The sequence below is a fragment of the Quercus robur genome, chromosome 5 (assembly GCF_932294415.1).
Source record: "Quercus robur chromosome 5, dhQueRobu3.1, whole genome shotgun sequence".
In the NCBI taxonomy this organism is placed as follows: domain Eukaryota; kingdom Viridiplantae; phylum Streptophyta; class Magnoliopsida; order Fagales; family Fagaceae; genus Quercus; species Quercus robur.
In genome coordinates this window covers 84,388,109-84,460,197 of record NC_065538.1, presented here as the reverse complement: position 1 = coordinate 84,460,197, position 72,089 = coordinate 84,388,109, and the positions used below count along the sequence as shown (strand labels likewise).

The window sequence follows — 72,089 nt, the reverse complement described above, 5'->3', positions numbered from 1 at the left end:
CCATTTCACCAACCCCCAACTTATGTTATCAACATTTATACGATCGATGTTTTCCTTTCCATCTCAAATCAACAGCACCAAAAATTTTCCTCATCAATTCCCATTTCCCAATCTCCCTATCCCTCTCATTTCCCCAAATGGCTCTCCAAACAAAGGAACAGGAATTCATTTTCCGATCAAAACTCCCTGACATTTACATACCAAAACACCTCCCTCTACACTCCTATTGCTTTGAAAACATTTCCAAATTTGGCTCAAAACCATGTTTGATCAACGGTTCAACAGGGGAGGTATACACATACTATGATGTTGATCTCATTTCTCGCAAGGTTGCCTCTGGCCTTAACAAGCTTGGCATTGGACATGGAGATATTGTCCTTATCTTGCTACCAAACACGCCTGAATTTGTCTTTGTTTTCCTTGGTGCGTCACATTTAGGTGCTACAACCACAGCTGCCAATCCTTTCTTTACTCCAGCTGAAATAGCAAAACAAGCAAAAGGGTCCAACGCAAAGCTCATTATCACGCAAGCTAGTTACTATGACAAAGTCAAGGACTTGGCACATGAAAATAATGTCAAGATCATGTGCATAGACTCACCCCCGAAAGACTGCTTGCATTTCTCAGAGCTAACACAAGCCAATGAAAACCAAATTCCTAAGATCGATATCAGTCCCGATGATGTGGTTGCACTACCTTATTCTTCAGGTACAACAGGGTTACCAAAAGGGGTCATGTTAACACACAAAGGGCTTGTCACCAGTGTGGCTCAACAGGTTGATGGAGAGAATCCAAACCTTTATTTTCACAGTGAGGATGTGATACTATGTGTGTTGCCTTTGTTTCACATTTACTCACTCAACTCGGTGTTGCTTTGTGGGTTGAGAGTTGGTGCTGCTATTTTGATCATGCAGAAGTTTGAGATCGGTTCTTTGTTGGAGCTGATACAGAAACATAAGGTGAGTGTGATGCCTATTGTGCCACCAATCGTGTTGTCGATTTCCAAGTCCCCTGATCTTCACAAGTATGATCTATCGTCCATAAGAATGCTCAAATCTGGAGGGGCACCGCTGGGGAAGGAGCTTGAAGAAACTGTCAGAGCTAAGTTTCCCAAAGCTAAATTTGGTCAGGTATGGGGTCCCTTTCACCTTTGACTGTTATCTTAACGCAAAATGCCGAAGATAATGCATAAGATTTTCCTTCTACGTGTCATTGACAAATATGATTGGTTGGTAGATTTCAATAATATCATACATTAATGTTTAAATTGATTTTTTTTATTGATTATACATGCAATTGTAAGTGTTTTATTATGTAAAATTCATAATATTTACTAGTTCATATTAACGGATATTAATGGATGTTCTTGGAGTAATTATTAATAAACCATATTAAGAAAATTTTAACAATACTATCATAGAAAATATAAAAAACAGTCAAAAAAATTAATTATTTTATTATTTTTCCATAAAATATAGTTCCTAAACTAACTTCCTTAAGACATTTATTAACATTTCTCTATCTATAATATTGCTCTATCACATTCTGAATGTTACACTTACTACTCTACCAATGTTGGTGTCACCGCGTGTCCTTTTATTTTTCATTATAAAGTAATAGCAAAAGTTAAAAAAATAAAAATAAAAACAGGCATATGACTTATTGCAGAATTTAGGGATGACCAAACCTAGAGGTTAGCAAATACTTTATCCTAAAGTGTGCGGATTTTACTCTACCCAGTGGGAATATGGGTATTGAGTATGGTATTCCTATGCCCGAATTTGACAGATTGGGTAAGGTATTACCCTACCTGACCTGACCCGATGAATTTTTTTTTTTTACACTTCTTTTTTTGTTTTTTTAATAAAAAAATAGTAATAATAAAACATTTTTTTCCCATAATGATTTGGCAAAGACAAAATTAGTTGATTATGATACTTTTTCAAAAGTTAGTGGGAGTTTTAAAACTATCAATTTTGTATTTTACTAGTTTTATTGTAATATATCTATCCTTATTAAATGTTTTGTTTTCTAGCTTTGCATAATTTTTAATTTAAAAAAAAAAAAATTAGAGAAAAAAAATCAGATTTTGGTCGAGTTTAGATATCCATGGGTAAGAAATTGGGTAGTTAATGGGTATGGTTAGTAATCAGGTTTTGGGGTTCCAGTATTCATAGGTAAAATTCTTGGGCTGAGTTTGGGTATACCCGACCCATGACCAACCATAAAATGTGGATAATAAAAGATAAAGTGAAATTTATCCTATTAATGGAACAAGAAAATTTTTATTCTTGTATATTCATAAGGTACATTCTCATCATTATTACTTCTTTCTTTATAGCTAGACACTTTAGATATCACTCATTTTTCAAACTCGATGATTTTGTTTTATTTTCAACCCCTCACAAACGTGTGTTTTAGTTTGAGAATTGAGATGACTCCATTATTAATAAAGACATAAAGATATAATGATTTTGTTAAAACTTCTTTTAATTTTTGGATATGAGAGTGACATATTTTTATTTATTTATTTATTTTTTTAAGAAAAAGGTAAGGGCAATAAAAAGAGAAGATAAGAACTTTTAATTTTAAAAGACACACATATATATATATATATATTAAGATATTAAAGGAAAAACACATGTCTATGGTTTTTATTTTATTATAAATAAATAAAAATAGGATATACCAAATTTGTCCTCAACCATATTTGTAATAAATTTATGGTCAGTCCAAAAATGAAAGAAAGTGGACAGCAACCCCACCTATTACCAAGCCATGTGACAATTCTTTAGCTTCTTACAAGTACAATAAACTTTTTGTTATTCATCAAAAAAAAAAAAAAAAAACTTTTTGTTGTGTATTTTTTGTTTATAACAAGTGAGGAAAGGGAATTTGAATTTAAATTTATTGAATAATTTCAAACTAAACTAAAAAACTTTTAACAAAAGTTTTTTTTTTTTTTTTTTTTTTTTTTTTTTTTTTTTTTTTTTTTTTATAGGAGCAAGAGTATTTGTTGGTCATATAATATAAGATACGAAAAATTAGTAATAGGGACAATTAAAAAAATAAAAGTTCGGTGCCATATTACAATTTACAAGGTACAAAAGATAACTCTTGATTAATCATGCGTGAAGTAGGTGGGTGGGGCCGGCTCCTAGTCGTACATGACGATGGAGCTAGACTAAAATGAATATGGTGTTTAAAGGTGCCATTTGATTCTCAAATCAAATGATTGCTTTGTTCCATTATTTTTTTTGCCTTCTCAATTTTTAAATTCTATAAATGAGTTGGCGGGTCAATGCTGCTGGCAACGCGAATAGAGAAAAATAAATAAAATTGATGGAAGGTGTTTTAAATTATTTGATTTGGATGGTGAAGATCGTTGGAGTTTGGAGGATATAGAAAAGTCAATTGTGGAGGCTCATACTTTTCTATTTCAAGGTTATTGTTTTAAAGGTGTGATGCATTTGTAAATTCATTTGGCATTAAGGATCGAGCTCTCACTAAACTAAAAATTAATTAGTACGTATTTTGCTTTGATGATAAAGTTAGAGCAGTTATTAAGATTAGATGTGGTCAGAACTCTTTAAAAAGAAAGTAGTTAATAAAACTATAGATAAGGTCCAAAAGTGCACTATTATATTATTGTTCCAAACCTAGTTGTAAAAAGATTCTCAATTTCTTTTTTTTTTTGGTTGAGAATATTAATTAGGGTTAGAATAGTCTTATTACAAAGACAGTTATTTGACAAACAATAATAAAATAGGAAGATTATAAATGAAGCATAATACAAATAATTGAGGGACTAAGATAAGGGATCATTCAACATATATAAAGGGATTCCCTTAGCACATAAATGATATGTCATACTTTTTAAATTCTTTAAAAATAATTCTCTTCATTTGAAATGAATTATTTCATAATTTTAATTAAATATTAAAAATTTAAATGTGTACAACACTGTCACATCCAATTTAAAATGGATTTACCATTATAAAAATAAAAATAAAAATAGGAAAAAAAATGGAGAGAAGCTTGTATCACATTTTTTATTATTAACATACAATACGAGGCCTATGCATGGTATACTTGTCACAAAAATATACATTATACAAAATAAGTATTACTTGAATAACTAATTTATTATACGCTGTACTTCTCATTATTATTATTTTTTTCTGAGCTTGAGATAACTTGTTTATTTACCAAGTGCAACACTAATTAGAGGGCAAAAAATTGTTAAACACAGGGATATGGTATGACAGAGGCAGGTCCAGTATTATCAATGTGTTTGGCATTTGCCAAAGAACCATTTGAGGTGAAATCAGGAGCATGTGGCACTGTTGTAAGAAATGCAGAAATGAAGATTGTTGACCCTGAAACTGGTGCCTCTTTGCCTCATAACCAACGTGGAGAGATTTGCATTAGAGGAGACCAAATCATGAAAGGTATAATATAATACTATCATTATTTATATATCATACTTAATTGTACGTGCAACACTACAATTGTGTCTTGAAAATATAATAATGCTTTTAAAAAAACTATACATTTTTTCATTTGAAGTGAAAGTAAGTGCATTCAAACGAGCCTAAACAATTTGTATTTTTAATTGTATCTGTTGCAGACTTAACATGTTATTGTTCTTATAAAAAAAACAAAAAAAAACATGTTATTGTTATGGAAATTACAAATTAGCTTTGTGAATGTACAGGTTATGTTAATGATCCAGAGGCCACGGCTAGAACTATAGACAAAGAAGGTTGGTTACATACAGGAGATATTGGCTTAATTGATGATGAAGACGAGCTCTTCATTGTTGATAGGTTGAAGGAACTTATCAAATACAAAGGGTTTCAAGTAGCCCCTGCCGAGCTTGAGGCAATTCTACTCACCCATCCTAACGTCTCTGATGTCGCAGTGGTCCCGTAAGTTTTTTTTTTTTTCATAATTCAATAATTACAACAACGAGACAGTGAGATTTAAGTTCTAAACATTTCTGTTAAAAACGCCAAGAAATGTGAATTAAGTTACTAACTATATATATAGTTAGTATTAATTAAATAAATATAGGTACTTCGTTAGTATTGGGTTGTGAAGTAGTCTAAATTATGAGACTGACATGAATAATGTTCCACCATTTTTAGCATGAAGGACGAATCAGCAGGAGAGGTCCCTGTTGCATTTGTGGTGAGATCCAATGGTTCTCAGGTCACAGAGGACGAAATTAAGCAGTTTGTTTCTAAACAGGTGACTTTCTATTTTAATCTTTGGAAATATGTGACTGTATTCTCATTTTTGCACACATATAACATTTTGTTAACATATTTTTTTTCCATGTATGTTTATCAATAGTTATGGACTTTTAAGAATTCTTCTGTTTACTGTTAATAGCAAGAGTTTCTAAACAATTTCGTCACATTGAAAAAATCAGCCAAAAAATTTAGTCCCTCATAAATTTCCAGGGTTTTAATTATTAAAGAATATTAAAGATATTATCATTTATATATATTTTTTAAATTGATGTATTACTGATTACAAAAGTAATGATTATACCATTTTAATAACATAATACATAAATATCTAAATTATTGATGTAGTTTTTTTTTTTCTTTTCAACTTTTTCTAACATAAGCCCTGGTGTTATATTGTGCAGGTGGTGTTTTATAAAAGAATAAATCGGGTATTTTTCATCGATGCGATTCCCAAGTCGCCATCAGGAAAAATCTTGAGGAAGAACTTGCGTGAAAAACTGGCAGCCGACTTTTCAAAGTGAATGAATGAATACACATATTGCAACAAGCTCTGAAGATGATGCATCATACATAGCTATATGAAAGCTATTGAACTTTGCTACCACGACTTTTTTTAATTAGTGTGAGTTTGGAAAGAAATCATGTATAAAGGATCGCAATTGCAATTTTCATTGCAAGAACACTATTACTTTAATAATTAACACATAAGCCTCCGTTTGGATACAGGTTATAAATGAAAATTATTTCACTATTCAGCTTATTTTTGTTACTATTTATGGGTTTCACTACACTTTTTGGTATTATTTATGGGTCCACTGTACTATTTCAACTAACTTTTACCTTTATTTACATACTTTCAATAATAAATTTTCAGTTTCAGCAAAATAAATAATATTTAAACCAACCCTAAGTATATCCTTTTTTTTTAATTTAATTTTTTGTGTTACATGGGAAAAGTAGCGGTACTCGAAATTTACAAACAGTTTAGCCCCCCCTGCCCCCAAAAAAAAGAAAAAAATTTAACTTTGTCTTCCAACTTTGATCCATGTTTTCAAATATCAAAAAAATAAAAAATGAAATCGATCCATGCTTTATTTTTGTCTCTATACCTTTTAATCTATAAATTTATTCCCTATAAATTATGTTAGATTTTAAATTATTACTTGAATTTCTATATCTAATGTAAGAGTTATACTACAATAATAACAATAAAGTTTTAGTCCCAAAACAACCATTGTTTATGGAGAGATCAAGTGAGAGGTATATATATGCATGTATGCATGTACCTGTGTGTGTATAATATTTTGATAATTCTATTGTTGGATGAAGGAATTTGAATCTTAAGTGTTTTCATTGAAAATATCAAAAAATATCAATTGAGCTATAATGCTCTTAGTTATAATGGTTATATTTTAAGGGTCATGTTAAAGATAACGAATGGTCTTAGGTCAATTGTTAATAAACTAATTTTAAAAAGTTTTTAATTAGGAAATTGAAAATTTTGTCAAAACATTATTATTTTTTTCTTTTTCCATAAAAATTTTCTAAAAATGGTTTGTTAACAAATGCCCTTAGAGCACTCATTAATTTTTTTTTATATTTTAATTAAGTTTTGTTTATATTAACTCAAGTTAAATAAATAATTAAAAAAAAAAAAAAACAGCTAGCATTGAAGAATTCAAGTTTTAGAAGACTCGCTCAAAACAAATTATTCTCGCTTGTTCAAAATCACTTTTTCACAAGTGAAATTCACATAGGAAGTTTGCAATAGTAGTAGGGATGGCAATGGGGCGGGGTGGGGCCGAAGGATGAGATCTTTGCCCCCGCCCCGTATGGATTTTTCTTGCCCCATCCCCGCCCCGCCCCGCATGACGGGGAAAATTTCTTACCCCATCCCCGTCCCTTAAGGCCCCGCAAAGACCCACGAAGCCCCGCCCTACACCATAAAACTTTATTTCTTGTTAATTTTCTCTACAACTATTACCATTTTTTCAAATAAAATGACATGTTTCAATAATAAAAATATACTTGAAATTAAAAATAAATTTATCCTATCAAATCAAACTAATTTTTAGCAAAAACTAAATAATATTATCTAAATGTTTAACAAGACAATATCACAACAAAAATCTCATAGCATGATAAAATAAAATTTTAACAAGCTTAAAGAAAAAGTGTTGTTAAGCAGCCAAATGCCCACACAAAATTACAAAAACAATGACACAGACACATATTTAGAGCCACAGACCTGTAACTCATTAAAAAAAATTATATTATGTTCATGATGAAAAGTAAGTTGAGAAAGACCGTATGAATCATGAATGAAATCATCAATTCAATAGTATATAAATTTGTTTCCAATAAAGACAAAAAAAAAAAAAAAAAAAGTTAAAATCGGTACCTTATTTCCAACTTTGCTAGAGAGAAAAAAGAGGTAGAGCCACGTTAGGTAAAATAAAATAAGCTGATGATATTTTTGTTTAAATAGTAGGGTTTTAGGGTACAATAAAATTACAATTTAACCCTTATTAATGCGAGGCGGGGCGGGGATGGGGCGGGGCGGGGATGGGGCGGGGCGGGTCTAAAAAGTGTAAACCCATCCCCGCCCCGCCCCGTGGTGTGGGTCTAAAATCTCGCCCCATCCCCGCCCCACCACCTTTGCGGAGCGGGGAAAACCCATACGGGGCGAAGCGGGGAGGGGCGGGTCAAGCGGGGCGGGGAAAAATTGCCATCCCTATGCAATGCCTTCAGTTGGCATGGGCTCAAGCGAAAATTTCTTGAAGAGTAGCCAGCCCCACACGTTGTGCCGCCTATTTAAGGTAGTTTTTCCTATACAAACCAACCATTGCAACAGAGAGAGTGAGAGGTTCTTGTTCGTTTTTAGACCCCTTAAAACTACAATCAGATTAACCTAGTTAATTGACCAAGTGATTACTTAGTCAAATTAACAAATCTAGGTTATCACAATCAAACAATCATATCATGCATAGCAGCGGAAATATAAAAAACACAACGATATGATCATAACCAAGGAAAACCAAACCGGTAAAAACTTGGGGAGGATTTAAACCTAACTATCCTCAAGGTAAAAAGCAAATTCACTAGAAAGAATCGAAGTTTTACAATAGTGACTTAAACCACTAACATCCTATTACTACCCACTAGTAGAAACTTACTGACATGACCACGTGCAAGCTCCGAGATCACGGACTACTTCTTTCTTTGGCCTTTGCAAAAATACAAACACCCACGTTTGTGACTTTAAGATCTCACTCAAAGGTTTAGCAACACAAACTCTCCTGTTTGTAACTCCAAGACCACCCTTGAAGGTTTAGATCATCAGCACATTTGATGACTAGAGAAGACAGCAACTTCTACAATACCAGATCTTGAGATTCTTCAAGTAATAAGACCGGTAGAAGATATGAGAGAGCTTTTTAGGAACCAAAACCCTAAATACAAAAGAGGCACTCTCTACTCTCTCTAAAAAGCCTTATAAAAACGTGTTTAGGGTTTCCTTTATATACTGGAAGAAGTAGATCTGAAACCCTAATCCTTAATAGGCTTGAACTGCTGTTTGGGCTTAATTAAAATTCTGCAAATACGACTTTCGATCGATCGAGCCTGTCTTTTCGATCGATCGAACCAGACAGATTATGAAATCTTCTTCCTGCAGCTTGAATGTTCTTGAATCTTGACTTGAATCACCTTGAGCATTGTCTAATAATACCTATAGACTCTAAGATCTATATTTAGATGAGTTTGTATTCACGATTTGCCAATTATTCTAAACTTTTAGAACCTAACAGTTGCCATGCAAGAGTAGTTCTAAGAGTGAACCATTTTTCCATTTCTAATTACGACCTTCAACAAAGATTTGAAGAAATAATGAGTCAACAACCGAGTACTTTGGATGGCAATTCAAGCGAGAATATTGTTGTGTCCTAATAATTATTTATTTATTTATTTAATTTCTTAATAGTATTTATCTTTCACTTATGAGAGACTTTTAGGATAAAGTTTTACTTCAAACCAGTATAAAAGAATCCCCTCCAATCCACTATAGTATTTAATATGATCAATTAGACAAAACGGAGATATCCATGGGTTGAGTTGAGTATTGCGCATCTCCTATATTAACATGGTCATCCTCACTAAGGACGGGTTAGATTGGATTGGTTTTGGGATATTTTACAGCCTATTTCAACTTTCTTCAACTTAAAAATTACAAATTCAACTCAACCCAACCCATAAGGTTTAGGCTAGGCTGGGTTGAATCGGGTCGTTGGCTTTGAGTAGGTTTTAACTTTTTCTTCTTCTTCTTCTTCTTGGTTAACTGGAACTTTTATTAAGAGAAACTAAGGATTACAAAGTCTGGAGCAGACAATGCCCTAAGCATTAGCTAAAAGCTGGTACAAATAGAGAAAGGGGGTTGAGAATGAAAAACAACAATATCATTAGATAAATTTCATTCCTTTGCCAAAAGATCTGCCCAATGATTCTCTTCACAGTTAGTATGGTTGATGAGGGCTTCCTCAAAATGCTAGAAAAGGTACCTGCAATCATAAATTAGTCCACTACATGGATGAAATGCATCAACAACATTACAAGGAGATGTAATAATATTCACAACTGACATAGCATCAATTTCAATAGTAAGATATTGAGGTTCTTTGCTAAATTAAGACCATCACGAAGACCCCATTTTTTCAGCAGCCATGGAGTGGATGAAACTAATACTTCTAGAGAAACCTCCATTCCAAGTTCCTCTGGAATCTCTACTCTCTAATAAGACCATCTACACTAGCTCTACCTGGATTTCCAATGGCGGAACCATTATTGTTGAGCGTAAAGAAACCAAGAGGGGGTGGTTTCCAACCGATTAGGATAGAATGCCTCTTGATCGTCTTCATCTTAGAGGGAAGGGAGAAGAGAAGCACAGTTGCTATTGGCTCACAAAGTCATTCCTTTAAACCTATGGCTCATTTTTGCCTCCATAGCCAAACTTTTAAATTTGTTAACTTGGCTTCGTAGGAGGTAAAAAGAAAATTACTATTGAAGATGAAGACTTTAATTTAATTTAGAGGTCCTTTGAGAGAGAGAGAGAGAGAGAGAGAGAGAGAGAGAGGTAAAACAAGAAGAAGACTTTACAAATCAAGGTAGCTTGCTAGTACCTCTAATTACGTTTTTTTTTTTACTTACTATGGTCAGGATTCAGTCTTTTGCAAATGGTGCAAATACAAAATATATCTATAAAAATGCACGAGTTTGCCAGAAGTCACTAGAATATTTAACTGATTACACTTAAAGAATATTCATGGCCTTAGTCAATCTATACTGATCACCCAAACTTCTCCAAAGGTCACCATATATAAATCTTTCTTTAAATAAGAAGTTTTTTATTTTATTAATTTAACTAATGGTGTTTTGTTAAGAGTAATTACATAATCAAACCAAAATTTATGATTGCATTGCACCCTTGCTTATGCACTAAGCATGCATATTCTAGATAGTGAAAAGCCACTAACCAAATAATTTACAAATCGTGTAAAGCCATGACTTCTTTGAGGGGTTCATTTAACCAGAAATCACTAATTATTATATCTGACATTATTGCCAACAGTCACAATTTTAGGACAACTCTTCTTTCCAATCAAGTCTTTCTCCAACTAGAGAGAGATGTGTTACTGCTTTAGTTGTTCCCAAGGGAGATTATAAATTGATGAATGCTAAACACACAATTATTTTTAAGAAAAAAATTCACGACAGTTGAAATTAGTACTCTCTTTAATTAAAGACTTCAAATAACACATGAATAGATCCTATAAATTTTGGTTTTATATGTAACTTTCTTGTTAAGCTGGGGAGAGAACACTACATGCATGGATCATGGATGGAATTATTATGAGAACACTTGTATTCATCATGATTCTCCTACCTGTAGTGAAAGCAGATGAGGATAGTACTCTAGATCTTTACTCTGTTCAACCCTATGCATATTGAGCGCTTTCTCTCTTTATTAAAACTATCTCATAAAATAGATTTAGTCTGTAAGAGGAGGTGTGAACGTACTGCAGTGCCACTTGGTATTTCTGTGTGTGTTATGGCAAAATGTTTTGTCCCATCGCAGTAAAATGTTGGTATCTCTCTCAGGTGTCATCAATATATAGTTCTACACTTGCTTGTGCGTGTCCAGGAGCACTATAACTATCAATCGGGTATGTAGTCTCTTTCTCTCTTCATGGTTAAGCATTGTACGCATGCATGGCTACAATCACAAAATGATAGCGCAGAGAAAGATTTACTCTTCGCAATTAAGGGGATTTACTTGGTTAAGCATTTGTTTAAGCATTTGTTTACTTGGTTAAGCATTTGTTTACTTGGTTTTTGTCTCAATGATATCTCCATTTGGGGAAAAATAGAGATACCACAACTGTGTCAGTGTGATACTTTTCCAACGATTTTTTGTGTTAAAAGTTTTTATTTTTTATTTTCAAGTAATTATAAGTTGCAATTATATTTGCACTAATAATGTAAATCTTACATTGTGGTCTAACAAATATTGTACACATTTACAAAAAGTGTACAATGTAAACTAAAAATTTTATATTTATTTTTATTTTAAAGAGAGATTTCCTATTAATATAACATTTACCCTGTTATATTGCACATTGTCATGCTAACGATTTCTGGTTGGCCCACTTGTGACGTGGGCTTTAATTATTGGAAAATATTAAAGATATTATCATTTGTTTTTTTAAAAAGTTTATGTATATATAATGAAGGTAATTAATATCATTTTAATAATATAAATAAATATCTAAATTATTTTTTTGGCAAAAATGCAAATTGTGCTCTCTAAATTTGATCAAAATTAATTTCAAATCTCTAATTTTACTTTCGTTCAATTGATTTTTCTAAGTTTCAAGTTTATTTAATTAAGATCTCTCCATCAACTTTCGTTAAATGTTGTCGTTAAATGTCCAAATTTTTATTTGTTTTAGTGGCAACAATTGACAAATTTTGATGGAGAAATCTTATTTGAATAACTTAAAACTTAGAGGATTTAATTAAACAAAAATAAAATTAGAAAACTGAAATGAATTTTGATTAAACTGAAATGATACAATTTGCATGTTTGCCCCTTTTTTTTTTTTTTTTTTTTTATCAATGACAATGACACATTAATTAGTGCAATTTTTGTAATAAATTTAAAGTATTTCTTGCATTATATTAGCTAGCGCTATGCAACAACTTACTCAATCCATCCAAACTGCTCAACTCCGCACTGCCTCGCATGGATATGATATTTTCCAAGCGAGTTGGGCAGGTTTAACTATTAAAGTTGCGGGTTAGGTTAGGTTAGGTGGCAGATTGAGTTTTTTTTAACCCACCAAAACCCGACCCAACCACCTATATATATATATATATATATATATTCATCTATTGTTATTCTATATCTCATATAAAATTTAATTTGTTTTTTATTAATTGCATGATTCACATATGTTAATATGGAAAATGTGATACTTTTCCAACATATTTGTAAGCATACATAATAATATGGATTTGCTTTTAAAAAAATAGAGAAAAAGTTAGAAAAATACTCATATCATACAATGTGTACAGTGATCTATGAGAAAGTGGTCACTTCCTATGATTTCCTATAATGATTTATATTTTGTTCCAAGTCCTTTAATGGTTTAAGGATTTATAAGAAATAGTTTTTAAATTTATTTGTAAATGATAAAATAAATTTTGAAGTTTAATATGTAACACATAACTAAAATTAACCCATCCAATCTAACGAGTTAAAACTGCCAAAATTTTCAACCAACCCATCAATTTGTTTAATTTGGTGGGTTGGTAGTGTTTTTTCCAATGCGCCAATAGCGGATTGGCTAGAAACTTTTCCACTCAACCCGCCCAATCCCAAGTCCAAACACACCCTGAACAAACCCCCAATCAAAGACATTTCGCAATTGGTCTGGACCCTGGATTTTGGTAACAGTTATTTCCAAATGAGTATGACTACTAATTAAAAGAATAATTGGTCTAATTTTACCACAAAAAAGGAAATTTCAACTTTATTTAACATAAGCCCCGGTGTTATGTCAATTGCATTGAATACTCCCTCTTTTGTGATATGCTGCAGGTGGTGTTTTATAAAAGAATAAATCGCATATTTTTCATAGATGCGATTCCCAACTTCCCAAGTCGCCATAAGGAAAAGTCTTGAGGAAGAACTTTGCGTGAAAAACTCGCAGCCGACTGTCAATGTGAATGGATACACAAATTCCAAGGCTTGATGATGCATCATGGCTATGTGAAAGCTATGGGACTTTCCTACCACGAATAATGCTATATATAAAATTATTTTACAATATTTATACAAATTGTTGATGTGATTTTTGCATTTTTCAAATAGGTATTGATAAGTAAAAATATGATATTAGTAATAAACCTATAATAGAACTAATAGGAATTTGCCACATCAATAATTTGTAAAAATATTATAAAATAGTTTGTGAATATAGAGCACTAGTTGCTAACCTGTGCGACGCACGGTAAAGTTCTTGGAAGATAGGGTTAACCTGCACGGTGGTGTCATACCATGACTGCTGAAGTTTGTTCCTAAGGTTGGACTTGGAATTTTGAGCTTTTCAAGTGCTAATATTTTAGAGCATCTTGCTAGCTCTTTCAGTGAGGCACTATGTCATTTTAGACAACAAAGTAATATTATGAGAATTTGATGAGAGAATTCTATATTGCATTGAAAGAAAATGAAAGTACATCAAGTATTTATACAAAGTCTAAGAGTAACTAACTTCTTACTAACTCCACAATATACGGACCTAACTTCTACAACCAATCAGATTAATACACGTGTATATAAATAATAGCTATGAATTAAACTAATCCTAAAGTACAGGTAGTATAGCTATTTTAAATATAAACACTATCATTTATACAGTCATAGCTACAATTCTTCCATTGCTCTGTTCTGATACTCTGCCTCTTTGCCTGAGTCAACAGCTACAATCCAAACTTGCTCGACCTTCAACATGAGTCCTTGATCTTGTCCTTCTAATAACTATGAAACATCATTGGTTTTTTTGTCTTAATGGAATTGTCCAAGTTGGTGTAAAGATTGACAAAAACATAAAAGGCTTAAAAGAAAATACTGACCTCTTTACATAGATATGGAGAGTGCCACCCAATTGAAAAATAAAAAAAGTAACGAAACCTAGAAAATGAAAATTCCTAATAAAAATTCAGGTAGAATTTGATCTTCTAGGTGTATACTTCTTTGTCCCACATGAACTGCACTTGCACATAACTCTAAGATGGGGGAAAATAAAATAATAAAGAAGCATCTTAATGAATCCTTCAACAAAACAAACAGAAAGTTGCTGTAAGGATTGCATAAGAAGAAAATGAATGTGGTGGTGAGAAAGGAGTGCATAAAGGTCCTACAAGAATGTTAAAGAAAAATATGTCAATGTACATGTAATATATGAGTTCAAGGCTTACATATGAAGGTTTGGAATATATGTTCCTTCCATGCCATTGCACACCACAACTACCTTCTCAGGTAGAACATTTTGTACACTATTTTCTAAAGACCTATGAGTAAACACATATAAGATAGGAACAGAAATTGACATCACAATTCATAAATCAAGTGTATTAAGTACACCTTAAAAAGCTTGCTGGAAATATTCTCACACTCAACATGCACCCAAACATTACAACCATCACAACACACTTAATCAACATCTCTGAATTCATCGAATTTTTTTTTTAAAAGGAAAAAAAATAGGAAAAATTATAAACCAAATTTAGATTTGCAGGTAATCTCACCCAATTACTGAGAAAGAATGGTCTAATATTGAGACCGGGAAGGAGAATCTAAAAATTAGAAGAAGAGAGATAGAGATTGAAATTCTAGTGTGTTCCAAAAATTTTATGCTAAAAATTCCAAAAATTTTATGATAAAAATTCGAGAAATTTTCAATCAATGCAAACAAATAAAGAAAGGAATAAATTACAAATATTTTACTAATATATTGTTGTGGCAAAGTTTCTGTGAAATAGTTTGGTACTAATAATTAGTTGATGAACAAAACGAAATCACTCATTATCTCTAAAAAATCAGAATTTTTCAACCAACACAAACAAACTCACATTGTTCCTTTTACAGAACTTGACATACAAAACAAAAAATTGGTTTACAAAACATTAATTAAAAACAATGCAAAAAGTTATTCAAAACAGTGTGCAATTCAGATTTTTGAGACATTTTATATAGCATCTAAAGAGAAGGAAAAACATTTGAGGATGGGATACTTAAGGGTTCTATGGTTGAATTGAGAAGTCTGTTGAATAATTTTATGAGGATGGTACTACCTAGTCTCCAATAAAACGTTGGCTTCTCACTTCAGGAACAGATGGTTGTCTACAAAGAAAAATCCCATAATTTTCATTTCCTACTTTTGCAACTCTCAACAAAAGTTAGAGTCATGATTTTATATAAATCATCCATACCATTAGTATCAATCATTCTTAGTATATACAACATTAACATAGATACAAATTGCTTCAAAAGCAATCTTGTTTTAAAAACACCATAAAGCAGAAATATCATCAGCAAATAATCATAATATTTGAAGAGAGCAAAATGAAGCAACTTTCAAAGTTTTAGCTCGTCAAGCTTTTTTTGCATTGTTATTGGATGAGCGGATAACAATCCAAACAATAGATTAGTAAATTTGTGCATAGAGGCGCTCTATAATCCAACACCACTAATCTTTTATATAAATATATATATATATATATATATATATTTATATATATATATATATATAATCATTAGAGAAGTATTCTTTAAACCATAGAAGTATATAAAACATTGAAACCATCAATTGAAATTTTGAAACAAAAAAAAAAAAAAAAAAAACAAACAAACAAACAGTGCTTTTAGTAAAAAATTGCAATAATAAGATGAAAAAACTACTTGATGAGGGAACATTGTTGCCACCACCATCATCAAATTATGCAATCCTCTCCAACTATCTTATGGGTCTGTGCATTTATATTACAAATCCTCTAACTTCCTTTTACATTCTAATGATTGATTGATGTGCGCCTAATCATACCTAATATTTAAAATGGAAATTTGACTTTATGTTTCTACCGTATTGAAATCTACTTACAAACCACTCTAAGACAATTCCATTCAAACCAAGGATTTCATGAACAATTTGCAATTATGATTGAAGATAAAATGACTAAACAACATCAAGATATAATATATACTGATATATACAAATAACAAAGAAACTGAAATTTAGCTCCACAAATAGAACCAAATTTGGTTACCAAATAGAGAAGTAGATATGCAGGACCAAAGTGATTGCAAAAGTATTTTAAAAACATAGCCAAGTTAGGGATAGAGACTTTAGAGTACCTTGGTGTCATTGTCATTGTTGCTATTGTTGATGCTTGGATAGGTTGTGAGTACGGCTCATGACCCATTGTAGCATCTAGACTCATTTTAATCACAAATACAAACATAAAAACTATTTAAAAATCAAATAGATGAACCACAATACAATGAAAAGTCAAATTCTCAAACTTTGATGGTAATTTTACCAATGCAGATTAAATTCTAACTTTGTAATTCAAGAATAATATCAATACAAATTAATTGAATTTCAAATTCATATTCACATCTTTGTACTGTTTATTTATAACTGCCAAAAATGTTAAAAGGTTTTCCCAAATTGCTAAAGTTCGTTAGAGTTAACAAATTTTATATATCTGGTGGAAACCCTTACTTGGTTCTTCACGATCACAGAAAAAGTTCATTATTTACTACCTTCATGAACAAAGAAGATTCAATTAAATGTCATCAATTTGTTATAAGGTATGCTCGTCTAGTTATGACAAAGCCAATTTTTACAATTAAGAAAATCAAAACACAAAAGCTTCTTTTAGCCAAAAATTTTTATTTATGTATTAATGTATTTTTTGGCTTGTGGCAGATCCAAGCTTCTTTTTAATTGAAATGCTCCACACTAATCTCAAAAAGATTTAAATACAAAAGCTGCTACTCTTGCCTTAATAACTGGAACTTTTAAATTACATTAACACTTATCCTAAAATAAGTAGGTTGCTGAATTAAATAAATTCTACTCAGTTCAAAACACACTAGCAAATAGAGGGATGGAAAAATGGGAGGATAGAAAATTTTTTAGTTTTCCTCATTTGTGTTTGGTTGAGAGGGTGGAAAAGTGGAATGATGGAAAACTTTTTAGTTTGGTTGAAAATAAGGTTTGTATAAATTTACCATCATGTCCCTCTTAAATAAAACAAAAGGTAATACATTATACTTAAAAAAAAAAAAAAAAAAAAATTGTGTGTAGATGAAAGTGGACATTTCAAAAAATAGCATAAGAAATCATCCAAAAGTGTTTTCTTAAAAATAAACATTAAAAAAAAGGAAAAAAAAAAAAAAAAAAAAACCACCCACCACATCCTAACAAAACCAAAGAAAGAAAAAACAAAAACAAAAACAAAAAGCCAGCACTATTAAAGGAAAAAAAATAAAAAAATAAAAAAAAAAAAGCTAGAAACGTTAAAAGATGTGGGGGCAGTTTTGTCCAAATATTTTTCTCACTTTTCACTCCAATTTTTTCTCCAAATTTGGAGAGATTGTATTTTAAATGGGGAGGAGAGAAAACTTGTGGGCCCCACCACTTTTCTCTCCCCCTCCCCCTCTCAACCAAACACCATTCCCACTCATTTTCTCTCTTATTTTCCACTTTTTTTTTTTTTTTTTTTTAATTTTTACATCCACCCTAAAATCTACCCAACCAAACATACTCTTACTTTCCAGAAATCAAGTATTGGGTAATTTTTTTTTTTTAACTTTTTTTTCTTTTGTAAAATTTATATTTTTAAGTGGATTATAAATATTTAAGATAGTAACTAGTATTTAGATTGTGGACTGTGGAGTGATTTACCTTTTTTTTTTTTTTTTTTTTTGTATGGTACTTTATTTTCAAGAAATGAAATACTGGGTAAAAAAAATTTCACTTTTTTTTTTCTTTTGTAAATTTTATATCATTAAGTGGATTATAATTATTTAAGATAGTAATTAGTATTTAGAGTGTGGAATGTGGAGTGATTTATCTTTATCCTTTTGTTTTTGTTTTTTTTTTTTTTTTTTTTTTTTTTTTTGGTATGGTATTTTACTTTTTAGAAATCAAGAACTGGGTAATTTTTTATTTTTATATTTTACTTTTCTTTCTTTTGTAACTTTTATATTATTAAGTGCATTATAAATATTTAAGATAGTAATTAGAATTTAGATTGTGGACTGTGGAGTGATTTAACTTTATCTTTTTTTTCTTTATCTTTTTTGTATAGTACTTTAGTTTCAAGAAATCAAGTACTAGATAAATTTTTTTTTCCACTTTTTTTTCTTTGTAAATTTTATATTATTAAGTAGATTATAAATATTGAAGATAATAATTAGTATTTAGATTGTGGACTGTAGAGTGATTTATTTTTTTCTGTTTCTTTTTGTATGATACTTTATTTTCAAGAAATCAAGTATTGGATAATTTTTTTTTCACTTTTTTTTTTTATTTTCTTAATTTTATATTATAAAGTGGATTATAAATATTTAAGATAGTAATTAGTATTTAGATTGTGGATAGTGGAGTGATTTTTTTTTTTTTTTGTTTCTTTTTGTATGGTACTTTATTTTCAAGAAATCAAGTATTAGGTAATTTTTTTTTTCACTTTTTTTTTTCTCTTGTAAATTTTATATTATTAAGTGAATTATAACTATTTAAAATAGTAATTAGTATTTAGAGTGTGGACTAGGGAGTGATTTTTCTTTATATTTGTTTTCTTTTTCATTTTGTATGGTACTTTATTTTCATGAAATCAAGTACTGGATAAATTTTTTATTTCATTTTTTCTTTTGTAAATTTTATATTATTAAATGAATTATAAATATTTAAGATAATAATTAATATTTAGAGTGTGAACTGTGGAGTGATTTATCTTTTTTTTTTTTTTTTTTTCTTTTTGTATGGTACTTTGCTTTCATGAAATCAAGTTTTGGGTAAATTTCTTTTTCACTTTTTTTTTTCTTTTGTAAATTTTATAATATTAGGTGGATTATAAATATTTAAATTCAGTCACTTTTTAAGTTACAAGGTCATTTTAGTCATTTTCTTGGTTTCAAGGTCAGTTTGGTCAATTTTTTAAGTCTCAGGGTCATTTGGTCTTTTTTTTTTGTCCTTAGGGTATTTTGGTCATTTTTTAGGTTTCATTGTTATTTCAATCATTTTTTAGGTTTTATGGTAATTTTGGTCCTTTTTTTTTTAATGTTTTAGGGTCATTTGGTCAATTTTTTTTGTTCTAAGGGTATTTTGGTCATTTTCTAAATTTATGTTTATTTAGGTCATTTTTTGGGTTTTATAGTAATTTTGTTTTTTTTTTTTTTTGAGTTTTAGGGTGATTCTATCATTTTTTAGGTTTTAAAGGTATTTTGGTCATTTTCTAGGTTTTGGGGGTATTATGGTAATTGGTGAGGGAAAAAAAAAAGGAACCCTTGAATGTGACAAAAGTACCACCGACTATGAGAAATGTCATTAAGATGTAATTGGTATTTTTAGATATATAATTTTAATTTCCCATTTGAGATGATAGATGTTGTTACGAATTCATATTATGTCATTAATTATGTGTCAAATGACTTACCATTTTATAAACATAAAACCACTTTAATACTATAGTTACAATTAAACATAACCTCCACATACTTTTAACCACTTTTTTACCATTTAATTATATAAAATATATAAATATTAACAAAAGGGAACCTGAGATTTCTGGTAAGATTGTGAAAAAAATATTTAAGTAAAAAGAAATTACGTTTTTACATAGTAGACTAAATAAAAGTGCATAACATGTACATATTTACATGAACAGTTTATAATATTGTACATTGTTCATACAAATGTGAAATGTGTACAATTATGTACACTTTACATGAATAGTAAATTTAAACATATCATTTTCTTTATATAAATTGATAGTTGATTGCCACTTAATGAGCTACACAAATTAAGATGAGTAAATTATATATTTGGTCTCTAATCTTTACATTGTGTGTTAATTTGGTCCCTAATATTTTAAATATGACAAATTGAGTCTTACTCTTTTGATATTGTGTCAAAATAGGCTTTCATTCATTCTGAATTTTGGCACCTAACTATTGCTCCTCAAACTTTCAGAATTCCATCTTCTTCTTTACGGTCACAAAAAATGGATTCTTCCTTCACATTCCCAAAGGCATGATTTTCCTTTTTTTTTTTTTTTTCAAAGATCGGTAATCTTGCTTTGAACTTCATTTTGGACTTTGCCTCCTAAATGTTGTTCCTCGAGCCCTATAAACTACATTGCCACTTACTCCCTTGGGCTCGCCTTTTTCCCTCCGATGTTTAGATCCAAGGATTAGGAATCTTGTCTAGGATTCCATTCCAGGCTTTGCAACTTAATTATTGTTCCTCAGGCCCTAGTAGGCTAGCATGCCATCAACTCTTATTCGATTGTATATGGGCTTTTCCTTCTTCCCCAAAAGTCCAAAGAGCAAGTTCGTTCAAGAATCGAGGAGGCTCTTGCTTGTGAACAAGTTTTAGGGAGCGGCTCCTCTCCCGTTTTCAAGTATCCAGTTATCTCCATTTTTATTGTAGATGAACGACACGTGGCTACTAAGCAATCTAAGGGTCAGAACATAACAACTTTAAATACAATTTTTATAACATTATTTTTCCTTCTTTCTCTCTCTTCTTTTCCCTTGTCTCTTTCAACTCAGTTTACCAAGCTACTGTGCAAACAAAGAAGAAGAAGAAGAGAGTTACAACTAGTGTGGAGAGAATCTGCAGAACATCAACAAAGGAAACAAAGCAAAACCAGTGGAGAGAATCTACAAAACATCAAGAAAGGAAATTAAGCAAAGTCAATAACCACAATTAGTAAATCCCTTAGCCAAATTTAGTCAGTGGCTCAGTGCCAAAAGATTTATTCAATCACATTGGAAGAGTCTGCAAATTTTGCTCTAAATCTCCCTCTAACCCTAGAATTAGATATTTTTTTTCTTCTAAAAGTGAACAATCAGAAAGCCTAAATCCTAAAATCTTCAATATAGCAATAGAAATTTGATCACGGAGTACAAGTCTCAGTCATGGCAGGAAACAAGAACCTGAATTGGTAGGAGTGGACAAGTTGTTTCACTCACAAAACCACTAGATCGATCTCAGCAGCTTGGTGATTCAAGTGAGAGAGACAGAATGGGGAAAGGACGAGAGAGAGAACGAAAAAGAATGCAGTCTAAACTGTATTTAAAGTGGTTATGTTATGACCCTTAGATTGTTTAATAGCCACGTGTCATTTATCTACAATAAAAATGGAGATAACTGGAGACTTGCAAATGGGAGAGAAGCCGCTCCCCAAGTTTTATTCTTATTTATCAAAGAAAAACATTGTGGATAAAGTTTCTCAGTTTCCATCATTGTTTCCTCTTGCTTCTAGTATTTGGAGGTATCCTAGACAAAGTACAACAGACTAAAACAAGGAAAACAAAACTAATTCTAATTTTCTAAACCATTTCGTACTATGAGTCTGTTTGGATTGAGTTTATTTTTTATGAAAGTGAAAACTGAAACTGAAAACACTGTAACGAAATAATTTTTAAATGTGTAAATAGTACTGTATGACTTATTTTTAATGAAAAAGTTGCTGAAAAAGTGTAATTTGTGGGATCCGTGAATAGTGCACTGTTCACAGTTGACTTGTCAACAATTGCGGACTGAACCCAAAAAAAAAAAAAAAAAAAAAAAAACGCACTTTACAAAACTCAAACGCCATTTTAAGTTGAATCCAAACGGGTGCTATATAACAATTTTCCACTTCTTTTAAGGGAAATGAAAACTTTTTTCTCCTTTTCTTTTGGTCACTCTCCCTTCAGATAGGTAAGACCAACTAATAATCTTTTCATTTTCTCAAGAAATTTGAGAAAGTGAGAATTCTTGATGTGATTATTAGAGCCTGTTTAGTTTGCCTTATTATCATCATCCATTCATCACTCATTTTCAATTACCCATTATTTACTTTTGGTGGGTCCCACGCATAAGAAATCTATTTGACCAAGTTTTCAATCCACTTCTCGTCACCCATAACTCAACAAAATAAGTGATGAGTATTAGAAAATGAAAACAAATTTTGGGTGTTTCCGAGTTATGAAAAATGAGTTATGATAGCACTATTGTAATTTCACTCATCTTATAGAACCCACTGCTGTGTCTTGCTTAATCATGCCATCCCACAATTACTCCACTCCAATGGCTCTATCCCTCTCTCCATGCCATACTCTTTTTCTTTCTTTTTAGTTTTTTTTAAGTTTTTAAGTTTTTTATTTTTTTATTTTTTTATTTTTTTTTATTTTTTTATTTTTTTATAGTTTTTTTTTTTCCTCTCTTCCCAAATAGCTCTCATCTCTTCCAAGAACTGTAGAATGCCCTCTCGATGGTCAAGATCTAAGAACACAACCGGTCTCCCAATCTTGTGTCTAGGTCTCGATTTGCCTCTCCAACTAAAGCTCAAACTCTCAAACATACGATCTCCGTCTCCGTCTCAATAGTGACTCTCGTAGTGGGTCTCTAATATCGAGTAGTGGGTCTCTCATCTCGATGGCCCAAAAGGTGGAATCGGTCTCTCTTCTTGGTTTTGGTCTCTACAAGGTAGAACATCTCCTCCTTCCATCATTTGTGGATTTCGCAACAAACGGATCCAAGCACTAAATTAGAGATCTTATGCACAAGTAAACACAAACTGACTTAGAGATCAAGTGATGAGTTTAGAGTGATTAGATATGGGAATTGAGATACCTCCAAACCAAACAAGCTCTAAACCATCCCAATTGACATTGTCTTTAAGATCTTGCTAAAGTATGTTCAAGATTTGGACAAAGTATTTTCAATACTTATTTAACCATACACTAGGGAAGCATTGTCATTAATTTCTAACTTCTACAACTAGTAACACCCATCTTATTTTATCAAATAATAGAAAAAGTAGTGCAAAAAATTTGGTCCTTCGATGTTTTGGGCTATCCTCCATGTCAATGCATTTGTAGCTCCACGGCGACACCCTCACTGACATTTCAACTTTCATGCACATACCCACAAAAAAACCACTGTTTAAAATAGGGCTGTATACATATTGAGCCATAAAGTTGAGACTATTTTATCAGGCCTAATATATCTATATATATATATATATATATATATAAAGCAGAGTTTTCATTCAACTATTTAAGTTGACTATTCAATAAATGATTAAACCTTAGTCCGATATTCCAATTTTATCAAAATTAGGTGCCCAAATAAATCAAACTAGAAATTTATATAGATATTTTGAAACCAATACGTGAGTTGTGAGTTATGTCGGGTTTGAAAATGTCACCAAATCCAATCCAACCCAGCCCAAGCTTCTCATTTTTGTTTTTTTAATAATCCGAGATATCAAGTCGTGTTTAGATCAAGTTTATCAGATTTTTGGGTTATATGCACTCCCCTTAAAAATAATCATGATTAAATTTGTGCAATCTCAAATGGGTATCTACATAGACTCATATACTGACACAGAAAATACAGTAGATTCTATTCTAGTTTCCAAGCAAGAAAATTGCAAGACATAAAAAAAAAAAAAAATAAATAAATAAAAAGAGTCTCAATAGGTACGCATGACATTTCTGTAAATCCAAATTCAATCCATAGGGCATAGGCAATTTATCAAAAAAAAGAAAATGGTATATACTATATACACTCAAAAGCAAGCAGCCAAATTATCGGTAGCACTTTCTAAAAAAAAAAATTATCGGTAGCAATATAATCTTTAGACAACATTTCCCTGCTGTTTCCTAAAATAAAACCTCATTCTACAATCTCATTCAGTCCTATCCCAAAGAAACAAATAAAAGAACTAATCGTGTGTTGGAAACACGACTAGATATTACACACAGTTCCAATAGAAAAGGAGAGGAGGAGAAAAAAAAAGGGTAGGTATCGACAGGTACGGTTGTAAAAAAAGGAAGAGGGACTGACTATAATAAGATCCATATGGTCCTCAAAAGATGAAACACGCATATCCTGCACCTTTTTTATCATATGCACATCCTTCTTTAATTGCTTTGACAATGATAAAGCAAAGCCTAGAAGCTCCACAAGTGATAAAGACACCCATTTAATAACTTTCCTAATTTTATACCCAAAACCGGCCATTACTTTGCTTTTATGTATGCTTTTATGTATGGACAGCAACACCAATAACCCTCAAGCCATCTCTCTCTCTCTCTCTCTCTCTCTCTCTCTCTCTCTCGTGGAAGTGTTGCATTCAAAGTCAAAATAAAAAAAAAGAATATTCAATATATCATAAACAAACCAATGGTGAAAATGTGAACACACCAATTGAACATTCCTACAAAGAGTAAAAAACAAAAACATACAAGCAACTTGCCTTTTTTTCTGTGTTCCCACCATGATGATAATACAAAATGAAAGAGATTCATCCCTTATATATTACAAACGCAACTCTTACCAAAAATTGGAAGGGAAAAGGATTCACATTAATTAGTTGAAAGGTAAAAGTATTCACATTCCATCATTGAAAGTCAAAAATGGAAAAAATTGAGAACCTCATGGCAAAAACCAGAGAGAGAGAGAGAGAGAGAGAGAGAGAGAGGGGGAGACAGAGTATAAGCACCTTTTCCTTTTTCTGTGCTCCAACCATGATGATAGACAAAAGGAGAGATTGAGGGCTTTTTATATATTACGAAGGCAAATCTAATCTTACCCATGATCCCCACCTTAATAAGTTGAAACGCAAAAGGATTTGCATTCCATCCTTTGAAATTGAATCGACACTTGAGTTAAAGAGTATGATAACCAATAATTTCAACCAAAAATGGCAAAAATTTAGCCACCTCATTGCAAAAACCAGAGAGTATAAGCACGTTTTCCTTTTTCTGCGATCCCACCATGATGATAGACAAAAAGAGAGAGATTAACACTTTATATATTAGAAAGGAAGATCTAATCTTATCCATGACCCCCACCTTAATAAGTTGAAAGGCAAAAGGATTTGCGTTCCATCCTTTCAATCACCCCTTGAGTTAGAGTATGATAACCAAAAATTAAAATAAAATAAAATAAAAATGGCAAAAATTCAGCCAAGCCACAATAAATCCACAACCCTTTAGTTTGTTTGACAAATACCCCAACAACAATTTCAACCAAAATGGCAAAAATCCAGCCACCCAACACCCCCTTTTAACCAATCCCCACACCAATAACCCTTGAGTTATAGTATTATAACAAAGCTTATAACAAAAACTTGTGCCTCCTCATTCACAGAAGATAGACTTTCCTTTCCTAGTAAGCATTATCAAAGACTTAATGAGATTGACTGAAATTAGAACATGCCACTCAAATTCTTTTCCCCCTAAAAGTCAAACCCTTAACCATCATATCAAAATTACAAAAATCCTAGTCATTCTTGAATTGAACAAAAAAATAAAGCAAAATAGAAGTTTCAAAAAATCCAACAATAATTTCAACCAAAAATGGAAAAAATTCAGCCACCCCCCAAATCAAATGAACACCCCCTTTTAACCAATCCTCACACCAATAGCCTTTGAGTTATAGTATGAATACAAAAGCCTGTGCCTCCTCATTCACAGAAGATAGATTTCCCTTTTCTAACAAACATTATTAAAGACATAACGAAATTGATTAAAAAGTAGAAACATACCCCTCAAATTCTTTACCCCCTAAAAATCAAACCCTTACTCATCATATTAAAATTACACAAAATAGCACCGTCCATTTTGATAACAAGGACATCCTGAGACCGTGCAGGGCATCATGTCTTTTAACCCGGTTAAATCCTAGACACATGTAACATTCCCACATCATATGGATTAAGCTAGTCATTGACTTTTCCAATGGTACATAGCCCCTGGAAATTGTTTGCATCCAAGCCGATTCAAACCTTAGACTTGGAAGGAGCATACCACCATTCCACCAAGACCAAGTCCTTGACCCTAGGGGTTACCAAAATAGTAACCAATCTTGAAATGAACAAATAGATAACAAATGAAACAAAAATAGAAGTTTATATAAAAACTCTAATAACCCAACATTAATTTCAATCAAAAAGGGGAAAAATTTAGCAACACCCCTGTAACCAAACCTCACACTAACAACCCTTGAGTTATTGCATAATAACAAAGCTTGAAAAGAACATTCATAATGGTTCAAATCCTAAAAATGAACTTAAAAAAAAACCTCTAATAATCCAACAATAATTTCAACCAAAAATGGCAAAAATCCAGCCACCCCAATAAATCCAACACCCCTTTTGACCAATTCTCAAACTAATAACACAAGTTATGATAACGAAAAAGGGCGTCGTGTAGCTTGAGTTATTGCATGATAACAAAACTAAAAAAGACCTCTAATAACCCAACAATAATTTCAACCAAAGATGGCAAAAATTCAGCCACCCCCAATAAACCCAACACACATTTTAAGCAATCCTCACACTAATAAAGCTTTCAAAAGACGGCTAACTCAATTGACAAAGTCTCTTGTCATCAAATAAAGGACTTGTACTAAAACTCAATTGGCGTCTTGGCCTATGACAATAAATGACATTCATAATGGTTTCAAATCCTTGAAAAGAACTTAAAAAAATATTAAAACATTGTGCCTCATCATTCACATAAGATAAGATTTTTTTCCTTTTTTTCTAGTTTTTTTTTCTTTTTCTAGTAAACATTACAAAAGACATAACAAGATTGAAAATTGAGTGACTTAAAAAGACTGAAGAGACTGAGATTGATTGAAACTACAGAGACATAACCAGCCCAATTTCTCATCTCAAATTCTTTAACCTTCCCTCCCACTAAAAATCAAACCCCATCCCATCATTATCAAAATTACATCAAATCTTTTAACCATTCTTGAATCAAACAAAATGGGAAAAAAAAAAAAAAAACAAAAATTTAAGACCTTTTTTTTTTTCATTTTTCTTACAACTACAACTACTACAACTACTACTGAGAATTAAGCGGGCGTGGAGGAGGTAAAAGTTGATGAAGATTCTGATTCACCTGATTGTTCACCTGAACATTGTGTTGCACAATGAATGGGTGCCTTAACAACTTCGCAGCCGTCCACCTTCCCCTCGGCTCTCTCTGCAAACAACAGGAGATAAAGTCCCTGAACTCCCTCGACGCAGTGGCCGGCGCCTCCGGCGGCTGCGACATACAAATGGCGCACATCAAGCTCGCCCAATCCCCTTGCCTCGAAACCGCGAACGGGAACCGACCCATGTAGAACTCGAGAATGCTAACCCCGAAACTCCATATATCCCCAGCGTACGCATTGTACTGCCCATCGTTCAAATCGGTGTTGATCCTCTCGGGACTCATGTAGGCGATGGTGCCCACCGAGGAGTTACACGGGTCCATGGTCTGCGCCAGGATTCTCGAGACCCCGAAGTCGGCGATCTTGACCTGGTTCCTCGCGTTGAGCAAGAGGTTCGACGGCTTGATGTCGCGGTGGACGATGTGCCGCCGGTGCAAGTATGCGAGTCCGGCGAGGATCTGGCGGGCTAGATCGGAGAGCTGGCGCTCGTTCGCGATGTGCACACCTTCCAGCGATCCCCGATCCATGTACTCCAGCAGGACCTGGATTTCGCCGTTGTGGTCGAACATGTCGTGGCATTTGACCACGTTTGGGTTGTCCACGTCGCGGAGGATCTCGATTTCGGTGCAGATCTGGCGGCGGACCGAGTCGTCGTGGTTCCCGTATATGACCTTGAGGGCGAAGACTCTGCCTGTGGGCTTGTGGATCACTCGGTACACGGTCCCTCCGGTGCCGCTCCCGATTCGATTGGCTCGCTCGAGCTGGGAGTAGTGGAAGCATAGAGCGTTTCTGTTTCTGTGATTCGAGGTTTCTTCGCTGGATGACGTGGCGGTGGAGTTGGAGTTGGAGTTGGCGGAGGAGCTGGAGGAGGAGGAGGAGGGGAGCGAGGTTGGGGGAAGAGGGAGGGGGACGGCTAGAGCTGGGTCCCGTAGTGGGAGAGGGAGGGTTAGATCTGGGCGGCGGCGTGAGCGGAAGCCTTGTTTTGATGTGGGACCCACTTGGGATTGGGGTTGTGGGGGTTGTTGTGGCCTCATATTTTTTGATCAATCGACAATTTTGGTTTTGGTTTTTGGTAAAAGGATTAATCGAATCGAGAGAGAGAGAGAGAGGTGGGTTGAGCTAATAATAGGATTATAGAGGAAAGGGGGAAGGGAGGAACAACAAGGATGAGTTGTTCTTTGGAGAGGAGAACAATAAGACCAAGAATAACAAAGTTTGTTGTGAAATGAAAAGAGGAGAGGAGAGGAGAGGAGAGGAGACTTTTTTTTGTGTTTTTTTTTTTTTTTTTTGAAGAGAGAGAGAGAGAAGGTTCTTGGAAGAAGAGGAAGATGGTGTGTGTAATTGAAAATTGGGTTTTTTTTTTTTTTTTTTGATTTTTTTGTTTTTATATTTATAATTTAGAGGAAGAGGGGAAATGAAATGATGGAATAAAAATTTGGGATTAATAATGGAGATATGAGAGGGGGAGGGATGGTTGCAATCAAAAGAGGGGAATCAAGGATTTTTTTTTTTGAAAGGTCGACGCGCGCTGAAGAGAGAGTGTGAAGCACGGACCAATGAGAATGGAGAAGGGACGGGGCCCCAGTTTGGGGTCACTCGGGTCCGTGAGTGTTGGGACGCTCCACTTGCAGACATTGGGCATCAATCTTGTGGAAATTTTGGAAAACCCACAATTGTTTGGGGCTCTGGACCCCACTTATTTCACTGCTTGGATCCTATGGAGATAATAATCTTTTTCTTTTTTTAATAAATTTTGTTCATCCTTATTTATTAAGAGTTGTACTTAGTGTACATTTAACTTTAATTAGCCTTTTTATTTTTTATGGTATTAGTTTAATGAATCACTAAAATATACTAATGTACAATGAATGAAGCATTTAATTTTTGGAATACCTTACAGTAGTAAAGGAGGAAGAAAGTGATTGTTATAATAAAATACTACTTCATGATCTAACCTAATTTACCTACATTCATTTGTGTGTGGTTTAGTTATTAATTCAATGAATAAAGGATCTTATCTTCAAATAAGGATATTATATTAAAAATTCTCAAAATAAATATATAAAAACTTTTCCTATATAAAAAGTCAATAAATTTTGATCTATAAAAAAAAAATAATAATAATTATCATGAAACAAACCAAATCTAAAAATAACCATTTATATTTGTTTGGGCATAACTCAACTTGGAAAATAACTACTTATATTCATTTATTTAATAAACAAGTCAAATCCAAAAACAAGTATAGGCTCAAGGACAAAAATAAACACATGTCACCATTGTGATGAGTCTAATGTACTGGAGCATTAGAACTATGCCAAATTTTAAGCTCAACTACTAAACAAATTAAGTTCAAATTTAATAATATATTCATGAGCAAACTTGTAAGTATAAAACTTGATTTAAGTGTATACAATATTATATGTTTATTAGTTTATAAATATACATGTATATAAATATTATTATATAAACATCATATTGGAGTGTATAATTTTGTAAATTAAGAGTCATAAAATATCAAATTATTATTTGTAATTTTTTAGTAATAAAAAAAATTCATTTTGCTGTAAAATTTCACATATAATTTATAACAATATAAGATTATTGAATGTAATATTTATAAGCTCAAAATAGTTAAGAGTCCGTTTGAATTGAGAGGGAGAAAGGGGGAGTAGAGTAGAGTAGAATTGACTAAAAATTAGTTTATTTTCAGTTAACTCAACTCTACTCTACTCCTCTCTTTCTCTCCCCTCTCAATTCAAACAGACTCTAAGATTGGTGAATCTAATTTTAACATGTGATTAATTATTTTACATGTGCTAGCTATAGTTTGTTATATTTTTATCTCATTGTCTTTACACATGATAGTTACAATTTGCTTTATGATTTTAACACATGTGATTAATTGCTTTTACCCATGTGTTACAAAGGACTGTTTAGGGAAGCATATATAATTAGCCAAGTTTGACTATTGTAAACTCGACTTTAGAATTGGATGAAAATTTTATTTTAAAATCAGAGGTGAGATTAGAGTTTCTTTCTCTCAGCTCAATGTATATTCACTGAGCTCCTCTTCCAACTTTTCTGGCGAAACCTTGAAAAAAGACTTCCAGTGCCAAAACCAAAAACAAATTAAACACATCCCTCCTCCTTCAAATAATACATCATGGGATTTTAGACTCTATGATAAATTACATGCCACTTCAGTTATTCTAGGAGCACCCCCAAAATATTAGATATGCTGGATCTCCAATCAATACACTGTAACAACAGAAAAATAATTGATTTCTGATTGTACCATCTTTTGCCCCCACGTCTTTGCTAAGCGTAAACCTACATCTATAGCGTAAGCCTGTGTTCGGTTTAGCTTTGTTAGCATCCCAAGCCTTCACTGGTTTTTGATTTTTAAACAATTCGATAGTTATATTGGGGGAGTGGGTATTTGAACTCTAGATGTTTCTGTTTAAAATGCTAAAAAATGTTAATTAAGCCACGAGGCTCTTGACAAGCCTTTACTAATCAATCATTATTAATCAATTTTATAAACTCGTTTAGGCATCTCAATTTTAAGCCAATATTTAGTGGAAGTATAACTAAAAGCCAAGAAGATGCCTCATAATAAAACCTATTTTAATGGTCTACTTAACAAAGTAAAAGAGATTATTCTCAGAAATCAACCACATGTTCACATCCAATATTCTATTTTAAAACCTTTGAAAACATCATGAATCAATCACCCATGAGAGGGAAAATAAACCGTTCCATTAATATTTTACTATATGTTTTCTGTTTGTATTATGTACGTAAAGTAAAATAACATAATATAATAGTTTTTTTTTCTGTTTGTATTATGTACATTAGCTAATATGTTTAGAACAGAGTTTGCTTTCATAACTAAGGATAACAGAGTTTGCTTTCATAACTAAGGATCTATCTGCAGTCAAGTGCCAACATAGGGTCCACGAGCAGAGGTAGGTGGACCGTACGAATATCGCCACTCTCCACAAGCTAAGCATCTCTCCAAATTAACACTGTTGTCTAAGGTACAAAATTTGCAGGACCAAACCTTGAAATTAGCAGTCTCCTTGTGCTTAGGTGTTCCACAGGCTTCACATATAAGAGCCAAGGGCTGCAATAATGTAGCAATATTGTTAGAGCATCAGCGCGCACATCCAAAATGCAATGGTGACACATGCACACAAGTGCGTATGCACACAAAATTTCATGCCGGTCTTAACAGGCAACAATAATGTATCTAGAAAAGACTTGAAAGAGTTGTTTGTACCATAAATATTAAACGAATTCCTTCCAATCATTTTTTATAATAAGTTTCGACCTAAGGGATAATTCTTGGTTGATTGAAAGAACTCCTTCCACTCATTCATAATCTGAAGACACAGTAACAAGAGAACATTAACAAGTGTCTTAAAGCTAATTCTATTATCCAAGCATTAATTTGGCAATGTCAAATGATGCCAAGGTAACTTGAGAGCTTGAATAGGCTTGTTAGCAGATCATAAGTCTTTATTTATTACGTATTCTGGCATTAATTGCTTTCTAATCAGGTTTCTTTAATTTTATTTATTTAGTTTCAATCGCTTTTAAATGTTAAGAGGCAATTATTATTGGTTTATTGGGTTTTTTTTTTTTCTTCTGGATTTTGTAAAGTAACTGGGTTTTATATGGTGTCTAGGTGTGCCCCTAATCGCAGGTAAGCTCTCTTAGCGTGGATGCAAGCCTCCCATTGATAAGATTACTGTTTGGACTAATTGTTGAATGGTCAAAAACCTATCATTTGCTGGTAGGTTACAACTTTTGCAATGTTATATAGCATCCATAGATTTTGGACTTCTATCTTCATTCTTCCTAAAAGGGTGATAAGAAATATTGACCACAAATTCAGTTCCTTTATTTGGAGGTGCTAAAGTGGCTTGGGAGTTGGTATGTTCTCCTACAAGGAAAGGGAGGCTAGGGCTCAACAGAGTAGAGGACTGGACTAAGGTGTACTAAAGCATATTTGGAATCTCTTTATTTAAGCTGGTTCATTGTGGGTTGCTTGGGTTTATACCCATTTGCGTAAAGGTAGGAGTTTTGGGGCAGTTACCACTCAAAATTGATCTCAGGGATAGAGGAAAATGTTGAGATTGAGAACTCTTGATAGCTCCATGTTGAAGCATTATGTTAGTGATGGCAAGGCCTTTTTTTTTGGGGTGTGTGTGGGGGGGGGGGGGGGGGGGGGGTGGGGTGGTGTGGGTGGCGCATGACTGATGGTACCCAGATGCTCCTTTGGTTCTCAAATATGGGCTAAGGGTGGTCTATGATGTTGGAGCAAGGTCTAGTAGTATGGGTTCCATTCAAAGCAAACTTTTTGATATATATATATGGGGTTTCCATTCATCAAATAGCTCCTTAAAAATAACTCCAAAAACCAAATAGTATTCAAGGATACTGCTCACAGCCATTGTGAAGCCCCCAAATCCCCAAGTTTTCCCCTTTTGTTTTTTTCTCCAAACCCTGCTCACTTTTCCTACACTATTAAAACCCATATATTCCCTAATATTTTCCAACCTTTTCCTGCCCAAATTCTAACTGTAGCTCATCCAAAAACCCCATAACAAGTTGCTGTCCAGAAATTTTAGATCAGATTTGGCTTCGTTACCCTATAATTTGCAAAAAGGCTTTGATTATTTTCCTCCTCTCCACACCTAATCAAGATTAAAAGATACAGGCAAGCCAAAAGTAATACCAGTCAGTCCAGTCCCATGCAAGGTCACAAGATCAAATCCTAGAACAGGCATGGATTAAGAAGACAATTAATGATTTTAACAAAGTTACCTCAGCTACTTGAGAGACAATATAGTAGATGGAAGAAGTGTCAAATAAAAACTCAACAACTTAAACAACAACTAGGCCTTAGCCCCAAAAATTTTGGCAACTATAACAATTGCATGTATGTGAAAATAATATTAATCAAAATAATGAAATTGAAAGATAATGCCTGTGGCTACTATGTGCCAACAATGTTAAACAAGATTTAAAGAAAGACTACCTGATTTAAAAGAGTACATGTGTTGCATTTCCATGTTGCTTGACCATCTACTGTCTCCTGACCAGGTATGGATGCCATAGGGGAAGTTCGGGTAGATACACCATCAGAAAATGTCAAATCTATTGACCTTTCAGAAGGCCCTAAAGATGATCCAATACCTTTGTCCAAGTCAGTGTTACTCTCCAAAGATTTGGACCCACACCATAAATCATCATGTAGTCTCCTTTCTGCAGCCATGGCTGCAGCTTGTATAGGGCTGAGAGCAGCCTTAATGTTACTATCACCACCTACACGGTTAGGTCCTGATGGCAAAAGAGCTCCACGCCGGGCTCTGTTTTCTGCTGCAGCCAAGGCAGTCTGCCGCAAGGATGCCAAAGGGGGTTGATAAGAAAACCCACCCAAACGTCTCCCAGGAAGATCAAATCCTTTCCCAGTGCCTGTAATCCCTTTAGCTAACAGTTCGTCACATTCCTGCAGAATAGCTTGGGGGCAATCAATTAGGTGATGGATAAAATATCTACAAAAAGTTCATAAGACAGTTAAGAAAAAACTAAAATACATGATAGTCTAATGACATGACAGGATTTTAATTTATCAAATCTATCAGCATGCTCCAAATAATTCCAACACAAAAAATTACAAATTAGAGTATGGCATACATTATTTCTGTTAACATTTGAAAGAAAAATTACTCACACCACCCCCCCCCCCCCCCCCCAAAAAAAAAAAACCCCCCATTTGAAAGATAAAGGAATATGTTCATGCATATAGTCTACCAAATCTGAAGGGTAAAGAAAAGCAAAAGGCCAAACACAAATTTGGATATCAAATAATCATATATTGTAAGTCTGATTGCTAAGTGATTTTTCTCCTTTAGGAGCTTGAGTTAGTAGTCATCCAAAAAAAACCATGTAGTACCCTTCAATATACAGAGTTCTATATTTTGAAATGACACAAAGAAATTCAATGATTGTTTTGCTGATTTTATTTCAACATAGATTTGTTTTTTCCCCATTGAAACAAGTTCCTACAATTAATGGAAACCTATATTCGAAGGGAAATTTGATGTTTATAAATTCTGTACCAAAAACAAAAGGCAATTGATGGTGTTGGACTTCTCAAACACCCAGCAGAACAAACTTCTGTCTTGGGGGAGAAAAACACTGCAAAAACTAAATCATTTCTGACAGAAATTGACTTTATAAGTGATTTGAAGGTGTTGGCACCTCAATACTAAATACTTTCTTTTTGGGGGGGTGGGGGGGAGGGAAGGTGTTGGGGACACCATGAGCTAAAAAGGAGGGGAATTAAGTGTAAACTACACAGAAAGTATTTTGATAAACGAGGTTAAGAAGGAAATTTGGTCATAATGATTCCCAGTGACCCTGTAAATAAACAAGCCCAAGATATGTTCAGATGGAATTTGTCACAAGGGATACTAAATTAATAACACAATTGTGCTAATACCTATGCCTCGGTCATCTTAGCAAATGAGAATTTTTCCGCATTTTTGTTGCTACCATGATTAACCCTATCGTTAAGATGGTATTTTGCAGTCAAGTGGCACTTGAGCAGTTAAAGTATAGCTTTCAATCATAACAGTGTAAATAATATGTGTATCCTCATTTTATACCAGAAAGCATTTGAGACAATCAAATTGGAACATTTAAAATTGATTAAAACACAAACTCACTTTCTCTCTCAAGTAGGCTTTAGAATTCTACCGAATTCCAATCCAATGCAGTAGAAATGAGTGTGTGTCCGTACACATGTTCATGCTAGTGTACATGCGTATGTAATCTGACTATAAAATGAACTGTGATCTATACTTGGTGGAAGATTTTCGAGTTCTAAACACTTATAGTTAAGGCCATAAATCTCCTAACTCAAAACAATTACCAAAGATAGTAATTTAAACGATAGTATTATCTTTAGCATGAACAGGAAATAAAACAATCACCTTTCTAATTTCATCCAAGAGGTTGTAAAAATCAGTGTTGTGAGGGCCATACTCATTGTGGCAAAGCTCATGAAGCATAGTATCAAGAATCTGTTCATAAGGGAAGAAATCCCATTCTCTGTTTGGCCTCCGCAATCTAAGCTTAACCTCAGCACCTCCTCCTATGTTCAGCCCTAGAAGTGACGGATTGGCAGGACTGCATTTTAAAATTCTTCATGAGAAAAGAAATATACATAGTTTTGATAAATAATAAAACTTCATTGAAAGAAAAAATCAACTACAAATAGCCAAAGCACACAGGAAGTGTGCTGAGGAAAACATAAAAACAAATAAACTAAGATGCATAGAAAGTACAACTATCAAGCAAATCAGGTAAAGAAGCGAAATTGAAAACACCCGATGTGTTTGCCCACCCAAGCAAAGTCTGCTAAAAAAATAGCTTCAGCTCATGAATTGATCTTTCGGTTCCTTAAAAAATCTGAGTATTCCGCTCCAGCTAAATGCTCCACATTAGCAATGAGGGATCATATTCCAAAATATTAAAGCATTAATCACACTTTACCACCCAAAGTTTAATAATTTTTGTTCTTTATTCCTTAATCTAATATATTCATACTGCAATGAAGGTTGCAACATTGTTTTTCAGGAATACTTTAAAGATAAATTGCAACTTTTTTTTCCCCAATATTATCATTTACTTACACCTATCAAAAAAATTGTAACTTTTTTCTTTTCTTTTTGGGTGGATAGATTTGATAAGTTTGAACCTATGGCATCCACTCTATAATGATTGCTCGTTACCATCAGTCTAGACACCAGTTGGTTTTGAATCTTTTGATTTAACTGAAACCCATGTAACAGAAATTGAAACATGCGATTTTATAACGATTTTGGACTAAACTTTTACTAAAAAAACAACACACATGTTCAAAAATCGAATTCGACACACCCACAGGTAAAGAGAACAAGAATATATATATATATATATATATATATAAAATAAAAAAATAAAAAACAATGGAAGGGTGAGAAAAAAAGTGAGTACCAGAATTCAGAAAGGATTTTGACTTTCCATTTACGTTTACGCATGATTGGTTGAACTTGTTTGGCTACTCGCTCAAGAATTAATCTGGCTTCATCCTCCCCAATCTTCTTCAGAGGTTTGATTTCCCAAACCTTGTTAAGATCATTAAGCTCCATGTTTTTTGGACTGGACTAGAACCAGAGCTGAAGAAACAGTTGTACACTCCAAAAGTTCTTTGCCTTATTATATCTGCATTAATTAAGAGAATTCATGAGTGTTCAAAGTCGATGTAGAAAGAGAAAATTTTGATAAAGAGATAGAATTAAAAGAATAGATTTTTAACCTGTAAAGTGGGTTCATACTTTTGAACCACAAGAATGTATGGAGAGAATATCAGATTGTTAATTTACAACAAAGAGAGATATTCAGCAAAAAAAAAAAAAATTTACAACAGAGAGAGAGAGAGAGAGAGAGACTATGGCCTTGTTTGGCTGTATCTGGGATAAGGGAGAGAAGGAGAAAATATCATTTTTGCGTTTGTATTATGGGTGTGTATGGGTCGGATTGAGGGGATTTTTTTACCTAACTCACCATGGTGAGTAAAAAAAAATTCAACACAACCCAACCCAACCTATCACATAAGTCCAACCCAATCCAACCCACATGGGTCGAGTTGAACCCATGGATTTAACAAATTTTTATTATTATTATTATTATTATTAAATTAAGTAGAAAAAAATATAAATATTAATATATTAAAAAAACCTAAAGATTAGTATCAATGTAACTTCTTAAAAGTAAACAACACTAATGACTAAACAACAATAGTAATTTATTTGGATTTGTGTGAACTAATTGGCTTTTATATTGGATAGTAATAACTAATTATTTAAAGATATTTATTAATTATATAATATTATATATATATATATATATATTTATATTAAATTAGTATTAGTAGGCGGAATCGAGGAAATGCTTCTCTACCGTTGGTTTTTTTTTTTTAATTATTAAATATATATAAGTGCCCTACAACTGATTTTTTTAAAAAAATATATTAAATATATAATATATTTTAAATATATATGAATGGGTCGGGTCGGGTTTGTAATTTTATGACCCAAACCCAACCCGACCCACTATAAAAAAAAAAATTTGTAACCCAACCCAACCCGCCCGGTTAGGTCGGATTAGGTTGAGTTTGACGGGTCGGGTTTTCTGCACACCCCTAGTTTGTACCCAAAAACACATGTACAGATTTATGAGTATTTTCTTAAAAGTAAGAGTTAAGAACACAATTTATTTTACAATTTATTTGCCACAACTTTAAGGGGTACTATTTGTTCATCATTTAAACATAAATCTACAATTTTTTATTTGCCAATCACACTCACAATCTAATCTATTACGTCACAGCTGTGATAAGAAGTGAAAATTTGAGTTTTTTTTTTTTTTTTTGGTGCCATTTAGCATGATTTTAGCAATTAGTTAATTGCTATGTTTTTTTAGTAAACTAACATTTTGAGTTTTTTAGACTCAGAAGGAACTCGATTCTCATACACTCGATTTTGATGCTTTGACAGGTTGATGTGGATATTTCTATACACACGTTGAACTTGAGTCTTAAAGATTTGAGTTCTATTTTTATAGATCTAGAGAAACAGAGAATAAGAAGAGCAAAAAGAAAGAAGAAAAAGAAGAACAATGGCAGGAACTCAAGTCATAGAGACTCGAGTTCCACATGGATTTTTTGTCCACATCAAATTGCCACAACTTGGAACTTGAGGCTTACAGACTCGAGTTCCTACATTGAACTCGAGATGCTAGTTTGCAAAATAGTTTTGAAAACTTGACAACTAATTAAATTGTTCCAAAAGTAATGCTAAATGGCAAATTTCCCCAAATTTTTATGGTCCTAGACTAAATTGTAAGTTACAAGAACCATTTCAAAGATTAATTATAATTTTATAAATTTAAAATTTTAACAAGAGTCTTGTAAGTTGTAACTTAATTAGCATCTCATAATATTTGTAATGTAGACATTGAAGGTTCAAAACTCCAATTATCGAATCATCCAAAACAAATTTATTTAATAATTTTAAATAATGAAACACTTTATTAGATATAGAAAATTAAGTTTTAACACATAATCTTTTCATTTTTAGTCAAGTGAAGTGGGTTAGAATTAAATATAACAAATCAACATTTTACTTGATACTAATAGAAATGTGCATTCAACCCATCAACCTAATGAAATCAACCAAACAATACCTCGATTTGAATTTTTGTGGATTAATTAGTTGGATTGAGTTATAAATATTTTTATGAAGCTTGGGTAGGATAGGTTTAGGTTGGCAAAACTTTTAATTCAACTAATTTGACCTAATTTGGGCTATTATTAGTTTAAAATATATATATATATATATATAATTTTTAAAAGTTTTGTATTTATTTTGGATTTTGAGAGTTTGCTTAAATTTGTTAATTTGGTTTATTTTGATATTGATTTGATTTTGATAAAATTTAAATATTAGAGTTAATTATGTAAATAGTAATTATTTATTAAATAATAAATTTAAATAGTTGAATAAAAATAGAATTTTTTTTTATTAGATATGATAATTTAATGAATTAATTCAACCCAAGTAAATCCAACATAATCCTTGGGTTGGTTTTTTAAGAAGCCTAAAGGTAGTGGTTAAGGTTGAGTTCTTTTTCTTTAAATCGATCAAGTTTTTGGGGTGCAGTTATATAGGGATCAATTAAAAAAGTACTGGCAAAAATGCAATTTACACCTACTAGCTTTGCCTGAAAATCATTTTGGTTCTTAAATTTAAAGTTAGTCATTTTAGTCTTATAAGTTGAAGTTAGTCTTTTTGGTCTAATAATTTTACCCCAAAATCATTTTAGTACAATAAATTTACCCAAAAAAATTATTTTAGTCCTTTAAGTGGTCATTTTGACTTTTTTAGTGATTTTTGGGCAAAATTCCAGGACTAAGTGAGTCCTTAAAAAGACTAACATGATTTTTAGAGAAAGTTACTCGACTAAAATAACAAACTTCAAACTTATACGACTAAAGTGATTTCAAAGCAAAGTTACCAAACTAAAATGACCAAATTCAAATTTAAAGGACTAAAATGATTTTTGGGCAAAATTAGTGGATATAAATTGTATTTTTTTTTCATTAGGTTGTGTTTTTTTTTATATGGAGAATAACTGTAGATGTCCTCCTTGGGGTCAATTTTTCTGATTGTGTTCTCTGCCGTGATTGGGTAGAGCTATTCCTATTTCGCCCATAAGGACATTGCGTTTTATGAGAAGGCCTTTTAAGAGGGTTAAGATTCCCTATTCAGCCTGTCACCATGGAGTTATTAGATCATCTACATTAGCTCAGGCCAATTAGCCATGAATGTTTGGTATGTCCTGATAGAGTGTATGACAAAGATTTCATATGCATAAATCTTTTTGGCCTTCGTCCATCATAAGGCTAAGAGCTTCCTTGCCCTCGTTTAAAGTATAAAAAGACTGGGAACGAAATTAGGAATTTTGGTTGAGGGGACAAATTATGTATTAGTTCAAAATCAATAGAAATTCAAAATACATACATACATGATTAGTTGAGATAGTTTTTAGTTTTCAAAAATGATAGCTCCAATATGATTAGGTGACACACTTAAAACTTTCTCACAACTTAAAAGCTCTAAAACCTTAAGCATTTCTTACCTTTATAGTCAAAAATTAATTTGTAGATAGCCTAAATAATTCAAATATTGACGGAATAATTTTCATATTCTCATGTTTAAATTTGAATAAAAGAATATATATGTTTAGTGGTACAAAAAGTCAAAAACATATTTTATTTTGTTTATATTAACGTTATTTTTATCTAAATAATTTGTTCAAAAAATAATTAAAAATTTCATATGCCTGTGACACTTTTAGATTTATTTCATAATAATATAAAATAAATAGTAAGTAACAGTTCATCATACTACTAATAAAATGAAAATGATAAAAAAAAAAATCAAATTTGAATGTGAAAAAAAAAAAAAAAAAAAACATATAAGCACCATAGTAATTTTGGACATCTCTTCAATATATAAAATTAGAAAAAATCTAGTATTGATCCTATCCTAGCATCCAACACCATTTTCCAAGTTACTGATAGTCCTGACACAAAGAGTGCTACAAGATGTCATTCTTTATATATGCCTTAGGATTGGTAGAGTACTTAAAATCCAATAACGAAATTTAAACTCCAATAATGGAATTCTGAACCGTTTATTATGGAGGTTGGTCATTCTTTTTTCCACTAAATGAACAAGTACTGCCATTAACACAACTGAAAGGTTAAATGAAAAGGGAAAAGAAGTATTGTTAAATCATTATTTTTTATTTTTATTTTTATGGCGTTTGAATCATTAATTACTGAGTTAATTTCACTTGATCTATAGGAAAATTGTTAATCTAGGCATGAATTGAATAATATACAATAACAAAAATAATAGCATTTTACAAAACTTGTTGCTTGAGTAAGTATAATGTAGATTTTGCTTTTCATAAAATTTAGTTCACTATGATTTGGAGAGACTCTAAACCTTTTAGAGCCTAAAGACTAAAGTGTATCTTGCACTTATAGTTCAAAATTGATCCTAATTAATTTAAATATTAATGGAATAATTTTTCATATACCCTCATGATTATATTAATTTGAATAAAAAGTATCGTATGCTTGTTGGTACAAAATAAGACAAAAACATATATGCTCTTTTTAATGTTTATGTTTATGTTTATGGTACTTTAATTTAAATATTATATTTAAAATATAATATAATTCTATTATACCAAGTTCATAATTCATGCCACAATCTAGCATCATCTAAACTAGTTCCTTTGCATTGTTTTACTCTTGTGTGCATTTTTAAAAAAACTTTTGGAAAAATTACTTAAATGATTATGTAATTGTATAATGCAAAAATGCAGCAACAAAAATCACTATTTTTCAATGAATACATTTCAGTGCCTAAAATTGTTTTTTGGTGCTAAATGTTGTGTTATAAATAAATACACCTCAAAAATCACTTTTTGGTGGAATACATTTCAAGGCCTAAAATTGTATTTTGGTTCCAAATGTTGTATTATAAATAAATACATCACAAAAATGAGAATAATCCATTATAATTTTAGCATCAACCCAAAATATATTTTTTATTTGTTCCTTACTATCTAAACGTATTGCATAATGAAATGATCAATTATCAATAAGTTGGTTGTTTGTTATTGAAAGTATCTTGTTAAACTACCTTGTTTACGATATACTATGAGCGTACACATTAAACTTTACGATAGTTATAGTGATATAAGGCAGGAAACATGTTCCTCTTAAAAACCACCATGGAAGCCTATGTAAAAAGTTACTACTGAGGAAGCACTATTGCTGAGGAATACTACACCAACCTATTTACCACAACTCAGCCAAGGAACATGGAAAGGGTGTTGGGGGTAGTCGATAAGGTTGTGACTCAAGACATGGCTCACTCACTAACACAGCCTTACACTGAGGAAGAGGTGCGGGTGGCCCTATTCAGTATGCATCCATCAAAATCACCGAGTCCAGATGGTATGTCTCCTTTCTTTTTCCAAAAATATTGGCATATTGTCGGGCATGATGTAACACTTGCTGTTTATCCATACTGCATTCTGGTAAATGTCTGAAGAAAATGAATTTTACACATATTGTCCTTATTCCTAAAAAGAATGGCCCACAATATATCACGGAGTTTCGTCCCATAAGTTTGAGTAATGTTGTTTCACGGATTATATCCAAATTCCTAGCTAATCGAATAAAATCCATGTTACCCAATATTATTTCTGATGCCCAAAGTGCATTTATTCCTGATAGATTCATTATAGATAATACTACTGTTGCATTTGAAATGCTCCACTGTATGAGGAGCAGGAGGAAAGGAAAAACCGGTCATATGGCTGTGAAACTAGACATCAGCAAGGCTTATGATAGAGTGGAATGAGAATTCTTACGCTAGATTATGTTGAAGATAGGGCTGCCTGAACAACGGGTGACTTTGTCCATGGAAACAGTGAAAATAGCCACATATTCGATGCTCATTAATGGGGAACCAAATTGTTTAATCACACCAACCCGCGGCATTAGGCAAGGCAACCCTTTATCCCCATATCTCTTCCTGCTCTGTGCTGAGGGGTTGTCCTCCCTGATCCGAAAGGCAGCAGATACAAATAGGTTGAAGGGTATTTTCTCTAGCCGAGGGGGAGTACGTATTTCCCATCTCCTCTTTGCAGACGATAGCCTATTATTTTGTGAGGCAAAGATTGGAGAATGTCGCCAATTGCTGGATATCCTTACACAATATGAGGAAGCCTTGGGGCAGGCTATCAATAGAGCGAAGACCACTCTCTTTTTTAGCCAAAATACAAACCGAAGAGAAAAAGAAGCAATTCAAAACTTGATGGGTGCACAAGTCATGACAAACTGTGAAAAATACCTTGGATTGCCTATGGTTGGGGGTAAGTCCAAAGTAAGCACCTTCAAGGGTTTACAGGAGAGGATAACAAAAAAGGTGATAGGCTAGAAGGAAAAGACCATATCAAAGGCAGGAAGGGAGACTTTAATCAAGTCAGTGGCTCAAGCAATTCCGACCTACTCTATGAGCATCTTCAAGATCCCAAAAAGTGTGTGTGAGGATATCAACTTGGTCTTGGCAAAATATTGGTGGGGACAAACAAAGAGTGAAAAAAAGATCCATTGGATTAACTGGAAGAGACTATGCACGCCAAAAAATAGGGGTGGCATGGGGTTTAGGGACATTCATGCCTTCAACCTCTTGCTAGCAAAACAAGCCTGGTGCTTGGTCATCAAATCTCATTACTTCTTCTATCGAGTCTACAAAGCTAGATATTTTCCCTGGTGCTCTTTTATGGATGCTGTGTTAGGCCACAATCCCTCATTTGTGTGGCGTAGTTTATTGGCTGCAAGGGATGTAATTCAGGAGGGCTCCATGTGGAAGATTGGAGATGGACAGAGTATCAAACTAACTAGCAACAACTGGCTGCAACACCCCCTTCTCTTCAAGCCTGGAGCTAACACTACTCTGAAAGTGGGGGACCTCATCCACCACAAATCCATGCAATGGAACCGACCCTTGATACAGGCCACATTCATGCAAGCCACACAAAATGACATTCTTCGCATCCATCTCAGTAACACACGGATAAGAGATAAGCTTTACTGGAAAGAAAACAAAGCCCAGCGGTTTACAGTTAAAACTGCCTATCACGTGGCCTTACGTTTGCACCGAGAGGTAGGAGCTAAGCACTCCACGATAGGGGAAGAAAAGAGGTTTTGGAATAGGATTTGGAAGATGAATGTGCCATCAAAGGTTCGGAATTTTGTATGGAGGGCGTGCAACGATATTCTTCCAACCCGCACCAACCTATATCGTAAAAAAGTTTATACAGACCCACTGTGTGCTATATGTGAGCAGACCAATGAAACGGTCGGACATGTGCTCTGGGGATGTCCCATGGCCAGAAACGTGTGGGCAATGTCTCAAGGACGGCTGCAGAATTGTGGAGCTGTGGTGCAGAATTTTTACAACTTGGCCCGACAGTTGGAAGATAGGCCCACAAGGAAGGATATGGAGACTTGGGCGACGGTGGCTTGGTCCATCTGGAACGCCAGAAACAGGTTTTGCTTTGAGGAAAAACAATCCCAGCCAAAGGACAGTCTTCAGGCTTGGTCCATCTAATGCAGGACTACCAGCATTGGAATAATCATCTAGCTGAACCAAACTAAGCAACCGAGTGCGCAGTGATGGGGACACTACGTGTTCAACTCCTGGCCATCATAGCTTCCTTTTACTTTTGCTTGGTTTGTACCCTTATGCCACGAGGAGGCTTTGGTTATTAGTCCTTGTCTTTTGTATACTTAATGGGGGTCTTTTTCAACCCCAATATTCAATAAAATTTCTATCTTCACAATCAAAAAAAAAAAAAAAAAGTTACTACTGAACCTAATAAAATAAACACGCCCCTAAAAAAAGACATAAATATCATTAAATTGTGACTCATTCTTTTGCGTAATGTCCTCTCATAAATTAAGGACGTTAGCAAAAATCAATTATTATTTACTGTATAATATATTATAAAAATTAATATTATGTAACTATATAAATAATAAATTATATGACAACCATGATAACGGGTTGAAGAAAAAATATTAAATATATAATTTTATATTATTAGCGTTTCATGGTCATGGTCATAGCCTCAACTCAATTCAACAAAACCTTTAAAAATTAAATTTGTATTATTCTCTATCATTCAAGTTCAACAAATTTATGAATAATTATTTTTATTTTAGAACCTCGCCAACCTTGCCAACAAATCCTCCACTTTCCCCCAAAATAGCCCCGGCCCCATCCCCATCCAACTGAGTGAATACTAATTAATGCATTAATAAGAAATAAAAAATAAAAACTCACCTATCAAGAAAAGGAAGAAGAGGACACCTTTAGCTCGCTGTACTTGAGAGACTAATTTGTAAATAGCTTAATTAACTCAAATATTGATGAAATAACGTTCATATTCTCATGCTTAAATTTGAATGAAAATAATATATATTAAGTGGTAAAAAAATAATATATATTAAGTGGTAAAAAAATAATTTTTTTTAATGTTTATGTATATGTTAATGTTACCTTTATTCAAATAATATGTTTTTAAAAAAAATCAAAATTCTATATATCCATGACACTTTTAGATTTTTAATTGTGTGCAAAAATAAATAGTAAGTAATAGTTGATCGAACTACCAATAAAAGGAAAATAATAATAAAAAAAATTTGAACATGAAAAAATAAAACACATTTAATTAAGCACACAAGTTATTAGTAACTATGAATTTTAATTTATGATGAAGTATTTTATATTAGAAGATTCATTTATGTTGGTTCAAAAAAGAAGTTTCATTTGTGATGTAAAAAAACAAACTTTTAAGAATGAAATTGATGATAGTAAGTTAGATTATATACCATTTTGCAAAACCAACACAATAATTTTGGACATCTCTTCGATAAAATAAATTGGAGAAACATTGGCGTTGATCATATCCTTAGAGCATTCACATTAGTCTCTTCAAATTTTTAGCTAAACTAACCCCCAAAACTCAACTTTTCTAGTTTACCTATCAATTTTTATACATATACATCAGCATTAATACTTTATTAGGAATTAAATATTATTTCCTCTAATTTGCATTTTAATCCCAAATTCTACATCCACCTGCAAGGCTACATCCACTGAGCACAACCTGGTTGTCACGAGCACAACCCAACAGGGTCGGCACACCCACATCTAGCAAATGCCAAAATTCATTCTCATAGAGAACCCAAATCATAAAACCACTAAAATCAAAATAAAAATTTCAAAAAGAAGAAGAATAAACTATTTCTGATTGTCACTATAACCACCGAATCACAACACTAGAACCACCAAATTACCCTAACACACCACCAACGAAAACACCCACAACACCAGATCTGATTAAGAAAGAGAGGAGAAAAGAGAAATACTAGATTGCGCCTCCACCATACTAGCTTGCACCACCCTTGATCCCTTACCACGCCTACCAAGAACACAACCACACCACCACCAAATCAATGAATCAACCACTAAAAACTCCTTGAAAAAGACAAAGAAGAGTGGTAGTCGGACTAAGAAAGAAAGGAGAGTCAGATGAAGAGATTAGAGAGAGAGAGAGAGTTAGACAAAGGGGATGAAGGGAGAAGAGAGAAACAGGGAGATAAACTAAGAAATTGTGCAATGGAATAAAAAATATTCTTTTTTAATGTAGCGATGCTTAGTGCCTTGCTGCTTGTAGTGAGGACACTATGCATTGATGATGCCAAAAATCATTAGTGAGTCGCACAGTCCCCACGTGCTCTTTGACAAAACTTGTAAAACAAAAACATAGAAGACCTTATAGAGAGTATCGGTGTGGTAACAGCCAAATACCCTCCGAATGTTAAGTTAGAGAATTTCTACAACTCTAGAGTGTCAGAGCTGAGAAAATCACGTGTACGTTGATTTATGAGGGCTTTGGGGTTTTTATAGTAGTATAGAGCTGACCTTCATTTCTTGGCAGAGAGTGTATTTCCTTGTAGAGGATATTCTCATTAATACTCGTATTTTATGAGATCTTTTCCTTGTAGGGATTTCCTCTAATTATGGTTGGGCATAGGATGAAAGATATTTTCATACCAAGATTCTTGGAGACCACTCATGTCACAAAGGTGCCACGTAGATGCCACATAAGTGCCACGTGGCTTCAACAAACTGTCTCCCTTGTGTTCGTCTATCTTGAGGAATCCAACTGTTGCCCGTCCTCTCAGTCCATGTTATGAGCCCGTCTACCAGTTCTTTGGTTGGTAGAGTGCTTAAGCTATATCTTATGGTGACTTCGTCACTAATGTTTGCCCCCATTATTTGTGTCTGTCTGCTTTGGGATTTTATCCCTATCATGCATTGTTAAATTTTTTTGTTAAATTAGCGAGACTAATGCACACATATTTTGGTTGGGTTTAGAAAAATATTTGTTGAAATGCTAAACTAGTGAGAGTGATGCGAATGCTCTAAGCATCCAATTCCATTTTCCAAGTAACTAGTACTCATGACACAAGGAGTGTTACAAGATGTCATTATGTATATGTGCTAGAGAACTCAAAATCCAACAACAGAATTATGAATCATTTATTAGGGAGGTTGGTCATTCATTTTCCCGCTAAATGTACAAGTATTATCATTGACACAAGTTAATTAGAGGGTAATGACTAATGAAGAGGGAAAGCAAGTATCGTTGAATCAATTTTTGGGTTAATTTCACTTGATCTATAGGAAAATCATTAATCTCTGTGTGAATTAAAAAATATAAAATAACAAAAATAATAATATTCTACAAGTCTCGAGATCCTAGTTGATAGGCCAAGAATGTATTGATCCCTTATAATATATTAACTAATTAACTAGCCAAGTAAATTAATTAAGTCAATTAACATGCAATACGTGTGATAGCATAAACAAATCACCAACTAAGTTAAATGCGGCGGAAAATAAATTTGACACGGTGATTTTTTACGAATGGGAAAAACCTCCAGGGCAAAAACCCCACTGAGTGAATTTAAGGCATCACTCCCGAGAATCCACTACTATCAAAACAAGCAGTTACAAGTAAAAGAATCCCAGTACCTTATACCAACTTACAGTTGAACCCTTACCCCAATACATAATTGGACTTGTAATGTAGTGACAATCTCTCCTTTCAATGCATGGCTCCAAGTACGTGATTAACCAATTGATGCATGGATCCTAGTACATGACTAGCACACCAACTTGAGAAGAATGTTGGCTGCAAAGTTCATCAGTTCATCCACATGATGAAGATCAAGGAGCTCCTTGGTCACAAAACCTTACGACGTACAAACGAAGCAACTTTTTTAGGAGAAAAATGAACTACGGCATATGTCTCCGGTTACAATATGCTTAAATAAAACTTTTGCATCAAGTTGCATTAAGTGAGACGGCTCTTAAAATAATCTTTATATATGTCTAGGGTTGTGAGAAAAGAAACCCTGTATCAATACATATGGATATGCGTGAAGGCAGAAATGAAAAACTGATTTTCATAATTCTTAATAGATACAGCTGTTGAGCTTATCTGTCGAGCTTCACATTTTAAATTTCAATAGATACATCTGTCGAGCTTTAAAGAACAACATTTTTTCTCTTGATTCTTGGACAGATTTGCATGACTTCAATACTTGGACTTGAACTTTTGTTCCTTGAAATATTAAACACATCCTAGATCTATCCAATTACAAGTAAAATGCATTTTGTTAAAGGATTAGCCAATTTTAAATGACATATGTTCTTAACATGATCCACATATGTCCTAACACTAGTAAATATAACATAATTTTTTTTTCTCATAAAATTATATATAGTTCACCACGATTTGGAGAAATACTAAAAGTCTTTTTAGAGCCTAAATACTCTAAAACTTATTTGTTATTTGTTCTTCACTATCTAATTGTACAACATAATAGAATGATGGAATTTGCTCAAAAGGGAAGAAATCCCATTCTTTGTTTGGCCTCCGCAATATTCTAAGCATAACCTCGGCACCTCCTCCTATGTTCAACCCTAGAAGAGATGGATTGGCAGCACTGCATTTTAAAATTCTTTATGAGAAAAGAAATATACATAGTTTTGATAAATAATAAAATTTCATTGAAATAGAAAATTAACTACAAGTAGCCAAAGCACACTAGCACATAGGAAGTGTGCTAAGGAAAACATAAAAACAAATAAACTAAGATGCATAGAAAGTACAACTATCAAGCATATTAGGTAAAGAAGTGAAATTGACAACACCAGAGGCATTTATCCACCCAAGCAAAGTCTGCAAGAAAAATAGCTTCAGTTCATAAATTGATATTTTGGTTCCTTAAAAAAACCGAGTGTTCTGCTGCCACCAAATTCTCCACATTAGGCAATCAGGGATCATATTCCAAATCAACCCATAGTTATATATTAAAGCGTTAATCACACTTTATCCACCCGAACTTTAATAATTTTCGTTATTTATTCATTAATTTGATATATTCATACTGTAATGAAGATTGCAACTTTGTTTTTTAGGTTTACTTTAAAGATAATTTGCAACTTTCCCCCCAATATTATCATTTACTTTCACTTATTAAAAAAAAAAGTTGTAACTTTCTTTTATTTTTGATATATTTGATAAGCTTTAAACTCATGACGTCTACTTTATAATGATTACTCGTTATTATCAGTTTAAAACACCAGTTAGTTTTGATTTAACTGAAACCCATGTAAGAGAAAATGAAACATACAATTTTAAAATGCTTTTGGACTAAACTTTTACAAAACACACATACATGTTCAAAAATCGAATTCAACACAAATCACAGGTAAAGCGAACAGGAATAAAAAAAACAATGAAAGGGTGAGAAAAAAGCTGAGAGTACCAGAACTCAGAAAGGATATTGACTTTCCATTTACGTTTGCGCATGATTGGTTGAACTTGTTTGGCAACTCGTTCAAGCATTAATCTCGGTTCATCCTCCCCAATTTTCTTCAGAGGTTTGATTTCCCAAACCTTGTTAAGATCATTAAGGTCCATGTTTTGTGGACTCGACTAGAACCAAAGCTGAAGAAACAGTTGTACACTCCAAAAGTTCCTGGCCTTATTATATATGCATTAATTATAAGAGAATTCATGAGCAATATTGGTCAAAGTCAAAAAAGAAAGAGTACATTTTGATGAAGAGATAGAATTGAAAAGAACATATTTTTAATATGTAAAGTGGGTTCATACTTGTGAATCACAAGAATGTATAGAGAGAATATCAGATTGTTAAATTACTAGAGAGAGAGAGAGAAACTCTATATTTGGCTGTATCTGGGATAAAGGAAGAGGGGGTGAAAATATCATCTTTTGAGTTTGGACTGAAAAACAGATATATAGCTGTATGAGTATTTTCTTAATAGAGCCTTTTCAAGGATTAATTATAATTTTATAAATTTAAAGTAATTTAAAATTTTAGCAATAGTCTTGTAAATTGTAACTTAATTAACATCTCATAATATTTGTAATGCAAACTGTGGGAACCTTGGATGTACTGATTTTTAGCCTTTGACTTTTACACAGCATCCTTGGAGTCTTACATCGAAGAGAACTTCCCCTACTTTCTGCCTTATAAGCTCTGAAGCGAAGGAGTAGTGTACCATTAGTTATGCTTCCTTTTAATGTGGGAACCTTGGATGTACTGATTTTTAGCCTTTGGCTTTTACACAGCATCCTCGGAGTCCCATATCAAAGAGAACTTCCCCTACTTTCTGCCTTATAAGCTCTGAAGCGAAGGAGTAGTGTACTATCAGTTATGCTTCCTTTTATTGTGGAAACCTTGGATGTACTGATTTTTAGCCTTTGGCTTTTACACAGCATCCTCGAAGTCCCACATCGAAGAGAACTTCCCCCACTTTCTGCCTTATAAGCTCTGAAGCGAAGGAGTAGTGTACCATCAATTTTTTTAAACTGATGGTACACTACTCCTTCATTTCACAACTTATAAGACAGAAAGTGGGGGAAGTTCCCTTCGATATGGGACTCCAAGGATGCTGTGTAAAAGCCAAAGGCTAAAAATCAGTACATCCAAGATTCCCACACAAACCTTGAAGGTTTAACTTTACTCCAACTATCAAATCATCCAAGAAAAAGTTATTGTCCTTTAGCACAATAACTTTATTCAAAAATCATTTAAGTCCGTTAACTTGTCATTTTGAGTGATTTTTGGGCAAAATTACTAGATTAAGTGAGTCCTTAAAGGACTTAAATGATTTTTGGGCAAAGTTACTAAACTAAAATGACCAACTTCAAATTTAAATGACTAAATTAATGTAGGATAATAACACTCTCCTTTGGGGAAATTATACTCCACCCAAAACTTGAAGGAAAAAAAAATTTCCCTCTTGACAGTAGATTGACCAAAATTTGTTTAATATTAAAAATTTTATGTACTAACCTGTCTTTCATTTAAGGGTAAGTTTCAAGAATTATTCTCCATTTCAAAATTAAAATTCATTGTACAAAATTTTTATTTGAAGTGTATTTTAAAATATTAAGTATGAACATAATAATTTTTGGGCAAAGTTAGTAGGTGTTAACTGTATTTTTTACTAATTTTTTCATTAGGTTGTATTATTTTATGGAGAATAACTATAAATGTCCTCCTTCGGGTCAATTTTTCTTATTAGATTGTGCTTTCTGTCGTGTTTGGGCAGAGTTATTTCCTTTAGTAGACATGGTGGTTGGTGCCCTTCAATACCTTAGTAGTATGGTGATGGAAATTGGCCATTAGTACACTCTGCATAACCTTTAAGGTCTTCAATTGTGACGAGTCATCCTCTGAGCCAACCTACCCCACCTCTGTGCCGTCACGACAAGCTAAGGCTGAGCGCTAGAGATTATACATGGCCTCATCAGCCATCTCTTAAACAAAGGCTCAATCAAGATCATGCATCGTTATCAAATCCTTGACTGACATGGTTCTGACACTGCCTAGATGAAAAGGGCTTGCTCTTTGGCCCAAAGGCAGGTCGTGTACGTTAGCCATGAACGTCTAGTATGTCCTGATAGAGTGTATTGTGATCTAGCAGAACAATAAAGACAATCAAGATTAGCTCACAAGTCACAATGGATGCATTTCCTTTTTGCTACAAACCACGTGAGGTGTGGGTTGGCTACTGGCATTTCGCCGAGCATGACAAAACAACATGCCAACTGAGGGTTTCTCCTTTATGCGAGGAGATGATTAAAAGAGGTTTCCTTGGGAGGTGGAGGGTATCACATAGCCCCCCCTCCCCCCTTTTTTGTGTGTGTCGGTTGTCCACTTTGCTTTGTTTATTTCTTTATATATATATATATATATATATGCTCTTATAGCTTTTGCCGATCATAAGGTTAGGAGCTTCCATGCCCTCGTCTAAAGCATAAAATATAAGGGACAAAACTAGGAATTTTTGTTTGAGGAAAAAAAATTATGTATTAATTCACAACTTAATAGAAATTCAAAATACATACATACAAGATTAGTTGAGACAATAATTAGTTTTCATAAATGATAGTTCTAGTATTATTAGGAGAGACACTTAAAATTTCTCAAAGCTTAAAAACTCTAAAACCTTAAGCATCTTTTACATAATTACATTTATAGCAAAAACTAATTTGTAAATAGCCTATGTAACTCAAATATGGACAGAATAATTTTCATATTCTCATGCTTAAATTTGAATTAAAAAAAAAAATATATATATATATATATATATATGTAAAGTGGTACAAAGAGTCAAAAACATATATTCTTTTTTGTTAGGATATATGTGGATCATGTTAAGAACATATGTCATTTAGAATCGGCTAATCCTTTGACAAAACGCACTTTACTTATAATTTGGTAGATTTAGGATGTATTTAATACTTCAAAGAATAAGAGTTCAAGTCCAAGTATTGAAGCCATGCAAATTTGTCCAAGAATCAAGTGAAGAAGTGTTGTGTTTTAAAACTCGACAAATAGCTTAACAGATGTATCTATAGAGATTTAAAATGTAAAGCTCAACAGATAAGCTCGACAATTGTATCTATCAAGAATTACGAAAATCAGTTTTTCAGACCTGATTTAACGCATATCTATGTATATTTGTATAGGGTTTCTTTTCTCATAACTCTAGACATATATAAAAATTATTTTAAGGGCCGTCACACTTGATGCAACTTGATGCAAAGGTATTATTCAAGCATATTGTGACCGGAGACATATGCCCTAGTTCGTCTTTTTCTTGAAGAAGTTGTTGCACTAGTACGTCGTAGGATTTTGTGACCAAAGAGCTTTTTGATCTTCATCGTGTGGATGAACTAAAGAACTTTGTAGCTAACATCCTTCTCAAGTTGGTGTGTTAGTCACATACTTGGATCCATGCATTGATTGGTTAGTTACGTACTGGGAGCCGTGTTTTGAAAAAGAGAGATTGTCATTACAGAACAAGTCCAATTGTGTATTGGGGTAAGGGTTCAACTGTAGGTTTGTATAAGTACCGGGATTCCTTTATTTGTAACCGCTTATTGTGATAATAGTGGATTCTCAGGAGTGGTGACCTTAAATTCACCTGATGGGGTTTTTGCCTTGGAGGTTTTCCCCATTCGTAAATAAATCACCATGTCAAATTTTTTTTTTTGTTGCATTTAGTTATTTGGTGATTTGTTTGTACTACCACGCGTATTGCACGTTGATTAACTTAATTAATTCACTTGACTAATTAATTGGTTAATTTATCACAAGGGGTCAAAACATTTTTGGTCTATCATTTTTATTTGTGTTAACGCTATTTTTATTTAAATAATATGATCAAAAAATAATTCAAAATTTTATATACCTGCAACACTTTTAAATTTTTCATTATATATAAAAATAAATAGTAAGTAATAGTTCATAAGACTACTATTTTTTTAAAAAAAATCAAATTTTAATGTGAAAAGAAAAACACATTTAAGGACCAAATGCTTAGTAACTATGGAGTTTTATTTGTGATAAGAATTATTTTGTACTAAAATTTTCATTTGTGAAGTAGGAAAAGAAACATTTTGTCAAGTTAAGATAGCTTGACCCTGGTTAATTAAATCAATTATCTAAGGTGTTTAATTATGTCAAATTACATGCAAATTGTGAAGGCACCAAAAAATCACAAAATAAACTAATTTGCAATGGAAAACAATTAATACGGTGATTTGTTGACAAATGGGGAAAACCTTGCAAGGCAAAAACCTCACCAGGTGATTTTAAGGTCACTATTCCTAAAAATCTATTAATCAACAATCAAGCGATTACAAATATAAGGAATCTTACCAACTACCCTTGGCCTATCTCGAAATACCAACCTATATTTGAACCTTCGCTCCAATACCCAATTGGACTTGATCTTGTAGTAGCATTCTTTCCCCTTGATGCACAAACCTCCAATTTATGACTAGCCTTTTACACGGATCCCAAGTACGTGACTAACTCTAGCAACTTGAACAGATGTTGTTGGCTACAAAATTCTTCACTTCATCAAAAATAAAGATTTGGAAGCATTTGATTACAAAACCCTATGGTACAAATGCAGTAGCTTCTCACAGAGAAAATAAGGGCTCAAAATTATTGTTTGGTCACATAACTCAGTCACATAACTCACTTTTTGCCACCATAACTCATATTTCAGAAATTGAAAATACTAAAATTTTGTTTTCAGTTTCCATCATCCATCACTCAAAATTTTGAGTTTTGAGTGATGGAAACATCACCCAAAAACCAAGCCAAACAAGATATTTTTGGTGGGACCCATGCATTTTGGAAACTCAATGATGAAAACTAAGTAATATCACTCATCATGGTGATCCAAACAAGCTCTAAGTCTCTTGGTCTCTGTATTCATGTGTGACGGGTTTTAAAATAAACCTTTTATATGTCTAGGGTTGTGAGAAAAGAAATCCAAAACAAATATGTAAGGTTGGGCGAAATCTCAAATCTGGAAATTCTAAAATCATAATTCTTAATAGATCAAGTTGTTGTCGAACTATCTATCGAGCTTAACATTAAGTCTCCATAGCAGGCTTCTACCAAGCTATTTGTCGAGACTTAATGAATAGCTTTTCTTCACTTGTTTCTTGGACCAATCTTCATGTCTTTAATACTTGACTTGAACAACATGTTTCTTGAAGTACTAAACCTATCTTAGATCTACCCAAATACAAGTAAATTGTATTTTGTTAAAGGATTAGCCAATTACACAAAATATGACCCTAACACATTTACTAATGAAATTTACGATATTAAGTCAAATTACATATTATTTTGCAAAAACCACCATGGTCATTTTGGACATCCCTTCAATATGAAAAATTTAGAGAAACGCTAGTGTTGATCCTATCCTAAGCATCCAACGCCATTCTCCAAGTTATAGATAGTTATGATACAAGAGTGCTACAAGATGTCATTCTGTATGTATACCTTATGATTGGTAGAGTACTTAAAATCCAATAATGAGACCTAAAATCCTATAATGGAATTATGAACCATTTATTAGGAAGGTTGGTCAATTATTTTCCCACTAAATGTACAAATGCTACCATTGACACAAGTGAGTGGGTAAATGAAAAGGAAAATGAAGTATTGTTGAATCATTTTTTTTTTTTTAATGGGAGTTGAATCATTAATTATTAGGTTAATTTCACTTGATATATAGGAGAATCATTAATCTCGACGTGAATTGAATAATATATAATAACAAAAATAATAGCATTTTGCAAATCTCGTGGCCCTAGTAAGTATAACATAGATTTTTTATTTTATTTTTTATTTTTTTCCTTAAAACTATAGTTCATTATAATTGGAGAGACGACTCTAAAGTTTTTAGAGCGTAAAGACTAAAGTTTCTTTTGCACTTATAGTTAAAAATTGGTCCATATTTAATTCATATATTGATAAAATAATTTCTCATATATTTTTCATGTTTATATTTGAATATAAAAAAGTATGTTTGTTGATACAAAATTTAAAAAATATATATATATATATATATATATATATATATATATAATATATATGCTTTTGTTTATGTTTATGTTATGTTCTTTCTCAAAACAAAAAACGTTTATGTTTATATTTATGATACTTTTATTTAAATATTATTTTTGAAAATAATTCTAATATGCCAAGTTCATAATTCATACTACTGTCTAGCATTACCTTAACTAGTGCCTTCGCCATTGTTGGATTCTGGTAGGGGAAAATAAAATAAATTTTGTTTTTTGCTTTACTCTTGTGCGAATTTTAAAAACTTTCAAAAATCTACTTAAATAATTATGTGGCTGCATAACACAAAAATGCAGCCACAAAAATCACCATCTTTTAAGGAAACATTTCAAGGCCCAACAATTGTTTTTGGTGCCAAATGTTGTATTATAAATAAATACATCACAAAAATGAGCAGAATTGATTATAAATTTAGCATCAACCCAAAATATATGTTATTTGTTCTTTACTCCCTAATTGTATTGCATAATGATCTAATAAAATATTAGTAAGTTGTTAACTTATTTTTAAAAGGTTTTGTTCACCATTAAAAGAGTGATTTTGTTTAGGTGAAAGATAGTATATCTACAATTTGAACTTCATTTCTGTTATATGTAGTTCTACAAAACATGTCAGGCGAGCTTTCTGTAGAAATTCTAAACTATCTTGAAGAAGAAGTTACTAATAAAATAGAAAGATTCTTAAAAAAAATGGTGTGAGTAACATTAGATTGAGACTCATTCTTCTTCTTAACGTCCTCTCGTAAATAAAAGATGTTACTCAAAAATTAACTATGATTTATTGTATAATATATTATGAAAAGTAATATTTTGTAACTATATAAATAATAAATTATATTACAATCAAGATAATAGGTTGAAGAATAAATTGTTAAAGATATAATATTATATTATTAGCATTTCATGGTCATGGTCGTGGTCATAGGCTCAGCCTACTCCATCAAAATCTTAAAAAGTCAAATTAAAATTATTCTCACTCATTCAAGCCCGACCAATTACTAATTAAAAAATTAATTAAAAAGGAAATAATTACCAATTACCTCTTTAAGAATTTTTTTATTATTATACATTTTAAAATTTTTAATTACATATAAAAATAAACAGTAAGTAATAGTTCATTATCCTACTAATAAAAGGAAAATAATAAAAAGTAAAATTTGAGCATGAAAAATAAAACACATTTAAGCAAGCAGATGATTAGCAACCATTTAATTTTAATTTATGATACAACTCGACTGCTACACAACTACATAATAAGACCTGGAAGTTACACTTTCTCAACGACTCAACCAAACAAACATTATATACTTAGTGCGTTTATTCAGCCCTGTCCCAACACCGAAAGTTCTAACGCAAGCAATTACGACTGCCCAAGGACCCATTTGATTTGTTCCTATAAACTATAAAGCTGTTCCCATCTTCTTCATACATATTATCGTATATCAATTAGCTAGCTGCATTTCAAAAAAGAAAGGGAAATGGTGAACAAAAATCAACAGAACTTGTTGTCAAAGATGGCAACTGGCAATGGTCATGGTGAAAATTCTCCATATTTTGATGGATTGAAGGCTTTTGAGGATAATCCATTTCATCCTACTGATAATCCTCATGGGGTTAGCCAAATGGGCCTAGCAGAAAATTGGCCTCTTGAGCACTCTTATAGGCAGCTTCCAATGCTTCTCTTGTCACCTTGAAGTCGTTAGAGCGTTCAAATACAACTGGAACAAGTTGTGCTCCTGTTCTCCATCTCAAATCTCAATCAAAACTGCAATGATAAAGCAAGATTGTGAGATAATGTTTTGAATATTGCTAGAGGTCTTGCAAAAAAATCTATGAAAAAATACAAGTACTTTTCATCATTTTAAGGCCATGGGAAATCATATAATTAATTGGGTTCCACCTTCTTTATGATGTAATAAACCATGTAACCATCAGAGCATAATTAATTGCTTTCCTAAATGATTTGACAGTAACATTCATATGTTAAAATGGAATTTGAAAAAAAAGAAAAAAAAAAAATTCTTAACCTTCTGACCTCAAGCCAGAGGGCAGTCAACTGCGTGTTCTTATCTTGGACTGATCGAAAATTGGTAATTGACTCACAAATGGGAATAAGGGCTGGTCTTTGAGGAAAATGGGCCTCATTTTCCTAGACTGTTTTTTTCCAATTTTCTCAAGACTCAAGATATGGATTTTAGTTTTTTATATTAAAGAATCCTTTTACTTGAAAACTTCTTTCTTCCAAGTGTAATAAATTGGTTTGTATTAACTGATGCCCCGGCCAGTGATTTTGTTAGTTGGTACCTGTGGTTACGGCACTGATGTTGAAAACTTAGAATTAAGAGCTTGGGGTGTTGACATTAGAGAAATCATTCTCAGCAGTCAAGCAGTGTCATGGACTAAATCAATCTTTTTTAAAATGAATTCTCCATAATAGTATATCATGATCAAAGTAGATTTAATAATGAATCCCTCTTTCAAGAATCATTATGTATATGAGTAAAAAAACAGCTAAAAAGCCAAGTCAAATAGCCACCCCAATATGCCTCTAAGGTCTAACCTACATTAATACATCATTTTTTAACTTAATTTTCATTAAAAGAGAAATTTATGAAGCATAAAAAAGTAGAAAATTGAAATGGAAGAAGAGGTATCGATTATATTACCCTGGATAATAAGGAGTAGGTACTAGAAATGCATCCCCAGGGTCAGCCAAACAAAAGACAGTAATCTCATGAGCTCCGGTTGCTCCTCCACTCATAACAATGCGGTCTGGGTCGAATCTCACTCTATTTCCTCTTACTTTCTCCATAAAATTGGCCACAGCCTGTGGAATATACATAAGAAACTTCATTAATTAATCTTTTATGTGTGTGAGACATGAAATGGATAATAGAGTATGAGGAACTGTATATATAAGATTAGTATGTTACTTACATTTCTGAACTTTGTCAAGCCATGATAATCCTGAAAGATAGCTATGTCTCTGAAGTAATTTACTCCTTCAAGTGTGCAAATGGAGGCTTCTGGGTTTTTCATTAGCCACTCTTCAACCAAATCAAAAGAAAGCTGCAAATTGAACAAGACATAAAAACCATGAATATATATATATATATATATATATATATAATGCAACTAAACTCTGTGACTCTGAGTGTACTTCAAATTAATAAAATGCACACTAAGAAAGTTATAAATTTTAGTTACCTGATTTTCTGCTAGGCCCATTTGGATAACCCCATGAGGATTATCAGTAGGATGAAATGGATCATCCTCAAAAGCCTTCCATCCATCAAAGTTTGGAGAATTTTCACCATGACCATTGCCAGTTGCCATCTTTGACAACAAGTTCTGTTGATTTTTGCTCACCATTTCCCTTTCTTTTTTGAAATGCAGCTAGCTAATTGATATACGATAATATGTATGAAGAAGATGGGAACAGCTTTATGGTTTATAGGAACAAATCAAATGGGTCCTTGGGCAGTCGTAATTGCTTGCGTTAGAACTTTTGGAATTAACTAGGTGGTTGAAATGTCAAATGAAGGTTCATACGAAGGAACAATTTTGGAAATTTGGTGAGACGGTGTGCCGTGTGCGCTTTGAAATTTATTATTTGCTTTTGGGTTGAAGTAATAAACTAAGATAGTCAGCTCCTCCAGCAGGCAAAGAGGCAAACTTATTAGCTGGCTTACCTGAGGTCAAAAAGTTTACTAGGTACCCTATGACCTATCAAATCTGGCCACCGATACGTAAGCCGCCTGGGTCCACGTATGAAACACTAAAAAGAGTGGGTCAAGTACGGCTATTAATTTCACAACTTTGCCGCATGAAGATTGTGAGTAGGGGTGTGTATGGGTCAGGTTGGGTCGGGTTGAGGGGAGTTTTTGACCCAACCCACCATGGTGAGTCAAAAAAAATCCAACCCAACCCAATCCATCACATAAGTCCAACCCAACCTACATGGGTCGGGTTGAACCCATGGGTTTGACTTTTTTTTTATTATTATTAAATTGAGTAGAAAAAAAATATTAAAATATTAAAAAAACCTAAAGATTAGTATCAATGTAACTCCTTAAAGGCAAACAACATTAATGACTAAACAACAATAGTAATTTATTAGGATTTGTGTGAACTAATTGGTTTTTATATAGGATAGGAAGAACTGGCTATTTAAAAAAATTTATTAATTATATAATATATATATATATATATTAAATTAGTATTAGTAGGAGAAACTAAGGAAATGCTGCTCTACAACTGTTTTTTTTTTAATTATTAAATATATAATATATATATATATATATATATATATATATATATATATATATATATATATAAGTGTCCTACAATTGATTTAAAAAAAATTATTAAATATAAAAATATATTTTAAATATATATTAAATATGGGTGGGTCGGATTGGGTTTGGCGGGTTTGTAATTTTATGACCCAAACCCAACCCAACCCGCCATAAATTTTTTTTTTGTAACCCAACCCAACCCACCAAGCCTTAAAAACCGACCCAACTCGGCAGGTCGGGTCGGGTTTGGCGGGTCGGTGGGTTTTCTGCACACCCCTAATTGTGAGTAGTGAAATTATGGACCCATATAAATTTATCATTTTATTTTCATCACTTATAATTTGTTATGTAAGCAAATTGTAGTAAAAATAGTGAAAATTATTGTAACGCTAGACTCACTCCACTTAAAAGTAGTGAAATCCCCTTATATCATATTTTGGCAATATTGACGGCATAGGAATCAAACACTTTATTGAAAGAATTACGAATGCACTACATTTATTCCTTGCGAAAACTTCATACTATATTGCAGCATGTCTTTTTAGGAACAATTTATCTTAGTTTTTATTGAATTTTTTTTTTAAGTGTACTAAAATATATTTGTACCTTAAAAAAAAAAAAGAAAAAAAAGTTTTAAATAGTTGTACATACAAATTAAAAATTAAAAACCAGACTTATAAGCTAATCTCAAAAAAACACAATCGATTTCCACATAAGATTTGTGTTCCAAAATAACAATTTTTTTCCATAAATATGATGTAATAGATTATAAGTAATTGCTTATCATTTTTGCATAAACTTACTATATTTTTCCACCACTCGGTCTATGGCATCAAAAATTGAAAATTGTGACCAAGACATATATATAAACATGGAAATTTACCCAATTATTTCTAGTTTTCTTGATTCGCACTATCTTAGAAAGTAACCAGAACTTTAATTGTATGTATGTACTATGTGACAATGAAAGTTCAAAAACGTGTACAAAACACCTTTGAACGTTTAGACCCCCAAATTACAACTTAACCAATACAAGCAATATGTCAAACAACTAGTGTGCGGAAACTTAACACATGCTATAATACGAAATTGGTTAAAGACTATCTAAGCCATAACAAAATAAAACCACAGCAGATAATAAAAAGGCAAAGATAGAGAGGAAGGAAGATGCAAACACAAAGACAACACGCAATGTGTTATCGAAGAGGAAACTGAAGTCCTCGGCGAAAAACCTCTCCGCCGCCCTCCAAGCGGTAAACAATCCACTAGAAAATACAGTTGGGATACAAGGACAGCAATAGACCCTCCAAGCCTAATCTACCCAGTGCACCTAAGCCCTCCAAGCTTCTTGCTCCAACGAGGTTGCGCCGAACCTTTTTCTTTTCTAGCTTCCCGGATTCCGCTACTAGACCGTAGCATCAACCAATGAAGATTGGTTCCTTCCTAACTGCTTCCCAGAAATCCAAACAACTGTCTCACAGTGATGATGATGGTGAGAACCAGGTTTGGTATAATGCCTCTCAAGGATTTGACAATGGAGAGGAAGAGAGTTGAGGAATTTGAAGAGACTCTAAGGTAGAAATTGTGGGTGAAACAATCTAGTTTTTCTTTAGGGTTTCTCTCTCAAAATTCTCTCTGGAAGCTCCCTTTCAATCGTGGGTAAAAGGGGTATTTATACTGGAGTAGGAGAGGAATGTGAAACGTCAGGTTTTACAAAACAGGGGTGGCTCGCGGCTTGACCTCGTGGCTTGACTAAGTCGCGAGATCCAGTCGCGAGTTAACCGTATGGCCAGTTGTCCTGTTTTGTCCTGTAGTGCTCCAGCTAGCATGACTGTTCATCTTCCAGCATGCTTGGCACGTGTGCTGCTTCTGGCAGCTTATAGCCGCGAGTCACCCGCGAGTCCCAGCCGTGAGTCTCTGTTTTCTTGCACACTCTTGAGCAATCTTCACTCTATCTCACTCACTACCCTTACAACAAACCCACCTAAATACAGGGTTACTAAATGCTGAATTACAAGCAAATTTGGCACGGAATAAAGCCAATTAGATGGTTGAATAAATTCAACCTTACAATCTCCCCCTTTGGCTATTCCGTGACAAAACCCTAAAACAGACTCTAGACTTAACATGTGAGTTGGGAACAGTTGAACAAAACTCACTCACACCTAACTCTAGAAGCTGTGAAACACTTGAATCATATGAACATAATACTCCTGAAACACAACAATACACCATGATCATTGTAATACTCCTGAACTTATTTTTCATTGAATCAAACATAGCAAAAAGAAGAAATCGGGATTAAATTGCTCGCTATGAGTTCAACGATGCAACAACATATCATTGGTATTTCCATTGGATAACCACATAAAGAGAGTTTAATGTGTCTTAAACTTTGTAATATAGTATCTTATTTTTCTTTATTTTGTTCTTTAAACTTTGAAACATTTCGACGTGATGTAGGACGGTAGTAGTAATATAGCCATACAGGATGCTTGATATCTTAACACATCTTTCTTGGATGTTTACCAAATAGTACAACTAATACATGGACTCTAATAGTATTACATATATATCTCTCTCTCACTAATGGCCCAAAGCCCGGTTGCTTTTCGGCCAGTGGGTAGCCTACTGGCCCAATAAGTTAGGCCTTGCGCTATTGAGCAAGTAAAAAGAAGTTAGGCCTTGGGCAAATTTTTTTTTTCCCCATGAACACCTGCTGGTCAACCCATGATCTAGGCCTGTTAGCCCGCAATTTTTTCCCCATTCTCTGTTGGGCCACAGAAATCTAAGCTTAACCTCGGCACCTCCTCCTATGTACAGCCCTAGAAGAGATGGATTGGCAGGACTGCGTTTTAAAATTCTTTATGAGAAGAAGAAATACATTTTTTCTATAAATAATAAAAGTTATAAAACTTCATTGAAAGAAAAAATCAACTACAAACAGCCAAAGCACACAGGAAGTGTGCTGAGGAAAATATAAAAACAAATAAACTAAGATGAATACAAAGTACAACTATCAAGCAAATTAGGTAAAGAGGTGAAATTGAAAACACCCGATCTGTTTGTCCACCCAAGTAAAGTCTTTAAGAAAAATAGCTTCAGCTAATGAATTGATCTTTTGGTTCATAAAAGAATCCGAGTATTCCACTCGTGCCAAATGCTTCACATTAGGTAATGAGGGATCATATTCCAAATCACCCTATAGTCATATATATATATATATATTGAAGTGTTAATCACACTTTAACCACCTAAAGTTTAATCATATTTGTTTTTTATTCCTTACTCTGATATATTTATACTGTAATGAAAGGATGCAACTTTGCTTTTTAGGTTCACTTTATAGATAAATTGTAACATTATTTTTGGGATAGATTTGATAAGCTTTGAACTAATGACATCTATTCTATAATAATTGCTCATTATAATAAGTTTAAACATCAATTCGTTTATAGAAACAAAAAAAGACACCAATTGGTTTTGATAACTCAATAAGAGACTTTATATTCTGAGTTAACTCAAACCCATATATGAAAAATTGAAACAAGTGATTTTATAATGATTTTGGACTAAACTTTTACTAATTAAAAAAAAAAAAAAAAACACAGACTCATCTCATGGCCCTAGTAAAGTAGCGTTTGGATACAGCTTATAACGCCAGCGTCTTGCGTCTGGCCTTTTTTTTTTTTTTTTTTTGTGAAGCGCATTTTGTGGCTGTCCAGTGGGTCCCGTGCACTGTTCATGGGACCCACAAATCTCTTTTTTCAACAAAACTTTCATTAAAAATGGGTCCCACGGCACTATTCACACATTTAAAAATTATTTTGCTACAGTATTTTTAGTTTTCAATTTTTAGCAAAATAAGCAGTATCCAAACACACCCTAAGTATAATGTAGATTTTTACCTTTTTTTGTTTCTTAAAATTATCGATCACTATAATTTAGAGAGACACTATAGTTTTTGGAGCCTAAAGACTAAAGTGACTCTTGCACTTGTAGATTTTCACTTATAGTTAAAAATTGATCCTAGTCAATTCCAATATTGATGGAATAATTTTTCATATATTATCATATTTATGTTTGAATAAAAAAATAACATATGTTCGTTGGTACAAAACAAGACAAAAACATATATGCCTTTGTTTAAGTTTATGTTTATGTTCTTTCTAAAAATAATGTTCATGGTACTTTTATTTAAATTTTATATTTTAAAAATAATTCTAATATGCTAAGTTCATAATTCATGCCACAATCTAGTATGATCTAAATTAGTGCCTTTGCCATTGTTTTGTGTTTTTTATTTTGTTTTACTCTTGTGCATTTTAAAAACTTTCAAAAATGTACTTAAATGATATTTTAGTTGCATAACACAAAAATGCAGTCACAAAAATTGCTATCTTTCAAGCAATTCATTTCAGGGCCCTTTTTTTTTTTTTTTTTTTTTGGGTGCCAAATGTTGTATATAAAAATATTCATTACAAAAATGAGCATAATCAATTATAATTTCAACATTAACCCTATGTTATTTGTTCTTAACTTTCTAATTGTACCACATAATGAATTGATAAAATATTAGTAAGATGTTGGTTTTGTTTTTGGATGACATTATTATCCATTAGTGGAATAGCCTTGATTTGAAAAAAAAAAAAAAAAAAAAAAAAAACCGATTCTTAAACCACCTTGCCATAGCCTTGGTTGCAATTACTGTACCCTCTATTTAAGAAGTTACCACCAAAACCTATGCTTGACTTCCTATGGTAAGTAAGTAACGTTACTCATAAATCAATTCCAATTAATCTTATAATATATTATGAAAAGTAATATTTTGTAACTATATGAATAATAAATTATGTAACAACCAAGATAGTATGTTGAAGAATAAATTATTAAAAATATAATTTTATATTATTAACATTTCACAGTCATGGTCGTGGTCATGGTCATGGTCATAGGCTTTACCCAATCCATCGAAACCTTAAAATATATATATATTATTCTCTCTCATTCAAGCCTGGTCAATTTATGAAAAAATTAATTTTATTTTAATAACTAGCCTCATCCAACTTAGCCCAATCAGCAAATACTCCGCTTTTACCCAAAATGGCCCTAGCCTAATCCCATCTAACTCCACTTAGTACTAATAGGTTATTGATGACCACTAATTAATAAATAAATTAAAAATAAAAATAAAAACTCAGGTGTCAAGAAAAGGAAAAAGAGAGCATCTCAAGCAGCAATAATTGATGAAATAATTTGTAAAATATATTGACGAAATGATGTTTATATTCTCATTTTTAAATTTGATAGAAAATAATATATATTTATTGGTAAAAAGAGTTAAAAACATTTTATTTCATTTATGTTTATGTTTATGCTAACTTTGCATATAATATTATGTTTAAAAAATCTAAAATTTTGTATACTTATGACAATTTTAGATTTTAAATTATATAAAAAAAAAATATTAAGTAATAGTTCATTAGACTACAAATAAAAGGAAAATAATTGAAATTAAAATTTTAACTTGAAAAAATAAAACACATTTAAGCATGCATATGATTAGAAACTACGAAATTTTAATTGATGATGTGCAATATTTTGTATTAGAAGTTTCACTTGTGTTGGTTTAGAAAAGAAGTTTCATTTGTGAAAAAAAAAATTAAGATTGAAATTGATGATATTAAGTTAGATTACATTCCATTTTGCAAAATCAACACGGTAATTTGGAAATCTCTTCAATAAAACAAACTAGCATGTAACACGCACTATGTGCGGCTACAATTCTACATGCACTAAGATTTGTAGATCCTTTATCTAAAATCAATTGTAGATAATATGTTTAGCTATAGTATTTTAATATTTTTAGGCTTAACATAGATCCACTATTTCCTCCTAAAAACCAAAAGCCAAGGAGGTCGACTAAAGAGCACGTTGAGGCTATCAAGCAAGAGGTGAAGAGGTTAAAAGAAGCAAGGGCAATAAAGGATATTTTCTTCCTGGAGTGGCTGGCGAATACTATGGTGGTGAAAAAGAAGAACGGGAAATTGGGGGTATGTATAGACTTTACCGATTTGAACCGAGCATGCCCGAAGGACCCCTTCTCTGTACCGAAGATTGATCAGCTAGTAGATGCAACGTACGAACACCCGAGGATGAGTTTTCTGGATGCCTTTCAAGGTTACCATCAAATTGCCCTGGCTGTCGAGGATTAGGAAAAGACAACGTTCATTTCTCCCGATGCTAATTATCATTACACCGTAATGCCGTTTGGTCTGAAGAATGCTAGGGTTACTTATCAGTGGATGATGACGAGGATGTTTAGAGATAAGATTGGGTGTACGGTGGAGGTATACATTGATGATATACTGGTGAAGAGTAAAAAGGAGCAAGGGCATATCGATGATCTTAGGGAAGTGTTTGAAGTACTTCGACGGCATAAGTTGTGTCTCAATGCCAACAAGTGTGCTTTTGGAGTGGGGCCTGGCAAGTTCCTCGGATATATGATTACTTACTGGGGAATAGAAGTTAATCCCAATCAAATCAGTGCTATAGAACGCCTCAAATCGCCGAGCAATCCAAAGGAGGTCTAGGTGTTAACTAGCATGCTAATTGCACTAAACCGGTTCATTTCTAATTTTACAGACCGATGCCATCCATTCTATCAACTTCTCAAAAAATGGAAGGGATTCTAGTGGATCGAAGAATGTGAAAAGGCCTTCTAGGATTTAAAGGAGTATTTGATGCGGGCACCAATGTTGTCAGCTCTAGAGCCTGGTGAGGATTTGTTCATGTATCTTTCGATGTCCGAGCATGCCGTAAACACTGTGTTGTTGAGGGATCAAGGTGTACAACAACCCGTATATTATGTTAGCAAAACCTTGGTCGATGCCGAGACAAGATATTTGCTCCTAGAGAAGTCGATGTTAGTCTTAGTGCATGCCACGAGGAAGTTGCCTCATTATTTTCAAGCTCATACCATTAACGTGCTGACTGAGTATCCCCTGCAGTCCTTGTTAAAGAGGTCTAATTTCACGGGCAGGATAGCCAAGTGAAGAACTCGATTAGGTTCTTTTGACATAAGGTACAAACCTAGAAGTTCAGTGAAAGGTCAAGTTCTTGCTGACTTTGTTGCAGAATTTTCATCGAGAAGTGAGGTGGAGATTGTTTTCCATGTAGAAGTCTAGTCATGGAGAGTATTTGTGGACGGTGCGTCTAGTGCACTAGGGGTTAGGGCAGGAATTGTTATTATCATGTCGGAAGGGATAAGGGTGGAACATTCCTTTAGGTTAGGCTTTAAGGCTTTTCTAACAATGAGGCTGAGTATGAAGCCTTACTTGCCGAACTAAGGGCTGTTTTGAATTTAGGTGCACGAGAAGTGGAGGTTTACTCGGATTCTCGGTTGGTTGTTAATCAAGTGCAGGGAAGCTTTGTAGCCAAAAATTCTCAGATGATCAATTATTTATGGTTGGTAAAACAGACTATGAATCAATTTCAGAAGGTAAGAGTCATTCAGATTGCTAGGGGGCAGAACAGGTATGCTGATTCTCTGGCCACCTTGGCATCATCATTAACCGAGGAAGCTAATCAAAGTGGAGGTGGTGGCAGAACCAAGTATTGATGCAAGGGTAAATGTTGCAACGGTAGTAGTGTCTAAACCCTGCTGGATAGATTTAATCATTAGCTTTTTGGCCTTAGATTGAGTGTCGGCCGATAGGAAAGAAGCGGACAGGGTATGCCGGGTAACTACTCGGTATTGATTGTTGGTAGACCGTAAGCTGTATCGAAGGTTTTTCAGGGGACCGTATCTTCAATCCTTGCACCCCAGCAAGGTTGATAAGCTCTTAACTGAGCTCCATGAGGGAGTCTGTGGTAGTCATGTTGGAGAACGTTCATTGGCCCACCGAGCAATGACCTTGTGATTTTGGTGGCCACAAATGCACAAAGATGCCGCCGAATATTTTCGAAAGTGTGAACAGTGTCAAAAGCATGCCCTTTTGATACACCAGCCAACGGGGAGTTTGAACCATATCAGTAGCCCGTGGCCCTTTGCACAATGGGGGTTTGATATTATTGGTCCATTCCCTCGGGCTATAGGGAACCAGAGATTTGTTTTAGTAGCTGTGGACTACTTTACAAAGTGGGACGTGGCCGAGGCGCTAGCCAATATCCGGGATGTGGAAGTTAAGAAGTTTGTGTGGAGAAACATAATAACAAGATTTGGAGTGCCAGAATCTCTGGTATTAGACAATGGGTTATAGTTTCAGTAAAGCGTTCCGCAAGTTTTGTAGTAACCTCGGTATTAAGAACAGATATTCCACCCCGGCATATCTGTAGAGTAATGGCCAGGTCGAGGCTACTAACAAGGCAATTGTGAACGGGTTGAAGAAAAGATTAGAGGGCACAAAAGGAATGTGGGCTGAGGAGTTGCGAATGTCTTGTGGGCATACCAAACAACCCCCAGAAGATCCACGGGAGAAACTCCATTTTCACTGACATATAGAAGGGAAGCAATGATACCAACTGAAATAAACTTATGCAATGCTCGGGTCTCAAGATTTGTCCCTGCTGAAAATGAGGAGCTAATGGTAAAGCAGTTAGACTCGTTAGAAGAATATCAGGAATCAGCAACCATAAGGTTGGCCATGTATCAACAGAAGCTTGCTCGTTAATACAACAAGGGTGTCAAGAGTAGGGAGTGCAGTGCCAAAGATTTAGTGTTGCGGAAAGCATTGGGGAATGCCCGGGATGCCAGTGCCAGAAAATTAGCTCCAAATTGGGAGGGTCCGTACAAGGTTACTACTATTGCTAGAGCTGGAGAGTATTACTTGAAGGATATGGATGAGAGGCCACTCCCCCGGCCATGGAATGTTCAAAATTTGAGAAGATTCTACCATTGACTGTAGAAGGAGTTACAAGTTATGTACATCTGCTATATACAAAACAATGTTCATGCATGTAATATATAAAAGTCAAATTATCATGGTAATCTCTATTTTTTCTAAGGATAGAAACCTATGCTCGGTTCGATCCTAGTCACCGAACATGTGGAAATCTAATCTTTATTTTTTCTATGGACAGAAACCTGTACTCGGTTCGATCACGGTCACTGAACAGGTGGAAACCTAATCTCTATTTTTTCTAAGGACAGAAACCTATGCTTAGTTCGATCTTGGTCACTAAACAGGTTGAAACCTAATCTCCATTTTTTCTAAAGGTGGAAACCTATGCTCAGTTCAATCTCGATCACCAAATAGGGGCCCATTCAATTGGATCCCGGTTGCTGACCAAGTAAAAGTATTAATTATTCGGGTTAGTTGAGAACAAAGGCCCGGTTGGATTTTATCCCGGTCACCGACCAGGTGCACACCTTAACTCGGTTACATGATATATGTAAATGAACAGAGTGAAATTGTAGCAAAATAAATAAATAAATAAATAACTCCAACACAAAGCAATGGTGATAAAATTGTTCATGAATGTCTTCTTCCTCAAGCAACAGGGTCATCAGGTTGAGCTGGAGCAGCACCCATAGCTGGCTAAGTTAGGGCAGTATCCACGGTAGGCAGGGTAGTAGAGTCAGGGAACTAGGATGGAACTAAGTCCAGCACCACATTTGGGTTGCTGGTGATCTCAAGGTCAACCAACTCCACGTGGGAGTTAATCTCTTCCAGCAGCTCTCTCATGCTCGGAGTGTCTTCTTCTTCCTTGGCACTAGTGGGGTTCTGTTAAACTGAGGGAGGAGGCTTTGGGAATGGTATTTGCTTAGGATTCCTTAACGGAGAATCATCAGCCACCCCCATCACCTACAGGGCAGCCATCCACCCTTCGTCAAACCCGTGTCGCCGCGCTTGATAAATTATTAGCTCCACAGAGTTCTCAGTGCTCACGAAGCCCGTGTTGTACCACATCTCCTAGCAAGCTTCCAGGGCTGCTTTCAACTCGGCAATCACGGTGGCTTGTGCCAGACTTAGACTCTCTGCCTCAGCCAGCTTGAGCTCTATTCCCCCCAATTTCACGTCAACTTCTGTCAACCTCTGCTCCGCTAGTGCTCGGGCTTTCTCGGCCACCTTTTGCCCTTTCCTCGACATCCTTTACAACCTTGCCCTTGTCCTTAGCCGTGACTTCAACAACTTCCTTCAGGGCTTTCTCCCTGTCAGCTTCCTTGGCGGCCTCTTTTAGCCGATCCTCAATTATATAGGCCAGTTGTGCTACTTGTTACAACAATATCAATGAATATAAAAAGAAAAATATACGTATAAATGTAAGTAAAAGGAGGACAGTGTGTTACTACGATGGTGTGCCACTATAGCCAGGCAGTTAGGGACTCCTATGACCACTAGAGAAGAAGTGCACATCTTCGGGAAGTTGTAAGCCTTGCCCCAGACTTCGGGCCACTCGGCCACCTTTACCTTGGGCCCAATTTCTAACACTTACCATTACCGGGAGAGGCTCGTTATCGAGCCTAAAGATTGTTTGCCATCCCATAACAGGGCGAGAAGAGGATGACGCAATGTTAGACCCAACCTGTATGGTTGGGCGGGCAGCACTAGTGGGTTCCCAGATGACCAGGCCACCTGGTGGAGAAGCGCGGGGGGGGGGGGTCCTCAAGGGAGCATCCCCTGATACTCTAGGAGGCTGGTCGACAATGCGCTGTCTTTTCTGAGTACAAGTGGCTGTTGTTGCCCTGAGTTTGTTGCTGTTGTTGCGCTAGGTGAGCACCGGGCAAAAACCGATCAGCCGTCATTATCCTTCGAACTACCATTTCGTCCTCTACTTGTTTGGCTTCTGCTTTTGAAGAATTTACTGACTCGGCTGCTGCTTGATCGGCTGGCTGAACTTGGGCTTGGGGCTCTTCAACAGGTCTATGAACGACACGACTTTAGAAGACAGAGTCTGCTAAAGCGTCTTTCACAGGTATTAGTGATTCTGCCCTAACTAGCCAAGTGCCTAGTTTCCGAGCTTCACCCATTGTCAGGTTAGAAGGAAGAAAATTTGGATGCCGCATTTCAATGTACGACAATAAAGGGCTGTCCACCAATAGAGCTTGTCTGAAAGGTTGCTAGGTAGAGTAAACCGAATTGCAAACAAGTATGAGATGGGATGCCTGGAGTTGCCTGTCAAAATTAACAAAGATCTCTAACCGGAGCACAAAATTTAGATCTCTCACATGCACAACTCTAATTTTCGGCTTAAACCTTTTGCTCTTTGTGTCAAAATAAGGCAAAACTGGTTAATGCATGTTTAAACAAAAATAAGGATGAGCAAAACATAATAGATTGTAAATAAATGTGCACGGTACCAACCAACATCACAAGGCGAGATTTAGGCAGGTGAGCTCGTTGGCATGCTAGTTGTCGCTCACTCGGACATATTCACCAGCTGAGTTTCTGTTAGAATCGGGAAGGCACAATATAAGCCATACCTGTACATCCCTAACTTTTAGGTAGTAGTCAGATCTAATGTTACCACATAAACCGTACATAAAGTTTATATCATGGTGGTTCAATTGCAGCCCGTATAATTGGTTTAATCGGATGACGTAACTCACTACTCAATAAAAAATTTGGGGGGGTGGGGGGAGTTAGGACATAAATCGTAAATTCTAAGGGTACTAAGTATTAGGGGGTCTACAGGAAATCCAACCCCGCCTTCTAAAATAGCCATTAAAGGGGAAAAAAATACTACATGAGGGCGTCGCTGAAGAGCGATATCACCCTTATGACAATAATCAACTTCTACATCCCCAGGGATATCATAGACCGCCCTAAAGTTAGCTAAAGATGCCTCGGTGTTAAGGAGATGAGAGAAACCATTCTTAACTTTAAAGTAAGAAAAAGAAACTGAATAAAGAGAGAAGAAATGAACGAAGAAACTTACTGTGGGCTCTAGGAATTGGTGATCTTGGTTGGAGAATCTATGCATGGGAAGAGTATGCTAGGTAGAGAAAAAGTTGAAGGAAT

At 33.6% G+C, this 72,089-nt stretch overlaps 4 protein-coding genes and 1 pseudogene across 7 annotated transcripts; 2 read left to right on the top strand and 3 right to left on the bottom strand.

The window, feature by feature from the left end:
* The first annotated feature begins 44 nt into the window (after positions 1–44).
* On the top strand, positions 45–13,512 carry LOC126727482 (4-coumarate--CoA ligase 2-like). 2 transcript variants are annotated; one of them, XM_050433159.1, is made up of 5 exons: positions 45–1,130; positions 4,253–4,451; positions 4,718–4,931; positions 5,151–5,253; positions 13,414–13,512. In XM_050433159.1, the coding sequence occupies exons 1-5, from the start codon at positions 138–140 to the stop codon at positions 13,495–13,497; spliced, it is 1,593 nt and encodes a 530-aa protein (XP_050289116.1). In that variant the 5' UTR covers positions 45–137; the 3' UTR covers positions 13,498–13,512. The 2 variants fall into 2 exon arrangements, with proteins under 2 accessions (XP_050289116.1, XP_050289115.1); XM_050433158.1 differs by lacking the exon at positions 13,414–13,512 and adding an exon at positions 5,660–5,983.
* A 13,698-nt stretch (positions 13,513–27,210) lies between these two features.
* On the bottom strand, positions 27,211–28,901 carry LOC126727481 (mitogen-activated protein kinase kinase 5). The gene has a single exon (XM_050433157.1). It carries the CDS (start codon positions 28,582–28,584, stop codon positions 27,457–27,459), a length of 1,128 nt encoding a protein of 375 aa, XP_050289114.1. The 5' UTR covers positions 28,585–28,901; the 3' UTR covers positions 27,211–27,456.
* A 2,374-nt stretch (positions 28,902–31,275) lies between these two features.
* LOC126727479 (DNA-dependent metalloprotease WSS1-like) lies at positions 31,276–37,075 on the bottom strand. Of its 3 annotated transcripts, none has more exons than XM_050433155.1 (5): positions 36,927–37,075; positions 36,605–36,832; positions 35,560–35,755; positions 33,600–34,070; positions 31,276–31,679 (listed from the first exon to the last, which is right to left on the bottom strand). In XM_050433155.1, exons 2-5 carry the CDS (start codon positions 36,757–36,759, stop codon positions 31,491–31,493), a joined length of 1,011 nt encoding a protein of 336 aa, XP_050289112.1. In that variant the 5' UTR covers positions 36,760–36,832; positions 36,927–37,075; the 3' UTR covers positions 31,276–31,490. The 3 variants fall into 3 exon arrangements, with proteins under 3 accessions (XP_050289112.1, XP_050289113.1, XP_050289111.1); XM_050433156.1 differs by having other exon boundaries at positions 36,946–37,049; XM_050433154.1 differs by lacking the exon at positions 36,927–37,075 and having other exon boundaries at positions 36,605–36,906.
* A 4,995-nt stretch (positions 37,076–42,070) lies between these two features.
* On the top strand, positions 42,071–44,370 carry LOC126728863 (uncharacterized). The gene is made up of 3 exons (XM_050434619.1): positions 42,071–42,289; positions 42,643–43,129; positions 43,556–44,370. The coding sequence occupies exons 1-3, from the start codon at positions 42,071–42,073 to the stop codon at positions 44,368–44,370; spliced, it is 1,521 nt and encodes a 506-aa protein (XP_050290576.1).
* A 12,638-nt stretch (positions 44,371–57,008) lies between these two features.
* Positions 57,009–59,371, bottom strand: LOC126727478 (1-aminocyclopropane-1-carboxylate synthase-like; annotated as a pseudogene).
* Positions 59,372–72,089: the final 12,718 nt, after the last annotated feature.

Coding starts and splice junctions, on each gene's coding strand:
- LOC126727482 (XM_050433158.1), top strand. CDS start 138: ATGGCTCTCCAAACAAAGGAACAGGAATTCATTTTCCGATCAAAACTC. Junction 4,452..4,717: donor AGGAGACCAAATCATGAAAG/GTATAATATAAT, acceptor GTGAATGTACAG/GTTATGTTAATGATCCAGAG. Junction 4,932..5,150: donor TCTGATGTCGCAGTGGTCCC/GTAAGTTTTTTT, acceptor CACCATTTTTAG/CATGAAGGACGAATCAGCAG.
- LOC126727481 (XM_050433157.1), bottom strand. CDS start 28,584: ATGAGGCCACAACAACCCCCACAACCCCAATCCCAAGTGGGTCCCACA.
- LOC126727479 (XM_050433155.1), bottom strand. CDS start 36,759: ATGGAGCTTAATGATCTTAACAAGGTTTGGGAAATCAAACCTCTGAAG. Junction 34,071..35,559: donor TCTTGGATGAAATTAGAAAG/GTGATTGTTTTA, acceptor GCTATTCTGCAG/GAATGTGACGAACTGTTAGC. Junction 31,680..33,599: donor CATGTACTCTTTTAAATCAG/GTAGTCTTTCTT, acceptor ACATTATTGCAG/CCCTTGGCTCTTATATGTGA.
- LOC126728863 (XM_050434619.1), top strand. CDS start 42,071: ATGGAAAGGGTGTTGGGGGTAGTCGATAAGGTTGTGACTCAAGACATG. Junction 42,290..42,642: donor TTTATCCATACTGCATTCTG/GTAAATGTCTGA, acceptor ATTATGTTGAAG/ATAGGGCTGCCTGAACAACG. Junction 43,130..43,555: donor TGGATTGCCTATGGTTGGGG/GTAAGTCCAAAG, acceptor ATGCTGTGTTAG/GCCACAATCCCTCATTTGTG.